The 56,333-nt window shown below is 53.4% G+C and overlaps 2 protein-coding genes across 3 annotated transcripts; both read left to right on the top strand.

Moving 5' to 3' along the window:
* The first annotated feature begins 867 nt into the window (after positions 1-867).
* Positions 868-40,888, top strand: CFAP65 (cilia and flagella associated protein 65). The gene is made up of 34 exons (XM_073020081.1): positions 868-1,875; positions 2,903-3,586; positions 3,902-4,105; positions 6,907-7,091; positions 10,285-10,387; positions 11,225-11,391; positions 11,576-11,775; positions 12,051-12,196; positions 12,660-12,882; positions 13,202-13,467; positions 14,462-14,662; positions 14,851-15,210; positions 16,701-16,838; positions 18,573-18,818; positions 19,398-19,622; positions 20,497-20,655; positions 20,882-21,032; positions 21,532-21,660; positions 23,104-23,317; positions 23,644-23,772; positions 28,981-29,157; positions 29,434-29,500; positions 29,645-29,755; positions 32,330-32,521; positions 32,622-32,780; positions 33,242-33,385; positions 34,323-34,436; positions 34,629-34,736; positions 37,261-37,305; positions 37,532-37,734; positions 38,193-38,321; positions 39,266-39,772; positions 40,457-40,594; positions 40,708-40,888. The coding sequence occupies exons 2-34, from the start codon at positions 3,434-3,436 to the stop codon at positions 40,790-40,792; spliced, it is 5,778 nt and encodes a 1,925-aa protein (XP_072876182.1). The 5' UTR covers positions 868-1,875; positions 2,903-3,433; the 3' UTR covers positions 40,793-40,888.
* An 8,157-nt stretch (positions 40,889-49,045) lies between these two features.
* Positions 49,046-53,554, top strand: CRYBA2 (crystallin beta A2). Of its 2 annotated transcripts, none has more exons than XM_007966321.3 (5): positions 49,046-50,028; positions 50,597-50,761; positions 51,503-51,644; positions 52,762-52,904; positions 53,347-53,554. In XM_007966321.3, the coding sequence occupies exons 2-5, from the start codon at positions 50,601-50,603 to the stop codon at positions 53,492-53,494; spliced, it is 594 nt and encodes a 197-aa protein (XP_007964512.1). In that variant the 5' UTR covers positions 49,046-50,028; positions 50,597-50,600; the 3' UTR covers positions 53,495-53,554. The 2 variants fall into 2 exon arrangements, with proteins under 2 accessions (XP_007964512.1, XP_007964510.1); XM_007966319.3 differs by having other exon boundaries at positions 49,046-50,404.
* The last annotated feature ends 2,779 nt before the right edge of the window (positions 53,555-56,333 follow it).

Genomic DNA, 56,333 nt, shown 5'->3' with positions numbered 1-56,333 from the left:
TTGCCTGCCTCTTCCCTCCAGCCCTGCCAGTCTCTGGCCATGTGATCTCCCAGGCCAGCTCAGGTCACTTTGTCATCTCAGTCCATCTTTCACCTTTCACAAGTCAACTCCAGCTCTCCCAAAATGATAGCTTATCTTCTGTGTTTACCCCTCCACTCACTAAGCTCTCGCCGTCTAGTCACCTTCCCCCTTCCATCTGAAAGGAAACCGGTTCGCTGTCTTGGGGAGCAAAATATCCTTAGTTACCCAAGAGTAACTTTGAGATTTTCAGCTTCACATACTAAGGAGTCTTCACAAAATGGGACCCTTCCTCCAACACACATACCAGCAAATGAACCAACGGGCTTCCAAAAGTCTACATTATGTATAATAATTCCTTTATACGTTAACCTTCCGATCCCTTCAAAAGAGTTGTTTTTCTTGTTGCTGAGCAAGAAGAAATGCCGGGAGAAAACGCAGAGGACACCTTCCCTGTCATCAGCAAAAGGGATCTATTTGCAAAGCAATATTCAAATAAGAAATAACTGCGGGCTGCTTTTAAGTTAACAATTGCAATCACAGAGAATGAGGTTCTGTCTCTATGCGTGTCAGAGTGCCAAGCCCACCGAGGAGCTTCCTGCGAATTTGGTCGTCAATTAAAGTCATGATTGCTGGAACGTCACGACAACTAGGGGGCTCTACATTACCATGTCGCGACAGGTAGAAGCCCACAGTTACTGCCAGCAGGAAAAATCAGGGAATCAAAACTGAATACAGAAAATAAATTTGGGCGGCGCATTCGCCTTCTACGAATCTTGCCTCATTCGGGCTGCCGTCGTTGCCCTGGGATATCTGAAGACGCCGTTTCCTGCGCGTCCTGTGTCTATGGAGACGGCAATATGGCGGCGATGTAAGTTCTGAGCGTTAGTCCCAGGGTCCCAGGGTCCCAGGGTCCCAGGGTCCTAGGGAGCGGCGCGAGTGGCCAGGGAAGTTGTCTGTCCCGGGAGACCCTATCCTTCGGGAAATCGTGGCCAGAGGTCCCCTCCATGCTCTTCAGAGAGCCCCATGGGACTGAGTCTTGGGCGAGATCAATCAGACTAAAGATCCCGAAGAGAAAGGAGAGACAGCTCTAAGTGTATTTTGTCCCCCTTTGTTTCATCTATTTCTTTCTCCCTCGACTCTATACGACGACCTGCCACTTTTTCTAGTGGTCATCTTGGAGATTTTTAGATCAACAATTAGGCAAATAAAGGAAGCTCATGATACATATTTTCAAAGTTCTTGAAATTGGAAACTTCAATTTAAAACAAAACAAATTCAAAACAAAACAAAAAAACCTCTCTTGCCCAGTCTCTTCACAACGACTGCAGATGTGTGAGTCTTTTGGAAGAATAGTGCAGGCTAGTGAGGAAGTTATGGTTGTTAATTACTATAACATAGATTTGTTTAGTGCTTTTTCAAATCCTGTTTCATTCGAGCTGCACATCAACTATGTGAAATCGTCAGGATAACCCACATTTTACAGGCGAGGAGACTGAGGCTCCAGGAGATGGAGAAATTTGCCTATCTCCGTAGAGTCTGAGAAGATGCTGGCATCCAGCTTCCCTTGCCCTGGGACCACTTCCCTAGCCCTATGACATGGGTTGGACCAGCTTTCTACCCCATCATCTCTCATCTCTTCTATGCACTCTCTGGAATAGTTTCATGTGTTGAGTGGAGACTTTTTCAGAGCTCTGAGGCAGGAGCTGTCTGTACAATCCCCTGAGGTCAGAGGCATTAATGAGTCAGGGCAGGGCTGCAAGACCATCCCGTGGCAGAGAAGTAATGGACTCTCTCCGTGTCTCCTCAGCTCACATTTTCTTTGATTTCATCTGAACATCCAGTTCACTGTTGGAGGTAGGAGCCTTGCCGGCCTTGTCTGATGCCTAGCACAGTACCTGGTACATAATAGGCACTCAGCAAGTGCTTTGTGAATGAACGAATGACTGAATCTAGATAGTCCCCTCCAGAGGGTTTAGACATGTTGCCAATTAGGAAAACCAGGGTCAACAGAACCTTCCACTTTGGAAGGGTGGTGTTGGGTGGTGGGGGAGGGATAAGAGAGTGTCTGATGGAACTGTATAAATTCCTAAAGGGTGATCTTAAAATTGCTAAATCTGAATACATTAAAATAAGGAACTGAATGACAAACTTGAAAAAGGATCATTTTAGGTCAAATAAATGGGTAAGTCACACATAATCATAAACTGTTGTAAGAATTAAAATACCTGTAAGGGAGAATTGCTTGAACCCGGGAGGTGGAGGTTGCAGTGAGCTGAGATCTTGCCAGTCTGGGCAGGAGAGTAAGACTCTGTCTCAAATAAATAAATAAACAAACAAATAAATAAGGGCAACAGAGTGAGACTCTGTCTCAAATAAATAAATAAATAAATAAATTAAATTAAATCCCTGTAAGGACCTTACAACACTGCCTGCCATGTAGGTTCTCAGTACATGTTAATAGACATTATTATTTTTGAGATGGTTATTTGAAGAAGAGGGGGAGGATACTGAGTAATCTGAAAAATATACAAATGTTCAAAAAAGGTATTAAAGTGATGCTGTCCAATGTGGTAGCCAATAGCCATTTGTAGTTATTCAGCACTTAAAATATGGGTAGTCCAAATTGAGATGTGCTATAAGTGTAAAATGCACACCAGATTTCAAAGACTTAATACAAAATACGAAAGTAAAGTATCTAAATAATGTATTGATTATTTACATATCGATTTATATATCGATTTACATATCGATTATTTAAATATTGATATTATTTACGTATCGATTACATATTCAATGTAGTATTTTTGATATAGGTTAAATAAAATATATCATTATAATTAATTTTACCTGTGTCTTTTCACTTTTTTAATGTGGCTACTAGAATGTTTTAAAGTACACATGTGGATTGCATTATATTTTGGGGAGCAGTGCCATGTTCTGTGATTTCATGGATGATGGCTTCGTATCAAGTGTAAAGGGAAATCAGAGATGAACCATTTGTGGTAAGTCATTATAGGGATCTGCAAACCACTTCCACATGTGCTTGAGTGGGGCTGGCTTAGTCTTGGTGTGTGAGTGTGAAAATGGCTGTCCTCTTAGGGAGGTAACAAAGTCACACTTGAGTGTGTGTGCTAAGGGAAGCCAGCTAAAGGAAGAGGGGATTCAAGGTGATGGAGCCAGAGCTAGTCTGAGATACTTTGTGTCCCTTAGATCGAGGTCAAGCATCCTCTTGAGCATTTGGTGAAAACTGTGGCCATTCCCCCTGGAAAACAGACATGTATGCATACATAGCATCTGGCATATCCTTTACATATGTGTCACATATATTTGCATATGATTTCAGCTACAGTCATCAGGGATCCTGCTGCTCTAGAGATGGATTGACTTATGCTTTCATTGATCTATTTCAGTGATGTTTACCTTAACAGGTTGTAGACTGGTGGAGGAAATCCAGAAGGTAGAGAATCCGTCAGTCTCATTTGCCTCTTCTTTCCCCCTTATTCCTCTTCTCACAAGAGGCAAGAGCGTTCAGAGGAAACAAGCAGAGAGTAAAAGCCAGATAAAGGTAATGCACACACTTCAGTAACACCCACTGGAGCTTGCTGAGCAGTGCCAAGAGTGGCCATGGAGGGGCATAGTGGGGTGGGCCTTGTTCCCAAGTCTCTCTTTGGAGTGCCTTTCCTGATGGTGAGTCCCTAGGCTCCCAGGCAAAGCCCTGGATCTCGTGTACAGCCTCATTCCTCATGGTGCCACCTAGCACCTGTTGCCAGAGCTGGAAAGCAGACCCTTTCCTCCATGACAAGGATGGCCATGAGAGTCTCCTCCCTCAGCCTCTTTCTCATGTCACTCCTGTCTCCCCCACCCTCTGCTCTCTTCCCAGCTCCATACTCAGAGTGCTCCCTTTGGACTGTGTCCCAAGGGCCTGATGCTTACACAGGCTCCAAGCTCCATCATGAGGTCCAGGAACAGCAGGGACCACACCGTGAACTCTGGCGGATCCTGCCTGAGTACCAGCACGGTGGCCATCCCCGCCATCAATGACAGCAGTGCAGCCATGAGTGCCTGCAGCACCATCAGTGCCCGGGTAAGGATACAGCCAGGGCAGGCAGAGCAGGGTGTAGCAGGGCCAGGGCAGGGCATGGGAGGCAGGGCACTGGGGTGGGAATCTGAGAGGCCCTGACTCTTCCCTATGCATCTTAGCACTAGACCCTGTCTAGACTTTCCTTGTCACCTTTTTTCCACTCAGGAAAGAAAATATTACATTGGCCATCGAATACACTCAGTAAATATTGAAACTGAGAATGTAAGCTCCAAGAGAAAAGGGATTTGTCAGTCCTGTTCACCATTGTAGCACCAAGCACACTGGAGTGCTGGGAGCAGTGAGTGCCCGAGAGGCCATGGGATAGGAGAGTGCCAGAGAGGAATGAATCAGAGGCTGGTTGGATAGCCAGGATTTCTCTTTCCTCAGAAAGTTCTTCTGGCCTTGACCCCTAGGACTTTGTGTTTGACCAATAATGTATGGATGCTGTTTACTTTTTGCAACTCTTTGTAGTTCTCTCTATGTGATGATGCAGCTGTCCAGGGGTGTGACTATGGGTATGGCTTTGTGTATGATACAGTGTGTGTCCGTGTGGTGTGGTATACAGTGCCTAGCTCCTTAGATGTGCTGCCCTTGCCTCCCTGTGAATGGAGGGTCATGTTTTAGAAGACATCTCTCTCCTCTGTGCCATTCCGGGCCTGTTTGCCCTTGGATTCACTCACTGCCCTTCCCTGCTCTGCTTTGAGCTAGTAGGAGATTGGAAAGTGGGAGGAAGGGAGAAGCCGGGGCATTTCTCTTCCTCTCTCTGCTGTTCACGGTGTCTCTGTCAGCAGCTGCATTTCCCCTGTGGCTCCAGTTCCCACCAGACAGGCCTCAAGGCTGTATTGACCCCACCACTTCTCACCTAGGTGTGGTGGCAGCTTCTTGATGTTGCCAACTCCCAGGTTCCTTCACTACCCATGGTTATGCAGTAAATTCCCTGGTTTTTGTTGTTGTTGTTGTTTGTTTGTTTTTTCTTTTTTCTAGACAGAGTCTTGCCCTGTCACCTGGGCTGGAGTGCGATGGCACAATCTCGGCTCACTGCAACTTCTTCTTCCTAGGTTTAAGCGGTTCTGCTGCCTCAGCCTCCCGGGTAGCTGGGATTACAGGTTCCTGCCACCATACCCGTCTAATTTTTTGTATTTTTAGTAGAGACAGGGGTTTCACTATGTTGGCCAGGCTGGTGTTGAACTCCTGACCTTGTGATCTACCCACCTCGACCTCCCAAAGTGCTGGGATTATAGGCGTGAGCCATTGCGCCTGGCCACAGTAAATTCCCTGTTTTAAACATTCAGAGTGGCTTTTGTTTTCTTACCTGGACATTGGCTGATGCACCAACTGATATTTATGGTAAATTACCTCCCATAATCCATGTCACCTTTCTTCCATAGGTGACTCAGGAAAGAAAATAGTATGTTGGCCATCAGACACACTCAGTAAATATTGAAACTGAGAATGTAAGCTCCAAGAGAAAAGGGATTTGTTGGTCCTGTTCATCATTGTAGTCCCATAGCTAGCACAGTGTCCGGTGCATTATAGGTACTCAAAAAATATCTGTTGAATGGATGACTATATCCTTATATTATGCAACAATATAAAAGCAATACTTGGTCAAAGATTTTAAAAATGGTGGCCAGGCATGGTGGCTCATGCCTGTAATCCCAGCACTTTGGGAAGCCAAGGTGGGTAGATTACCTGAGGTCAGGAGTTCAAGACCAGCCTGACCAACATGGTGAAACCCTGTCTCTACAAAAATAGAAAAATCAGCCGGGCATGATGGTGAGTGCCTGTAATCCCAGCTACTTAGGAAGCTAAGGTGAGAAAATTGCTTGAACCTAGGAGGCAGAGGTTGCAGTGAGCTGAGATTGTGCCATTATACTCCAGCCTGGGCGACAGAGCGAGACTTTACAAAAAAAAAAAAAAAAAAATACATATATATATATACACATACACACACACACACACACATAGTATAAAATATATATATACACATATATAGTATAAAATACACACACACACACACATATATATAATGCCAATGAGTTGAGTGCTCATGGCAATGACCGTGGTAGGAAAAGGCAACCAGTTCATCCTCCCTCCACCTTACCACCCCAGGGAGGGTTTCCATGCCCCCTCCTTCTTCATCTAGAAAGGGGTGATGGATAAGCCTATGGAAAGATTTTCCATTACAGATGGAAATGCTGCACATGGCAGTGCTAGCGTCAATCACCAGGAGCAGCCCTTAGAGTGGCCTCAGAAGTCAGGAATGGGTGAGGTGAACAGCAGACAAATTGACTCCTCCTCTGCCCCACCAGCCAATTGAGGAATGGGAGAGGGAATGGTGCAGAGGGAACTGTGGTCTGGAAAAGGGCCTGGGATAGACTGCTCTAGCTAGGAGAGGCGTCTGTAGCAAGGGGCAGGGCTGGGAGAAAGAAGAGGGGAGGAGGTACCTAATGGGGTGGTATCTGAGGGCGCACTGAAGAACAGAACAGAAGCCTGCATTTGTGTGCTTGCACAGAGTGGCTGATGGGGCTGCCCAGGGAAGGCTTCAGGGGCAGGGGCTCTAGTTGCAAAACAGTTCCGGTCTTGGAAGAGGTGATATCTGACTTCAGGGCCTACCTGCCTCTCACTATCTGTCTCCAGACCATCCCCCAGGGGTGAGGGGTGGTGTCAATCATTGTTTTTCTGTCTTGTCCTTTATTTTCTTGGTGGTGGAGGAGGAAGACCTTCACCTGTTCTCTGGATCTTGGCATCCTACCTTGCTGATACATCCTTTCTGCTCCCCCTTCTCCCTGCCACCCGAACAGCCTGCAAGCTCCGTGGACACTCAGATGCACTCCCCAAAGAAGCAGGAGAGAGTGAAGAAGAGGGTCATCTGGGGCATTGAGGTGGCCGAGGAGCTGCACTGGAAAGGCTGGGAGCTAGGAAAGGAGACCACAAGGAGTCTGGTTCTGAAAAATCGATCCTTGAAACTCCAGAAGATGAAGTACAGGTACCAGTATAAGGGATCAAGGACCCAGTGCCAGAGCATTGAGCCCTGAAAGCAGGCTCTCTTCAAAACAAAACAAAACAAACAAAAAACCTTCAACATCCCATATAAAAGCCAGTGAGTGTTTAACACATGTGCAGTATGAATAATTGTGCAGCTATAGTCTATTCTTTTTCATTGTGGTATAGTGTCCCAATGTGTGCCTGTACCATAATGCATTCATCCAGAATGAAGCGAGTTTGGACTGTTTCTAGTTTGGGACTGTTACCAACATTCGTGTATATGTGTCCAGTTACATAAGTACAAGAGTTTTTCTGGGGAATACCGGGTACTATGAAGGCTCACATGATTTTGGGGTCTTATGAAAGTGGTTTTTTGTTTGCTTGTTTGTTTTTCTGTGTAGTTGTTAAATTAGTGTCCTTGCGGGATGGAGCCATCTATTCTGCCACCTTGCTCCACCTTCTGTCTTTTCTGGGGAATAGACGCAGGAGTAGAATTGCTAAGGCTTAGGCCATGTACCTGTTCACTTTCTGTAGATAAACCAAATTGTTTCCCAAAGTGCACAGATTTCTTTAGACGCCCACCAGCAGCGTTAGAGAGTTCCCATTCCTCCACATCCTTACCAATAACTGCTATTGTCAGAATTTAAAATTTTTGCCAGTAATGGTAACTTGTGGTTTTAATGTGCATTTCCCTGATTACTGATGAATGAGGATGAGTGTCTTTTTGTAGGTTATTGACCCTTTGCATTTCTTCATGTGTGAAATTTATGATCAAGTCTGTGGCCATTTTTCTATTACATTATCTTTTCTTTCTTCTTTTTGGTATAAGTTCTTATCCCAATTAAAAACCCTTTGCCAGTTATGCGTTGTGGATATCTTCTCTCATTTTATGATTTGTCTTTACTCTCTTTATTGTGTCTTTTGAAGAATAAAAGTTCTGAATTTTAAAGGTATCAACTTTATCAGTCTTTTTCTTTTATGATTGGTGCTTTTTTATGCTTTTCCTAAGAAGTCCTTTTCTACCCCGAGGTCATTAAGATATTTTCCTCTAGTATCTTCTAAAGACTTTGTATTTTTGCCTTTTAATATTTGTCTTTTATCTATATGGAATTGATTTTTATGAATAGTAAATTTTGATATCTGGTTGTATAAGTCCTCCTACTTAATTCTTCTTCCTTTTTTTTTTTTTTTTTTTGAGACAGAGTCATGCTCTGTCACCCAGGCTGGAGTGCAGTGGCGCTATCTCAGCTCACTGCAAGCTCCGTCTCCAGGGTTCACGCCATTCTCCTGCCTCAGCCTCCCAAGTAGCTGGGACTACAGGCGCCCACCACCACGCCCAGCTAATTTTTTGCATTTTTAGTAGAGACGGGGTTTCACCGTGTTAGCCAGGATGATCTCGATCTCCTGACCTCGTGATCCACCCTCCTCGGCCTCCCAAAGTGCTGGGATTAGAGGTGTGAGCCACCGCGCCTGGCCTTAATTCTTCTTCAAGATTGTCTTAGCTATTCTTGGCCCTTCTTTTGATCTTTTATATAAATATTCAAATCAGCTTATCATACATGCACATAAAACTCTTCTGGAGATTTTGATTGGGATTTAATTGGACCTATAGATGAATATGGGGAGAAATGATATCATTACAATATTGAGTCTTTTAATCCATGAACACGGGCTATCTCTATATTCATTAGGTTATTTTTCATGTCTCTCAATAAAGTGTAAAGTTTTCTCCATAGACATTTAGCACATCTTTAGTTAGATTTATTCATAAGTATTTTATATTTTTGCTGTTGTTATATATGACATATTTTTTAGTTGTTTCATTTCTGTCGCTAGTTTTAAAAATGTCATTTTTATATAGGTATTGTGTTCAGTGTCTTGGCAAATCCTCTTATTAATTCTAATAATTTATTTGTTAGTATTCTTGTTTTTTCATGCACACATTTGTATTTTAAATGGAAAATGACGTTATTTTTTTCTTTCTAGTCCTTATACTTTTTGTCTTTCCTTACTGTGTGTTGAACAGAAGTGGTTATAGAGCCATCTTTGTTTTGTTTATCATCTCAGAGTAAAGGACTGCAATGTTTCACCATTAAGCTGTCTGGTAGGATTGATTTCCTGTAGGATTTCTGTAAAAGTGTATACATTGTCAGATTATGGGACTATTCTTCTATTCCTGCTTTGCTGAGAGGTTTTCTCATAAACACACATTAAAGTTTATCTAATTTCTTCTTTCTTTTTTTCTTTTCTTTCTTTTCTTCCTCTCTCTCTTTCTTTCTTGTTTTTTTGAGACAGGGTCTCGCTCTATTGCCCAGGCTGGAGTATAGTGCATTAACATGGCTCACTGTAGCCATGACCTCCTGGGCTCAAGCAATCCTCCTACCTCAGCCTCTCAGGTAGCTCGGACTGTAGGCATGCACCACTATGCCTGGCTAATTAAAAGAAACTTTTTTTTTATATAAACAGTATCTTGCCATGTTGCCCAGGGTGGTCTCGAACACCTGGGCTCAAATGATACTCACGCCTTAGCCTCTCAAAGTGCTGGGATTCCAGATGTGAGGCACTGTGCCTGGCCTGTGGAAAGGTTTTTGACCACCCATTCCATGTTTTGGTGTTTTTAGGCAGAGCAGCCATAATATTTATTATACAATTATTGGGTCAGTTTTGATAAATTATATTTTTATAGCAATTTTTTTCATCTAAATTTAAACATTTGTTGATGTAAAGTTGCTGACAATGTCATCGTCTTATTAATGTTTTGAAAGTCTGCAGCAGCTGTGGTTCTGACCCACTGTGGGATGCTACAGCTCTGCTGAGGTCTCTGGAAAGGCATCCCCGGTCCCACCCTCCTCAGCTTTGGTTCCCCTGCCTCAGTGCTTGGGGACTCTTTAAAATCTGGGCAACCCTTCCCTGTCCCTGTCCCTTTCAGGCCTCCCTACTCATCAGAGGTACAAACACTACTCCCTTTTTTGTTCAGAGTGAAGATCTCTGAGAATAGGAGCGGGAGGAGGAGAACGGGTCCTCTCGTAACCAAACCCCTGAGTTTCCACCTCCATGTGCTCATCTCTTGATCTCTTTCTCTGTGGACCCAAGGACTCAAGCTCCCTTGGCTGCAGGGCTTCCCTCATTTCCTGCCTCTTCCAGTTGTTCTGAGCCCTGATCTGAGGTGCTCACCTCCTGGCTCTCTCCTACAGGCCCCCCAAGACCAAGTTCTTCTTCACAGTCATCCCTCAGCCCATCTTCCTGAGCCCAGGCATAACCCTCACGCTCCCCATTGTCTTCCGGCCTCTGGAGGCGGTAAGGTCTGCCACAGTGAGTGAGGGCAGGGAGGCACCTGGGAACAGTGACCTCAGAACAGAAAGCAGGACAGAGCAACTAGGAGCACCCCCCCCCCCCCCGCCCCGCCACACACACACACACACACACACACACACACACACACATGCTGCCCACTCCAGCAGCAATCCAGCTTGGGAGGCCCTGTCAAGGGCTTGGCCCCTCATCTCATTAGACAGAGGGTGCTCCCCAGGGGATGCTGGGGGTAGAGGCTGCAATATTATATTGACCATCAGAAAGCCCTACATTCCGTGGCCGGGGATGGTGACTCATTTCTGTAATCCCAGCACTTTGGGAGGCCGAGGCAGGCAGGTCACTTGAGGCCAGGAGTTTGAGACCAGCTTGGCCAACATGGCAAAACCCCATCTCTACTAAAAAATACAAAAGTTAGCCGGGTGTGGTGGCGCATGCCTGTAGTCCCAGCTACTTGGTAGGCTGAGGCAGGAGAATCACCTGAACCAGGAGGCGGCTGTTGCAGTGAGCTGAGATCTCACCATTGCACTCCAGCCTGGGTGACAGAGTGAGACCCCCCCCCAAAAAAGAAACCCCTTCTACATTCCTTGGCCTCTTCCTGCCACCCCCCACACACATTTCCTCAAAATACTTTTTCTACAAAAGAGACTCTAATCTTTGAGACCAAGACAACATAGATGCCCAGCTCCCCTCAGAGTCTGACGTGGGGACCACGGCCCAGCCCTTCCCTCAGTGGTTGTGTTGGGGGTGGCTGAGGGTGGGCTGGATGTGCAGTCCCTGAGTGCCACTGATGGGTGACTGCCTCTGCCCCGCCTCACACTACAGAAGGAGTACGTGGACCAGCTGTGGTTTGAGAAAGCGGAGGGGATGTTCTGTGTGGGCCTGCGGGCCACCCTGCCCTGCCACAGACTGATCTGCCCGCCATCCCTGCAGCTGCCCATGTGTGCTGTGGGGGACACGACCGAGGCCTGGTTCTGCCTGGATAATGTGGGGTGAGGAAGAGGCTGAAGTGCAGGCGGGGAGAGCAAGAGCTGTGAGGAGGGTGTCTGGAAGCAGGAGAGACAGGCATACCCTTGTGGGGGTAGGGTAGTCTGAGGTTCTGCCCAGCATCCCTGACTTGTTACTGCAGGAGCAGTGGCCAGAAGCCCAGTGCCCTGACCTGCCCCCCACCCTCAGGGACCTGCCCACCTTCTTCACCTGGGAGTTCTCCAGCCCATTCCAGATACTGCCAACCATGGGACTCCTGGAGCCAGGCCAGGCCTCTCAGATCAAGGTGACCTTTCAGCCCCTTACAGCCGTCATCCACGAGGTGCAGGCCACATGCTGGTATGGGGCGGGCAGCCGACAGAGGAGCAGCATCCAGTTGCAGGCTGTGGGTGAGGCCCGACCTCCCACCATCCCCAGACTGGCCCCTGCTGCACCTTCTGGGGCCTCCAGGCCTCAGTGTCCCCCACCTCCCATCTGGCCTGCCCTCCACAGGGCCTCCACCGGCCTCCTGCCCTCCCCCCAGCCCCGAAGGCTTTGCCTTTGTCTTCCATGATGCTACAGACTAAATTTTCCCTGGGGCTATCTGCCTTCTTCGAGGGGCTGTTCAGCTGGGGCCACAGAGGCCCTGGCGGTTTCCCCCAAGACTCCCCCATCTCTGACCCAGCGAAGTGTGCCCAGCTGCTGGTGAGCATAAAGCACAAGTGCCTGGAGGACCAGGATGCCGAGGGCTTCCAGAAGCTGTTGTACTTCGGCTCTGTTGCTGTGGGCTGCACCTCGGAGAGGCAGATCAGGCTACACAACCCGTCGGTGGTAGGCACCAGGCGGGAGGGGTGGCAGGACTCATGGCCTCCAGGACTGGAGTCTCCTAAAATCACCACCTTACTGAATGCCCCCCTTTCTTTCTACACCTTTGGCCCCAAGCCTCATATAACCCATGTCAGCTGTCAATAGGTGTGTCCTTCTCCTCAGCTGGGGGCTGAGCTGGGGTATACCCCAGCCAGAGCCACGAGCAGCCCTAAGACTGTCCTGACCCCGGGACCACAGTTAGCTGTGATAGTACCTTGGGGAGAATTAAAAGGCAGGTCCAGCGCAGGGCACATGACTCGGCTCCTTCTCTCCAGAATGTGGAGGCAGTCTGGCTAGTGAGGCACAGGGTGGATGCCAGCTGCTCCTACCCCTTTGGCTGGGCACGCCAGTACAATGCATAGACTGTCGCATTGTACAGTGCTCCACTCCGCGACCTGACCCCTTGTCCTTCTACCTGGCCCTACAGGTAAATGCCCCCTTCAGGATTGAAATTTCCCCAGAAGAACTGGCTGAAGACCAGGCCTTCTCATGCCCCATGGCCCGTGGCGTCGTGCTCCCGGGAGAAAAGAAATGCGTGTCAGTGTTCTTCCACCCCAAGACTCTGGACACCAAGACTGTGGACTACTTCTCCATCATGCCTTCTGGCTGTGCCTCCAAGACCCTGCTCAAAGTCGTTGGTTTCTGTAGAGGTACTGGTGACCCCAGCGGTCTCCCCTGGGGACAGGAGCAGCCCATGCTGAGGATTCTGAAGAGCTCCTTCCCTGCTCCTAAGAACCAGGGCCACCTTGCCTCAGCCTGGGTGTCTGCTGCCCTCTGGTGGCCCCGTGGGGAATCATTTGTGACTACCTGGAGATTCCAGTCCCACGGGCACCCAGTGATGCTGGAGTTCTGCTCGGGCTGCCAGGGCTCTGGGCCTCTGTAGCCTGGCCCTGAGAGTACCACCTCCTTTCAGTGGGACCTTGTCTAAGATATTCTTGGGGAAGCTGATACCTCATCTCCTGTGTCCAGGCCCTGCTGTGTCCCTGCAGCACTACTCTGTCAACTTCAGCTGCGTCAACCTTGGGGAGCGCTCTGAGCAGCCTCTGTGGATTGAGAACCAGTCGGACTGCACGGCCTACTTCCAGTTTGCCATCGACTGCCTGGAGAGTGTCTTTAGCATCAGGCCTGCCTTCGGGACCCTGGTGGGCAAGGCCCGCATGACCCTGCGCTGTGCCTTCCAGCCCACTCACCCCATCATCTGCTTTCGGCGTGTGGCCTGTCTCATCCACCACCAGGTGAGTCGTGGGGAGGGCATGAGGCTGAGGGAGGAGGGGCTCCCCTGGGGCCCAGTGATGGTGACAAGGCTTGGTGGGCACTCCCCTGTATTCTGGAACTTCTAGAGCTGTCTGCCTGGTCGTCTCCCACTCCTGGGTCCCAGCCCTAGCTTTTGGAGCCAGTGTGCGGCCTGGGCACAGGGGAGATCACTCTGTGCTAGTCTTGCCCTGCTACCAGGCCAGGTGCTTTGCCGCTGCAGTGCTCATGGGCTGGGAGAGGGCGGTTTGGACCTGCGGCCCCCCACTCTCCCGCCGAGCCCTGCAGGCTTTGCCTTTTCTTGGCCTTCCATGACTTCATAGACTAATTCTTCCCTGGAGCCACCCCACATAGCATGCATAGGGCAGAGAGCTTTCAAGTTAGACCCCAACCCTAGGCCCCTGGGCATGATCAGACACACTGTGCCCTGACCAGCAGGGCCTGGCCAAGATGGCAAACAAGGCTGAAATGTAACCCATAATCCCCCCCTGAGCTAGTGCCCAGGCTCAGGCTGTGTCTGTGTATCTGGAGGAATGGGTGCCTTTCTCTAATTCTCGTGACAGTTTAGTATGGGCTAGGGGAGGCCTTGGGAATGGAGGAAAGAACAGAAGCCCAGAGGGAGGCCTGACGAGGCCGCATTTTCTCCTCCCTTGGGAGGGCCGGAATTCTAGTTTGGCAGGCCTCTGGGCTGGCAGTAGGGTGGGTGGGAGAATGCCCAGGGGCCATGGCAGAGGGGGAGGGTGGGCAATGGCTGAGTGTCATAAGGACAGGGGTGCTCTCTCCTGACCTTCCCTGGACTCCTGCTGTGTCCTGGCTGAGCCAGACCACTGCTAAGTGCTCGCTCACTGGCCACCTGGAGCTTCTGCCCCACTGCCTGTTACCCTGTCTGCCCAGCTTCTGTCCTCAGTTCAACCCCCCAGCAACCCCCTTGCCCCACCACCCCTCCCATGCCCCATCACGCACAGACAAATGTCACAGGACCCACTGTTCCTGGACCTGATGGGGACCTGCCACTCGGACAGCACCAAGCCAGCCATCCTGAAGCCTCAGCACCTCACCTGGTACCGTATACACCTGGCCCGGGGCCTGACGCTCTACCCCCCTGACATCCTGGATGCCATGTTGAAGGAGAAGAAGCTGGTGCAGGACCAGAACGGGGCCCTCATGATTCCCATCCAGGTACATGCCCTCCCCAGCTGCATATCCCTTCCCTAGTGATTCTTGGGCAATCCGTGCCCCCAGGGTCCCACGGGCACCATTAGTAGTCGGGGTGACTGGTGCAGCCTTTCCTAGACAGAAGTGTGTCCAGGAGGGGCCACAGCAAGAGGAATGGCAGTTGGGCCCTGTCCACCTCTTTCCCCATGCAGGATCTGGAGGACATGCCGGCCCCGCAGTACCCTTATATCCCCCCCATGACCGAGTTCTTCTTCGACGGCACCAGCGACATGACCATCTTCCCCCCACCCGTCAGTATAGAGCCTGTCGAGGTAGACTTTGGTGCCTGCCCAGGGCCTGAGGCCCCCAACCCTATACCCCTGTGCCTGATGAACCACACCAAGGGCAAGATCATGGTGGTCTGGACACGGAGGTCTGACTGCCCCTTCTGGGTGACCCCAGAGACCTGTGACGTGCCCCCTCTCAAGTCCATGGCCATGCGCCTGCACTTCCAGCCGCCTCACCCCAACTGCCTTTACGCGGTGGAGCTCGAAGCCTTTGCCATCTATAAGGTGTGTGCACACAATGAGAGGGAGGAATGCGGGGTCTCTGCTGGGAGCCTGAACGGCTGGGTGGGGTGGCAGGGGGTGACCGAGGGCAGCTTCGGGCTCCATCCTCTGCGTGCTAGGCTTTCTGTTGGCTGGACAGCAGCCCCTATGAGTTTGTCTCCTCCAAAGCTCCTGGCCCAGCTAGGTCCATCTGATTTTCTCATTCTTATGTAAGTCTCCCCTCCCCTCCAAGGGAGGATTCAGCTGAGATCGAGCTGTTTGGGAAAACTGGGTGCACAGGGGGACACTCCCTGGGGTTCCTGGCTAGGAGGCCTCCTGGCTTCTCTACTAGTACTTGAATTAAGAAGTGGTCCCTCTAAAGGAGCTTTGAGTGGGCAGAAACCTGGCCCTGGAGACAAAGTCAGCAGCACCAGATGATTGTGATGGGAGGGGCTTCTAGCTCAGCTTCCCTGGGTCAGGGAACTCTGAGTGCTGGCTGTCCCCAGCCCTGCTGTTCTGGCCCCAGATGCATGGTGCTCTCTCCTCATCCGTTAGTCCTGCCTGTCCCTTTCTTATTGGCTCTGCTCACCCCACTGCCCTTGCCCAGTGGCCAAGGTGTTGGGGCCCAGAGAAGAGTGGGGCTGTGAGGCAAGATCAGGGTCACTTACCAGCTGTGTGACCTTGGGCAAGTTCCTTAATGTCTCTGAGTCCTGATCTTGTCATCTCTAAACTTAAGACCACATCCGATCTTTTGAGGAGGCTTTCCAAAGTGGAGGCTTTAGTTGCCCCCATCCTAATGCCTTGGCAGTGGGGTGACGTGGAGGTTTGTAGGAACAAGGTTGTAGACGCCTGGCTCTGCTGAGGCTGAGCCTATCAGATATTTAGGTTACAGGCTGTAGACCTGCACAGTCCAGTACAGCCACTGTCAGCCACACGTAGCTACTGAGCTCTTAATATGTGGCTGGTCCCAATTGAGAAGTGCTGTGAGTGTAAAATGCACACTGGATTTCAAAGACAGGATCAAAAGAATGTAAAATATCTCATTACTAATTTTATATTGGTTATATGTTAAAGCGATAAGATTTTAGATCTATTGGGTTAAATAAAATATACTATTAACATTAACTTCATGTGTTTTACTTTTTTAATGTGGCTACTGGAACATTTAAAATGACATTTGCGGCTGGCATTTGTGGCTCACATGATATTTCTATTGGCCAGCGCTTCTCTAGGCTCATTCCTACAGAATGAATGGTGCTTTCACATCCCAGCCCCACCCTCCTCCTGGGTTGTGAGGACTAAAGAGAGCGTTGCTGTACGGACGCAGGGCCTAGCTCCCTGCGGGAGGGGCTTGGTTGGGATGCTTGTTCTCTGCACTGTCTTCCCAGGGAGGCCCTCCTGTCTGTGTCCAGTGTAGGACTCCAGCAGCACAAGGGTAGGGAGGGGCAAGGTGGGGCACCCCACAGGGCAGACACAGGACTCTGAGCTTTTCCGTGGGTCTGGCCCCCCTGCAGGTCCTGCAGAACTACAGTAATATTGAGGAGGACTGTACCATGTGCCCATCCTGGTGCCTGACGGTGCGGGCGCAAGGCCACAGCTATTTCTCTGGCTTTGAGCACCACATCCCCCAGTATTCCCTAGATGTCCCCAAGGTGAGTGTGGCCCCAACAACAGTGGGAGGGAGACAGAAAAGCCCTAGATTCTACCTTGGCCTGCAGATCCCTCTCCCCTTCTCTGATGGCCTCAGAAACACATCTTTGCACCCTCCCTGGCTGTTCCCACCTCCGCTGTGCCAATTCTGGGGATCTGGGCCAGTTGAGGACTTGCTCCTGGGCCCTGACACTGGGACTGGGGAGAGTCTGGGGCCTGGACAGCTGGCCCCTTGCTGCTCCATTGGAAATACTCACTGGCTCCTGTGACTCTCAGGTTCAAAACCCTCCAGCTCCTGCATTTGTTTGTGTCCTGTTTACTGAATGCCTGGGTGCCCCAAGTCCTGGGTTCGGGCCCAGGGATGAGACAGCCACACCAGCAGCCCCTGCCTTTGGGAAGCACCCTTCCCTATGAGAGTGACAGCCAGCCCCATCCTCAGGAGATCATAATTCCCAGGCCACCCCAAGGCCCTTAGAAGCCCTGACCTGACAAGCAAGAGGACATAGGGCTGAAAAGCACAGAGCCTGGGGCCAGACCTTGGGCTTCCAATCCAGTTTCGCCTTCGATGTCTCCTCCAGTCTCCATCGCCTGGAGGTTTTGCATTAGACATCTGGTTGCTGGAAAAGTACCACTTTGGGACAATGTGCTTTGGGTTGATTCTGCTCCCCTCACCACCTACACTTCTGCCCTCCTATCCCGAACCTATGCCACCCCAGGATTCAGCTTGGAGGCCGCTGCTTCCCAAAGGCCTTCCTGCCTCACAGAGTCCCCCTCAATACCTCCCTCAGCCCCCTTCCCTTGGCAGTTCCTCCTGGTGGGTTGTGGACTTTATGCAGCCCAGCAGATCTGGTGTCACTCCCTCACTGGCTCACACACAGGCACTGTCACCCCAGCTGGATGGGGACCTCTGGTCAGGAATTGCAGGTTTTGTGTTTTGCAGCCTGCTCAGCTCTCAGCTGGTGCTGGCCACACCCTGGATGCCTGAAGAGTGTTGGGAGCTGAGATTGTCCGGGCTGGTTTCCATCAGTTACCTGCGTGAGAATCATCTAGAAGGGGTTACTTGCTTTTTTATTTTGTATTTGCTGATATAGAATTTTGCTCTGTCACCCAGGCTGGAGTGCAGTGGTTCGATCTTGGCTCACTGCAACCTCTGCCTCCTGGGTTTGAGCGATTCTGTGGCCTCAGCTTCCCATGTAGCTGAGATTATAGATGCATGCTACTACAACTGGCTAACTTTTGTAATTTTAGTAGAGATGGGGCTCACCATGTTGACCTGGCTGGTCTTGAACTCCTGCTTCAAGTGATCCACCCGCCTCAGCCTCCTAAAGTGCAGGGATTACAGGCATGAGCCACCGCACCCGGCCCGAAGGGGTTAGTTACTGCAGTCCAAGAGCTTCTGGACCAGGCTCCCTGAAAATGAGTTATCCAAAGGGTGACGCAAAGACACCCTAAAATGAAACAATTTCTACTTTATCCTTGAGGAGTGGCCTTGGAGGCCTGAGTTTCCCAGGGGCCTGTGGCCCCCTGTCTCCTTGTCTGGAGGTCTCTGGAGAACAAAAGCATTCTTTGGTGTCAGCTCATGGCCTCCTTCAATTCCCTGTTCCCAGGGCGTTGACTGGGCTGCAGGGCAGCACCTCGGATTTCCTTGGAGACAACTCCTCCCAAGCCCCCATTCGGCCCTGTGTCACAGGGTGGGACTCTGAGCAGGGGCCGCTTTCCTCCTCTCCCACCCTCAGCTGTTTCCAGCAGTGTCCTCCGGTGAGCCCACCTACCGCAGCCTGCTCCTGGTCAACAAAGACTGCATGCTGCTGACCTTTAGCCTGGCCCCCCAGAGAGGCTCAGATGTCATCCTTCGGCCCACCTCGGGCCTTGTGGCACCCGGGGCCCACCAGATCTTCCTCATCTGCACCTACCCCAAGGGCATCTCCTGGAAGCAGCACACTTTCTACCTGCAGTGCAATGCTTCCCCCCAGTATCTCAAGGTAGGAGGCAGAGGTAGGGGACCTGGGTCCTTGGGAATGGGCCATAATCTTGAACCACCCTTTTCAAGGCCACATTCTGGGGTTGGCCCCTAAGATTTCCAGGGAGCCACTTCCCCTCCAGGAAGTAGCATAGTAGGGAAGGAACCCCCTTGACCACACTGTGAACAACTTTCTCACCCCTCAGGACCTTGCCTGTCCACCCCATGGGGTCTGAGGCCAAGAAAGAGAGTGCAGAGAACCCAGAGGAAGGATCTGGGGGAGGCAAGACACCTGCAGGTGGTAGAGGGATATTTGGGGCCAGGCCAGCAATAGGTTCTGGGGTGGTGGGTCCATGTCTGGCCCCATGAAATGGTCTATAGATCCTCTCTCAGTCCCTGAGTTCTTTTCAAGAATTATCTCCTGGGCCAGTCACCACTGACTCTGCTTTTGACAGAAACTGCCATTCTACAGGCTGGCAGAGGGCCTTTCACTGCCTGCTTCAAGGGGGGAAAGTTGCCTAGCCATGGCTTCCTGGACATGTGGGTGGAGCTGGGACTGCAGAGTGAGGTCAGGGCACTGCCCTCCTTCCTCTGGCTCTAGGAGGTGAGCATGTACAGCCGGGAGGAGCCGCTGCAGCTGAAGCTGGACACCCACAAAAGCCTCTACTTCAAGCCCACCTGGGTGGGCTGCTCCTCCACCAGCCCCTTCACCTTCCGCAACCCCTCGCGTCTGCCCCTGCAGTTCGAGTGGAAGGTCTCTGAGCAGCACCGAAAGCTGCTGGCTGTCCAGCCCTCTAGGGGGCTAATCCAGCCCAACGAGAGACTTGTGAGTGACTCCCCTCCTGCCAAGTGATGGCAGCCTTCACCTCTGTCATCTCTTACTTGTGCCTATCATAGCCCAGACTTGCCAACTGCACCCCCTATTCCATCCACAGTAACCTCCCCCACCTGGTGATGAGGTGTTAATATTCCTCTCACCATCCCCCTACCATTTTACAGATAATTGAGGCTTGGTGGGGCAGCCATTTACTAAGAGCATAAGTTAGGCCATGCAGGGCTGGGTCTAGACCCAGTGTTTCTGATGCCAGGGCTGAGGGGCATGTCACCTCCCCATCCATGGTCCCCAAAGCTGGGAGGTCACTGGGAGGGTGGGTTGCAGCAGCTGGATTTGGGTCCAAATGGCCAGCCACCAGTGAGGGTGAGGAAGGGGACTGTAGTCATAGCAGGGGTGCTGGCTGGGATTCAAAATAGCAGATTCCTGTCCTTAGTCTAGAGCCTTACAGATGGGCTGGGGAGGCCAAACTTGGGACAAGAAGCACCAGCACAGGCATCTGTAAGAGCCTGGGGGACAGTCCCTTGCGGGGACAAGAGGCCTCATAGCCTGTGGAGTTGGCCTGGAGTGTTGACACCCTGCTCCCACCTTCACTACTGTCTGACCCTGGGCAAGGGACCCCACTTCGCTGAACCTCCAGTTTCTCATCAGAAAATGAGGCATGGAAATAATGCTACTGACCCCGTGGGGATATAGGATCGAGGGCTTGGGGAGACTCCATGCATGTGCTGTGTACAATGCCTGGCACAGGGTAGATTCTGAGAAAGGGCTGTCAATAGCATGATGCCCTGCAGTGGGGCCTTGGATGGCTGGGTACCCGTGGAGGGGCTTCCGCAGGCCACTGCAGGGATCCTTTCTGTGACCCCAGACGCTGACGTGGACCTTCAGCCCTTTGGAGGAGACCAAGTACCTATTCCAAGTAGGGATGTGGGTCTGGGAAGCTGGCCTGTCGCCAAACACCAACCCCGCTGCCACCACCCACTACATGCTCCGGCTGGTGGGCGTGGGGCTCACCAGCAGCCTCTCAGTGAGTGGGAGGGCTCTGGCAGGAGGGGGCTGGGGGAGGGGCCCGGACATGTGGGAGGGAAGGCCCCAGGGAACCTCACCTCAAGAGGGCAGGGCATAGGAGCCCTCTGCCCTGGACACCCCAAACTTGCTCTTCCTTGGGGGGATGCTCTGAAAATGGGGCTGGGAGAGTGGGGCTGTGGGCCTAGAGGAGCCCCCACTTGCGGCTGGCTGACTGTGGCCTCCAGGCAAAGGAAAAGCAGCTGGCCTTCGGGAATGTGCTGGTGAACAGCAAGCAGTCCAGGTTCCTTGTCCTCCTGAATGACGGCAACTGCACCCTCTATTACCGCCTCTACCTGGAGCAGGGCAGCCCTGAGGCCGTTGACAACCACCCACTCGGTACTTGGGCTTGAGCTGGGACTGGGGCCAGGGGAGGTGAGAGGAGGTACTGGTTAAGATCAGTTAACCTGCTGGGCACATTGGCATGTGACTGTAGTCCCAGCTGTTCAAGAAGCTGAGGTGGGAGTATTGCTTGAGCCCAGGAGTTCCATGCTACAGTGCACTATGATCACAACTGTGAAGAGCCACTGCCCTCTAGCCTGGGCAACATAGCGAGACCCCACCTCTGAGCCTCAGCTTCCTCATCGGTTAAAAGGGGCCACAGGAGGCACCTACCTCACAGGGCTGCTAGGTGGGGAAAAGTGCTTAGCAGGTGCCAGTGACACAAAGTTGGCTGTGGTCCCTCTGACCCAGGCTGGGAGGAGGGGCTCCAGTCCCTGTTTCCAGCCTCAGGGCCTGCTGTCCTCCCCTGGTGCCCAGGGGAGGGTATCTACAAAGGAGCAAGAGGAGAGGCTGGGCCTCCTCTACCCACTGACCCACTGGCATCATCCCTGAGCAGCTCTGCAGCTGGACCGAACAGAGGGGAGCATGCCGCCCCGGTCCCAGGACACCATCTGCCTGACTGCCTGTCCCAAGCACCAGTCCCAGTACTCCTGGACCATCAGCTACTCTCTCCTTTCCCACAGAGGTACCTAGACCGCCTAGCATAGAGAGTCAGGGCCAGGGAAGTGCAGGATGAAGGGGGAGGGCTGTATGAGGCAGTGGATGCCAAGCGTCAGGCAGAGCTGGCAGGGTGAGTGGGGTGTGCTGGAGTGTGCCTCTGGTGTCTGGCATAAATGCCACACACCAGATGTGTCTGTCCAGATGAGTGTCCATATATGCGTATGCCCAATGCAGTTAGGAGCTGTGCTGACTTACTGTGGAATCTTAGCTCCCAAGCCTCCCTGGATGTCATCTTCCTTCTCCGTAAAATGGAGTTCTTACTAGCCTGCCCTAGGCAGGTTGGAAGGAGTCTAGGGCAGCATAGAAAGGAAATTAAGAGTGTGGACTGGGGCCAGAGGCTCTGGACCTGGATCCTGGCTCCAGCACTTGTAACCTTAACAAGTTGCTTCACCTCCCTGTGCACAGTTTCCACATGTCTCAAATGGGGATAATAAGCTGGGCATGGTGGCTCACACCTGTAATCCCAGCACTTTGGGAAGCCCAGGTGGGAGGATTGGTTGAGGCCAGGAGTTCGAGACCAGCCTGGGCAACATAGCAAGACCCCATCTCTACAAAAATAAAAGTATTAGCTGGGTGTGGTAGCATGCACCTGTAGTCCTAGCTACTTGGGAGGCTGAGGCAGGAGGATTGCTTGAGCCCAGGAGGTAAAGGTTGCAGTGAGTAAGCTGTGATTGTGCCACTGCTCTCCAGCCTGGCAACACAGTGAGACCCTATCTCAAAAATGAAATGAAATGAAATAAATAAATAAAAATGGGGATAATAATGTCACACAGGCCAGAAAAGGGAAGCGAAGTCACAATACCTGCCACCACTTGCATGAACTTTGAAAACATTAAGCTAAGTGAAAGAAGCCAGTCACAAAAAGCCACATATTGAATAATTTCATTTATATGAAATGTCCAGAATAGACAGAGGGAGACAGAAAGTAGATTAGCAGTTGCCTGGGGAGGGTGAATGGGGAGGGATAGCTAATTGGTACTAGGCTTCTTTTTGGGATGACGAAAATTTTCTAAAATTAGATAGTGGTGATGTTTGCACAACTCTGTGAATATACAAAACAAACAAACAAACAAAAACACTGAATCATATGTGTTAAAAGGGTAAGTTACCCAGTATATAATGGTGTCTCAATAAAGCTGTTATTAAACAAAATAGTTTGAAAACAAATCACGGCACACATTAAGTGCAGGCATGTGTATAAGGCACCGAGGACAATGCCCAGTACACAGAAAGTGTCAGACAAGGGCTGGCTGTTGTTGGAAATGCCCTAGAGCCCAAGAGGGGTCCACTGCTCCTGATGAGGGTCCTGGGGCCAACTGCCCAGGACTCCTGCCCCTTTGGCCTGCATGCCCCCTCCAGGGAGGGTGGGAGGCAAGCCCACTTCTCTCTTCCTCACCCCTCTCCCCAGATAACAAGGCTGGGGAGAAGCAGGAGCTGTGTTGTGTCTCCCTGGTGGCTGTGTACCCCTTGCTTTCCATCCTGGATGTCAGCTCCATGGGCAGTGCCGAGGGTATCACCCGGAAGCACCTGTGGCGCCTCTTCTCTCTGGACCTACTTAACAGTTACTTGGAGCGTGACCCCACCCCCTGTGAGCTCACCTACAAGGTGCCCACCCGGCACAGGTGAGCTGAGCCTGGGGTGCGGGTGGGGGCTGGGGGCAGGGCCTATCTAGGGATGTTCATGGAACTTTCTGCCCAGACCCCCAGAACAAGGAAGCTGTTTCCCATCTCTTTGAGGGAAGAGCTCTCCAGTTCTTGCCCATCCCTGGAGGGGCCCAGGGAAGGGAGGAATTGGCTTGAGGTCTGAAGAGCCAGCCCATCCTTGTCCCTGAGTCCCAGATTCTCCAGTTCCCACCTGGAGGGAGGGGAGTGCCCAAGCCAGCCATCCCTGGGAGGGCCCTGCCCTAGCCCCATCCCCATCTCTGAGCTCCTTTCTCTGTTCCACACAGCATGAGCCAGATCCCCCGCATCCTCACCCCTTTAAGGCTTGACTTCAATTTCGGGGCCGCACCATTCAAGGCCCCACCTTCCGTGGTATTCCTGGCCCTGAAGAACAACGGAGTGGTGCCCCTGGACTGGTATGGTTTGAAGGGGGCCACTGGGGGGCCTGGGAGACAAGTGCCTAGAGGCTGAAGGAGAACAAGAGCTGCACTCTCTTGCCAGTGGTGGCCTGGCTGCTTGCTGTCAGTGAAGAGTGGGTCCCTCACTGACGGCTGTGGAGGCCAGGGTGTGACTGGGGTTGCCAGCAGGACCTGGGACCTGTCACTGGCTGAGACGTGGTGATAGGCTCAGAAGTGGTGGGACTGCCCTGATGGAGCCTGGGCATAGTGGCCTTAATAGCGTAACAAATGAGACACATTCGCTGGGTATCTGCTGCACACCAGGACCTGCGCTTTACAAGCCTTTTCTCCTCCAGTCCTGTGGGAAACTCCTCTTCTCTAGACTCTTTCATAGACAGGGAGGCTGAGGGTCAGCAAGGTTAAGGACTCAGTAAAGACCATTCAGCCGTGAATGGACACAGCCAGGTTCAAAGCTGGATTTGTCCGGTCCAGAGCCCTTGCCTACCCCAGTTAGTCAGCAAGAAGGCTGAGTTGCTTCTACATAGTATGCACTGGCTCGGTGCTGGGGCCCACCTGACACAGCCCCAGCTTAGTGGAGGCTGGGCCTGAATGGGAGCAAGTTGAGGGTCTCTGGTGGGGAAGGACAGAGACCTGCTGCCGGGGACAGAGCTGCCCCCGAGGGTCCTGTCTGAGGGGCTTTTCTCCCCCAGGGGCTCAGAACTTGTGCCCAGCAAACATCCTGCTTCCGTGCCTAGACTTTTCCTCCCTCCACCATGTGCCTTGGTTTCCTAGTAAACTCCCTTTTGATGACTTCCAACTTTGCTTGGCTAAAGAGAGGTGAAAAAAAAAGTGTCTCCATCTGGGTCAGATTTGGGAGACAGATCCAGGGGTCTGGCCAGGGTGTGGCAGTGAGTGGGGGAGAATGAAAATATGCAGGTGGGGCTTCTGTGATCAGGAACTCGCTGGCCTGAGCAGAGAGAGCCTTGGGGAATGTGGGGTGAAAGGGGTGGGGTCTGCATCATCGGGGGGGCACTAGCGGCCCCTCACTCTCTGACTGTCCCCTTTCTCCTCCATGGTGGAGGAAGATGGAGAGACTGGCTCTTTAGGGGGCTCCTGTCTGAGAAGGGCCAGAACTGTGAGTAACTGAGGGCTCCCAGCCCTGAATGACTGGGAAGCTTGGCACAGCTGCCAGTCTGGTGGGGAAGGCCAGGGACTGCCTTGAGCTCCAGACCTGCCATTCACTAGGCTCTTTGAATGGGCCCGGAGCCAGGCCCTACAGGGCTCCAGGGAGAGGGGTGGGGGCAGAAAAAGCAGTGTTGGCCTGTGTCCTGGAGGGGACCGCGCGCCGGTGTTTGTGTAGGAGCAACCAACTCACACTCTCTGTGGAGAGGGTCCAGGCTGCTGGAAACAGAGGCGGGGGAAACCCAGGCAGCATGCCCAGCCAGCCGGACCCATCCATCAGGAGATCATCTGAGGTGCAGGAAGGCAGTCCGTGCCTCTTCCAGGATTCTAAGTAGATTGACTCTCCTATGTTTTGTGTTGTTGTATTTCCTTTCAATTTCTTAGAAGGCTATTTTTGAAAATTCTAGTCCGTCTCTTCTGAGCTCATAAAGAACAGATGGAGAGTTTTATTCCTGCCAAGGCCTGTCAGAGAGGGCCAGGAGGCAGCAGCAGGCAGGAACCCCACGTGGGAGGGGGAGCTCCAGGGGAAGCAGGGAACCATGCAGCCGCCCCACTCCCTCCACACCTTCTCCCCTTTGCGCCTCTGCCTTATCTGGCCCTGGCCTTTGTAGGGTCTTGCATTTAAGGGGAGATTCTTTTCAGATGTCAAATATGCTGGTTAACGGCATTTGTTCACTCATGCAGTCTTTAATTCATTGGCCACACCTTTACTGCGAGCTTCCTAGATGCAGGCTCTGGGCTGGTCTTCAGGATAGAAATGGGAATGGGCCTAGTGCCTTCCTTCCAGGTGCGGCAGACTAGCCTCGTGTTGCGGGGTCATATGCGCTGTGAAGGAGGTGTGTGCAGCATTTCAGAAGGGCTTCCTAGGGAAAGCTACAACTAAGCTAGACCTACAGCCTGGTGGGAAAAGGCAGAAAGGCCGTGAAGCGCCTTCCAGACAGAGGGCCTGGTATGTACAACGCGTGGCTGGAGCAGCGAGTGGGAAAGAGTGGAGAGTCTCAAATGAGACTGGGGAGGCAGGCAGGGGCCAGGACGTGCAGGGCCTTGGAATCCTCCTTCAGAGAGTTTGGACTTCTTCCTGAGGACATCGTGGGATGGGCATCGGGAAGTTAGGAGCAAAGACAGGATCAGCTTTCAAGACCTGTCACACTGGAGGAGAATGGGTTAGCAGCTTGAGGCAAGGGGACAGGTTGGGAGGCTGTTGTGGTCCTCCAGATAGAGGGGTGCAAGATGGCGTAGAAGCCCACACTAGAGGGCTGGAAGGGAAAGGGGTTGGAATTATTTAGAAGGGAGGCTGGGCCAGGCACGGTGGCTCATGCCTGTAATCCCAGCACTTTGGGTGGCCAAGGTGGGAAGATCACTTGAGGTCGGGAGTTTGAGACCAGCCTGGCCAACATGGTGAAACTCTGTTTCTACTAAAAATACAAAAATTAGCCAGATGTGCTGGTGCACACCTGTAATCCCAGCTACTCAGGAGGCTGAGGCAGGAGAACTGCTGAAACCTGAGAGGTGGAGGTTGCAGTGAGCCGAGATCACACCACTGCACTCTAGCCTGGGTGACAGAGTGAGACTGTCTCAAAAAAAAAAAAAAAAAAAAAAAAAGACTGGACCAGGGCAGAAGGCAGTGAGGACAAAGGAGAGGCTGAAATATTAAAGGACCCCAAACTAGCAAGGTTTCCAATTTTACCACTGCTCAATATCCCCAATAAAATGACAACAGTGGTTTACTCACTTGTAACAAGTCAGACAACATAGGAGCTATGGGGAAAAAGTAAGAAGCTCCGCAGTCCCCTCTCCAAGACCAGCTGCTAGGGTGATGCGGATTCGGAATATGCCTTTCACACTCAGCATTTGCACAACACACAGACACGCACATTTACAGAGTGGTTCTCTTTCTTATTTTTACAGTCACAGCCCAATACTACACCTGTTACTTTCAGGAATAGTGATGCTTCCATTCAGCATTATATCAGTAACATCTCCTTTAGATCAATACATATATCTAACGCATTCTTTTAAATAGCTGTATAATATGCCATAATATGGGTGGACTTTAAATCGTTAAATCACTCCTTTATTGGAAACTCTAATTGTTCCCAGCTACTTTTTTTTCACAACCACTACAAAGAAAGTGGTGATAGACATCCGTGTATATATGTGCATGCACACATATGTGCTTTTGTTCCTACGAATTGGTTTCCCAAACAGAGACTTCTGGGTCAAAGGGCATATGCTGCCAAAATTCCATCCAAGAGGCTGAGCAGTTCCCTCTCCATCCACCTGTGTTTGAGTCTGTTCTTTCTAAACTTACCAGTGTTGAATGTTACTATTCTTCATGCTTCAGATGTGAAAAAATTTAAGACTGGTTCCTTCTGAGGGTTTGGACTTAGGCCTCCCTGACTCTTACTGAGGCTTCCAGGTGCATGTTGCACGCTTTCTCTCAGGTGTGCATTACATGCTTTGTTTCAAGTGCGTGTTGTGTGTTTTCTCTCAGGTGTATGTTGTGAGCTTTTTCTCTCAGGTGTGCGTTGTGTGCTTTCTCTCAGGTGTGTGTTGCATGCCTTCTTTCAGGTGTGTGTTGCGCACTTCCTCTCAGGTGTGTGTTGCGCGCATTCTCCTCAGGTGTGTGTTGTGCGCATTCTCCTCAAGTGTGTGTTGTGCGCTTTCTCTCAGGTGTGTTGTGCGCATTCTCCTCAGGTGTGTGTTGTGCGCTTTCTCTCAGGTGTGCGTTGCACGCATTCTCCTCAGGTGTGTGTTGTGCACATTCTCCTCAGGTGTGTGTTGCGCACGTCCTCTCAGGTGTGTGGTGTGCGCTTCTGCTCAGATGTGTGTTGCGTACTTTCAGGTGTGCGTTGAGTGCTTTCTCTCAGGTGTGCATTGCACGCTTCCTCTCAGGTGTGTGTTGTGCGCATTCTTGTCACTTGCGTGCTGTGCACTTTCTCTCAGGTGTGTGTTGCGCGCTTTCTCTCAGATATGTGCTGTGTGCTCCCAGGTGTGTGTTGCGCGCATTCTCCTCAGGTGTGTGTTGCACACTTCCTCTCTCAGGTGTGTGTTGCGTGCTTTCTCTCAGGTGTATATTGCGCGCATTCTCCTCGGGCGTGTGTTGCGCGCATTCTCTTCGGGTGTGTGTTGCGCGCATTCTCTTCGGGTGTGTGTTGCGCGCATTCTCTTCGGGTGTGTGTTGCGCGCTTCCTCTCAGGTGTGTGTTGTGCACATTCTCCTCAGGGGTGCGTTGCGCACTTCCTCTCAGGTGTGCGTTGCGCGCTTCTGCTCAGGTGTGCGTTGCGCTTCCTCTCAGGTGTGCATTGTGTGCTTTCTCTCAGGTGTGCATTGCACACTTTCTCTCAGGTGTGTGTTGTGCACTTTCTTTTCGTTTTCTGGATGCTCCCTGTCGTATCCTCCACCCGGTTTGTAGCTGGAACCAGTTCTGTGCCATCTCCGAGAGGGAAATGGGTTCTCCTTTCAGATTGTGACCTCAGGACCCCTTTGTCACTAGTTTTGTCAGCTACTTAAGGTGCATTATCTACTTTACTACAGTCCTAGGCATGTCAGGGACATTAACTCTGTGCACAGACTTGCTTCTGTTTCAAGAGTGCCAGCCCTGCTGGGGCATCTGTTCTCCACCCTGTGCCCAAGTTGACCTGGACACCCCACTCCCTGGGCCTGCTGGTTGGTGGTGCCAGCCTTCCTAGGTGTCCCAAATGGCCCTTTCCCAAGAGCTTTGTCACAGAAGGGTTCATGGCCAGCTCAAAGTGGCCCCCATATTCAAGCAACACCTTGACTCCTGGCACCCACAGTGGGAGCCCCACTCTTCACTTCTTGAGTTGCCATGGCCCTGTGTCTGTTCCTGGGTTTTGGGGCCATTATTAAATGAGAATCCACAACAGCCACATTTGCTCAGACACACATGGGACAGTTTGCCAAATGGAGCATGAAGTGTGGGAGTCATGGAAGAAGCCTCCACCTGCCCGTCAGGGTCTCAGAGCCCCTGCCTCTCTGTTCTGCCTGACCAGTTCTTTGTATGGCTTTGCATCCGTCTCCCAGGGCCTTCCTCTTTCCAAGTGACCAGCGGATTGACGTGGAGCTCTGGGCAGAGCAAGCAGAGTTGAATTCCACTGAGCTCCACCAGATGCGCGTGCAGGACAATTGCATCTTCTCCATCAGCCCCAAGGCTGGGAGCCTGAGTCCCGGGCAGGAGCAGATGGTGGAGTTAAAATACAGGTGTTCCCCACCTCCCAAGTCCCCTGCACTTCCAGTCATAGAGACCCCTATCCCTGGCCTTTCATTGTGTGACTCCAGGGCACCCCAAATGGCCATTCCCTGGGAGGACCACCTTCTCGCCTGCAGGGGAGGTCTAGTTTCCTTCTTGCCCCATCCCAACTCAAGGGCGAGTTGCTCCCAGGGGCTGGCCAGCTCAAAGCCACAGAAATGTCATGTCCATTTGCTCTCTTTCTTGTACCAGGGCTCCAGAACTCACTCCCAGACTTTTCTTTCTAGCCACCTGTTCATCGGTACTGATCACCTCCCAGTGCTCTTCAAGGTGTCCCATGGCCGGGAGATCCTGGTGAGGCCCCAGAACCCTGGCCCTGCCCTGGTTTCAGGCTGGAGGACGGGGCTGGCTGGACAGGAGCAGGGAGCTGTGTTCTCCTGGGGAGTCCAAATCTCCGCTGGCTGTGTCAGTTTCTCCTGGGGGAACTTTTATTTCCAGCTAAATTTCATAGGTGTGACAGTGAAGCCGGAGCAGAAGTATGTGCACTTCACCTCTACTACCCACCAGTTCATTCCTGTTCCCATTGGTGACACACTACCCCCACGGCAGGTCAGTGGTCCACGTTGTCCTGTTGACCAAGAAGGCCTAGGTGTTGGTCTTTAGGTATGAATGTCAGCCCTTGAGAGAGTGACAAAGACATGGCTGTCTGGAAGCACTTGAGGGGCTGGGCCAGCAGGTTGAACCCCCAGACTGGGCAACTGGGAGAGACTTGAGGGGAGAGGCTGCAGTGTCCTGGTACCTGGTGCTAAGCCCTTTGCCAGGTCCAGTTCCAATTAAAAAATGAGGATTTTTTTTTTTCCTTTAGCAAAATGTTCTTCAAACTTCTTTGACCATGAACCATACTAATATATTTGATGTTATATATGCTTATACCCCAGTATATATGTAAACATACAACCAAAGTGGAAGTATCACAAATTGATAATTATACTACTACATGCAAAGTTTACTGATATTTTCTTTTTTATTCTATTCTGTCCAGTTTTTAAAATGCTGGACATGACCCACAACATTGATTTAGATGTGATAACCAGTAGGTCTTAGCCATAGTGTGAAAATCACTGCTCCAAAAAGGATGTCCTTCTGGAATGTGAAGATCTTGGGAACCTTTAGACCTTTCTTTCTTTACTGATTGACGGCAATACAGTTTCCTTGCTCTGGAAATGTACATTGGTCATCTCCAAGAGGGGGACATAATATTTTCCCAAACATTTCACAGCTGTGCAATTTCTAATCATTTAGAAGCCCATGTGTTTCTGAGCAGGGGCCTCCAGCCATTCAGCCTAGAGGCCAAGGAATGGGCTTCCTGGATCTAGAGGGGAGTTTCCTATCCCCAACTCTGTTCACTTCTGTAGACACCCACTACCCCTCTGGCTTCCCAGCAGGAGCTGTGACAGTGAAGCTGGTTTGAGCTACTGGGAATATGTAGTGCCATTTGCTAAAAGGAGATAAACTGGGAGCAGGAATAGGCTTTAGAATGAAGAGTTTGGTTCTGGCCAAGTTTGAGATGCTAATGAGACAGCCAAGAGGGCTTGTCAGGTAGAAGGTGGACACCAAGTATCTTAGTCCATTCTGGCTGCTAAAACAAGTTACCATAGATTGGGTGGCTTATAAAGACCAGAAAATTTATTATAATTTATTGTAATTTAATTTATAATAATTTATCATAATTAAAAAGGCTGGGAAGCCCAAGATCAAGGCATGGGCAGATCTAGTGTCTGGTGGGGGCCCACTTCCTGGTTCGGTGGCTTCTTGCTGTGTCCTCACATGGTGGAGGGGGCAAACGAGCTTCCACAGGCCTCTTTTATTTTTTTGTTTTGTTTTTTTTTTTTGAGACGGAGTCTCGCTCTGTCGCCCAGGCTGGAGTGCAGTGGCCGGATCTCAGCTCACTGCAAGCTCCGCCTCCCGGGTTTACACCATTCTCCTGCCTCAGCCTCCCGAGTAGCTGGGACTACAGGCGCCCGCCACCTCGCCCTGCTAGTTTTTTTGTATTTTTTAGTAGAGACGGGGTTTCACCATATTAGCCAGGATGGTCTCGATCTCCTGACCTCGTGATCCGCCCGTCTCGGCCTCCCAAAGTGCTGGGATTACAGGCTTGAGCCACCGCGCCCGGCCACAGGCCTCTTTTATAAGGGCACTAATCCCACTCATGAGGGCTCTGCCCTTGTGGCCGAATCATCTCCTGATCATCTCTTAATACTACTCTATGGAGGGTTAGGTTTCAACATATGGATTTTGTGGGGACACAAGCGTTCAACCCATAGTACCAGGCCTGGAGCTCAAAGGGTGGTCCAGGCTAGAGAAATAGAGTCAGCACGTTCAGGAGTGAGTGCTCAGAAAGGGGAAAAGGGGCCAGGACTGAATCCAGATGGACTCTATTCTCTCTAGCTTCAATTTTCTCATCTCTAAAAGGAAGGATTGGACCAGAAGATATCTGGTTTCTTCTAGGACATTCTATGATTCTCAACCTTTGGAGTTGGTCTTTGGTCCCTCAGACCTTTCCGCCCCCTTACTTGCCTTTAAGCAGAACTCCCTCGGTCAGGCATGGTGGCTCATCCTGTAATCCCAGCAGTGTGGGAGGCAGAGGTGGGAGGATTGCTTGAGGCCAGGAGTTCAAGACCAGCCTGACCAACATAGTGAGACCCCATCTCTAAAAAAATATATATTTTTGAAGCAGCTGTGTGTGGTGGTGCACGCCTGTGGTCCTCACTACTTGGCAGGCTGAGGTAGAAAGATTGCTTGAGCCCAGGAGGTCGAGGCGGCAGTGAGCCATGATTATGCCACTGCATTCCAGCCTGGGTGACAAAGTGAGACCTTGTCTCAAAAAAAACAAAAACAAAAACAAACAAAAAAAAACTTGATGAAGTTAAATTGAAGACAAATAAAATAAGCTGCTCCTTTACAAATAAGATTACAGATTATCCTAAAATGTCACCAGCTGAACATACAGTTAAATACTTCTTGGGTAATCAAGCCACATGAGAAATCAGAGATCTTTAGAGGAGCTCACAGACTCAAAGGGTGACATCATGGAGATCAGCCTGTGCTCCCACAGTGGGCACAGGCTCTCTGGTTTGCAGTCCTGAACTGATGTGGCAATTTTCCTATTCCTGCCCCCTGCAGATTTATGAGTTGTATAATGGTGGCTCAGTGCCTGTGACATATGAGGTCCAGACCGATGTCCTGTCACAGGTTCAGGAAAAAAATTTCGATCACCCCATCTTCTGCTGCCTCAACCCCAAAGGGGAGATCCAGCCAGGTACCACTGCACGGGTCTTGTGGATCTTCTCACCTATCGAGGCCAAGACCTACATGGTGAGCAGCAGCCTGGATGATGTGGGAGGTGGGGTGGTGCTGGCTTCCTCAGCAGGCCTCCCTCTGACCAGTCCCTACCCCAACCCTCCTAACTCCCCAGGTGGACGTGCCCATACACATTCTGGGATGGAACTCAGCCCTCATCCACTTCCAGGGAGTGGGCTACGACCCCCATATGATGGGGGACACAGCCCCATTCCACAACATCTCCTCGTGGGACAACAGTTCCATACACTCTAGGCTGGTGGTGCCTGGACAGGTGGGGAAAGGGGAACTGGGAAGGCCTGAGGCCTTGGGGAAGAGCCTCAGAGCCCAGGATGGCCAGGACAGAACAATGGGGAGGCTGGGAGGGACATGAGATGTAGTTGAGGAGGGACAGAGTCTGAGATGAGGCCTTGGAACTCACCCTCCTCCAGATTCAGGAGGTGGCACCGGCTCCATGAGAGGCCTACCCTGCCACCTAGTGCCCACAGGTGTTTCTGCTCAAGCCGCTCCACCTGCCACAGGGCCCTGCATCCCACCCTCTTATCTGGGATGAGGATGTTAAAAGATGGCACAGGAGTGGGGGTGTTGAACAGTGTCAAGAGGGCCAGGCCCAGTGGTCTTGATTTTCTGACCTCGTGGTCTGCCCGCCTTGGCCTCCTAAAGTGCTGGGCTTACAGGCATGAGCCACCGCACCTGGCCAGTTCTTATTTCTTTACCTCTACTCTCCACCCACAGAATGTCTTCCTGTCCCAGTCTCATATTTCCCTGGGAAACATCCCTGTGCAGAGCAAGTGCAGCCGCCTGCTCTTCCTCAACAACATCTCCAACAACGAGGAAATTGCCTTCTCCTGGCAGCCAAGTCCTCTAGATTTTGGGGAGGTGAGAGCCCCCTGAGCCCTTGAACCTCCATCAGAACTCTGGACACATGCAACCCCACCTGACCCCATCCCATCCCACCCCACTCCATCCCATCCCATCCCATCCCACCCTATCGCACCCCACTCCATCCCATCCCATCCCATCCCATCCCACCCCACTCCATCCCACCTCATCCCACCCCACTCCATCCCACCTCATCCCACCCCACTCCATCCCATCCCATCCTATCCCACTCCACTCCATCCCACCTCATCCCACCCCACTCCATCCCATCCCATCCCACTCCACTCCATCCCACTCCATCCCACCCCACCCCACTCCACTCCATCCCACCTCATCCCACCCCACTCCATCCCACCTCATCCCACCCCACTCCATCCCATCCCATCCCATCCCACTCCACTCCATCCCACTCCATCCCACCCCACCCCACTCCACTCCATCCCACCTCATCCCACCCCAATCCATCCCACCTCATCCCACCCCACACCATCCCATCCCATCCTATCCCACCCCACTCCATCCTATCCCACCCCACTCCATCCCACCTCATCCCACACCACACCATCCCATCCCATCCCACTCCACTCCATCCCACTCCATCCCACCCCACCCCACTCCACTCCATCCCACCTCATCCCACTCCACTCCATCCCACCTCATCCCACACCACACCATCCCATCCCATCCCAACCCATCCCACCCCACTCCATCCTACTACATCCCACCTCATTCCATCCCATCCCATCCCACCCCATCCCATCCCACTCCATCCCACCCAATTCCATCTCATCCCATCCCTTTCCATCTTGTCCCATCCCATCCCATCTTGTCCCATCTCATCTTACCCTGTCCCATCTCATCCCATCCTATTCCATGCCATCCTATCCAATTGCAACCCTGTGAATCTCCAGAGACTCCTTCCCCAAATCAACAGGTGTCCGTGAGTCCCATGATAGGGGTGGTGGCTCCTGAAGAGACAGTCCCATTTGTGGTGACCTTGAGGGCCTCTGTACATGCCAGCTTCTACAGTGTAGACCTGATTTGCAAGGTAGGAATCAGCCCCAGGGGTAAGGTGGGATGGAGGCATGGCTCCCAATGCTGGGGTGGGGTGAGATGGGCTGTGAGATCCCCAGACCCCAGCAAAAGGCGGAAGTCAGCCCTTGGAAGGGAGAGGGCCTACAGCAAAGGCCCAGGGCAAGCTCCAGACCTTGGCCTTCTCTCTCTCTGTCCTGGGCCATAGCTGTACCCACAGCAGCTCATGAGGCAGTATCACGAGGAGCTGCAGGAGTGGAAGGATGAGAAGGTGCGGCAGGAAGTGGAGTTTACCATCACCGACAGGAAAGTGAAGGTGAGAAGGGCTGAGTAGATCTCAAACACCCAGATCTTTCTGACTGGCCTTACCAGAGGGGACAGAGGTAGTGGGCCAAGGTGGCCTTCTAGGCCAAACCAGCCAGCCTTCCCTAAGAGATTAGATTCCATTCACTAGACTCAGCTTAGCATCTCCACAGCCATCCGGAGAGGCTCTCTGGATAGAGAAGGCTGGCTGTCCATTCCCTGCCTCATGTAGCCAGCATTTAATGAGTGGCTACTGTGTGCTGCACACTGGGGATTTAGGGGAGACAAGCAGAGCTCACCTTCTTTTTTTCTTTTGAGACAGAGTCTCACTCTGTCACCCAGGCTAGAGTGCAGTGGCTCACTGCAACCTCCACCTCCCAGGTTCAAGCAATTTTCCTGCCTCAGCCTCCCGAGTAGCTGGGACTACAGGCGCCCACCACTAGACCCGACTAATTTTTGTATTTTTAATAGAGATGGGGTTTCACCATGTTGGCCAGGCTGGTCTAGAACTCCTGACCTTAGGTGATCTGACCACCTCGGCCTCCCAAAGTGCTGAGATTACAGGCATGAGCCACTGTGTCCAGCCTAGAGTTCACCTTCTGATGGAAGACACTGTGGCTTCAAGGGCAGGCTCTGGAAACAGATTGCCCAGGTTTCATTCCTGGAGTTAATGATTTCTAGCTTTGTGATCTCAGCCAACCTATGTAATGTCTCAGTACCTTCAGCTGTAAGAAGTAGGGGTGGGTACTATTACATCTGGGATTTGCTTCAGTATAATCCAGAGGTGGGGCACAGCTCGGACCAGACTGGCTATGAGGTGCTAGTTGTTGAAGCTGGGCAATGGGCAACGGAGAGTTCTTTGTAGCATCCCCTCCACTTTTGTATACATTTGAAATTTTCCATACTAAAAAGGTTAAAGATAAAAGCCTAGGCTGGACGTGGTGGCTCACACCTGTAATCCCAGCACTTTGGGAGGCCAAAGCAAGTAGATCACTTGAGGTCAGGAGTTCGAGACTAGCCTGACCAACATGGTGAAACCCTGTCTCTACTAAAGATACAAAAATTAGCTGGCAGTGGTGGCAGTTTCCTGTAATCCCAGCTGTTTGGGAGGCTGAGGCACAAGAATCGCTTGAATCCGGGAGGCAGAGGTTGCAGTGAGCAGAGATCATACCACTGCACTCCAGCCTGGGAGACAGAGTGAGACTCTGTCTCAAAAAAAAAGATAAAAGTCTAAAAATATTTTTTAATGTGAGTGAGATATCTGGTTTGTAACATTGTTGTGAGGATTAAATAATTTAATACCAGTAAAGTGCCTAGAACAGTGCCTGGCACCCAGGAAGTGCTTACTGAATGGGAGCTATTAGTATGTGTTTTGGGAGGGGGAGGGTCCGACAATAAACACAAGACAGCACTTCATCTTGGTTCCTCCCCTAATTTCACAACCTTTCTTGAATGACCTCTTTCAAGAATGACCTCTGGTATTCTTGCTCCTCGGTCACCTTGGTGTCTGCCACACAGAACCCACAGGGAGTCACTGCTCCCCTCTGAAGCTGTGGCCCCACTGTGGATACGAATTACTTCCTAAGGCCAGGCGCCGTGGCTCACACCTGTAATCCTAGTGCCTTGGGTGGCCAAGGCATGAGGATTGCTTGAGCCTAGGAGATCAAGACCAGCCTTGGACAACATAGTGAGACCCTGCATCTACAGAAATACATTTTTAAAAATTAGCTGGTGTGGTGGCTCACACCTGTAGTCCCAGCTACCTGGGAGGCTGAGTTGGGAGAATCTCTTGAGTGCAGGAGTTCGAGGCTGCAGTGAGCTATGATGGGGCCACTGAGCTCCAACCTGGGTGACAGAGTGAGACCCTGTCTTTAAAAAAAAAACAAAAAAAACCAAAAACTCTCCTTGGGGGCATGAGAGAAGGAATTTCTGAATTAAATCTTAATGAAGGAGACTGATTTCTCATCTCAGCGAACCACAGAGCTCCAGGGCACCAGGGCAAGCACCCTTGGAGCTGCCCACCTACATTTGATGGCATTTACTTCACTCAGGAAACCGGAATTTCCTGGTCTGCAGGCAGCACTTCTCTAGGGAAGGTTCTAGAGGAAAATGTGACAGGCAATTGGGCAGGACCAAGAGGGCAGCGAGAGGATCAAAGTGGGGGAGTCTCTTTAGGCCTCTCACATCTTCTTCTTTTTTTTTTTTTTTTTCCTGAGACAGAGTCTCGTTGTGTCGCCCAGGCTGGAGTGCAGTGGCGCCATCTTGTCTCACTGCAGCCTCCGCCTCCCAGGTTCAAGCGATTCTCCAGCCTCAGCCTCCTGAGTAGCTGAGACTACGGGCACGTGCCACTGCATCTGGCTAATTTTTGTATTTTTAGTAGAGACGGTCTTTCGCCATGTTGGCCAGGCGGGTCTGGAACTTCTGACCTCAGGTGATCTGACCGCCTTGGCCTCCCAAAGTGCTGGAATTACAGGCATGAGGCACTGCCTCCGGCTAGGCCTCTCGCATCTTAAGCAAGGATCTCTCTTCTTCCACAGAAGAGAACATGCTGCACAGCCTGTGAACCTGTGAGGAAGTACAAGGTGAGGCAGCGAGCCCCAGGCCCATCTTCTTGGAACAACTTGGGAGGGTCCTTGCTTTCTCCCAGAGAGACCTCCAACCCCTGGACCAGCCTCCCAGAAAGGAGGGATGAAAGTGCCAATGAGTGGGGCCACACGCTTATGTGATGGGGAACTAGGTCAAGGACCCCATTGGTGATGTGAGTACAGTGCCCAAACCCTTGTCATCCATGTCCCTCCCTTCCCAAAGACGCTGCCTCCCATCAAGAACCAGCAGTCTGTCAGCCGGCCTGCCAGCTGGAAACTGCAGACCCCAAAGGAGGAGATGTCCTGGCCCTGCCCCCAGCCACCCTCTCCAGGCATGCTCTGCCTGGGCCTTACCGCCCGAGCTCATTCCACCGACTACTTTCTGGCTAACTTCTTCTCAGAGTTTCCCTGCCACTTTTTGCACCGGTAAGCTCATGGAAAGGCAGCAGTCACCTTCCTCTTCTCTCTGTCTCCTCTTCCACTCCAGAGCAGGGGCTGCCCAGACCCAACCCATGGTGAGGGGTGGAGCATGGGCAGTGGCAGTGGGACTCATTGAGTGCCTCTGGGCCCAGGATGCCCCATTACCACTTAGGCCCTTTTGAAAGGGGGATGAAACAGCCAGAGCACCCTGGAGAACACACCTAGGCACCCCCCTGCCCCTCTTTGTTCCTTCTTTTTCCAACTGGGAGTCTCTCTACTTCCTGTGCTACTCTGAGGGTTTGAGCTTGGTTCTCTGAGCCCAGTAGCACTACATTTGGATTAAGGCTGGGAGTGCCTCAAACTCATCTGTGTCCTCATCACTGGGCAACTACCACCACAGCTTGTGCCCCCAACCCCAACATGGTGGCTTGCCCAGGCCACTCAGAATGTCATGGCTGCCACAGGGAGCTGCCAAAGAGGAAGGCCCCCAGGGAAGAGTCAGAGACTTCCGAGGGGAAATCCCCTAACAAGTGGGGCCCTGTCTCCAAGCAGAAGAAGCAGCTCCTGGTTGACATTCTCACCACCATCATCAGGTACCAGCTTACACTCTGGGCCCTCACTGCCACTTTCTCATCCCTTCAGCTCATTCAGCCAGAGCCCCTTACATTCCAGCACTCTTCCTTTCTTGAGAAATAGAACTTGGTGGGGCACGGAGGTTCTTGCCTGTAATTCCAACACTTTGGGAGGCAGAAGTGGGAGGATGGCTTGAGCCCAGGAGTTTGAGACCAGCCTGGGCAACATAGCAAGACCCCATCTCTACAAAAAATACAAAAATTAGCTGGACATGGTGGTGCATGCCTGTAGTTCCAGCTACTTGGGAGGCTGAAGTGCGAGGATAGCTTGAGACCATTAATTAGCTTAATTAACTGGGATGTTGAGGCTGCAGTGAGCCATGATCACACCACTCTACTCCAGCCTGGGAGACAGCAAGACCTTGTGTCAAAAAAAGAAAAGAAAAGAAAAACAAAGAAAGACAGAGAGAAAGAAAAGAGAGAGAGAAAGAGAGAAAGAGAGAAGGAGAGAAAGAGAAAGAGAGAAAAAAAGAGAGAGAGAAGAAAAAAAGAAACAGAACTTCTTTGCAAGATCCTGCCACTGTCCCCCCGACCCACCCACCTCAGGACAGTGGGGCTCTGATGGAGCTGGCTGGAGGGATTCTCAGATCTGGGTTCTGAGTTCTGCCCCTTTCCAGGGTTGGCAGATGAGTCTGGAGCCAGTTCACTGTCTCCCCAGGGTTCCTGCCCAGTATGTGTATGAATCTGACCTGCCCTGCCTCCACCATACTATGCTTGCTTCTAAAAGTTCATGAGGCTCAAAGATGTCTTCCTTGAAAGAAGGGACAGGAGGAACAACTGACCAAGGGTTCCCCTCTCCCCACCTAGCAGCCCCTTTCCCACCTAGCACTTAGCTCTTAAGCCAGGCCTCCCCAGGGGCTTCAGGGCCCCTCAGCAAGGGCCTTCTCCTTCTCCTTGCCACCTAGGGGCCTGCTGGAAGACAAGAACTTCCATGAGGCTGTGGACCAAAGCCTGGTGGAGCAGGTGCCGTACTTCTGCCAGTTCTGGAATGAGCCATCAGCTAAGTTCAGGGACCAGAAAAACAGCCTGTACTTAATGCCAATCCTGCCTCTACCCTCCAGCAGCTGGGAGGATGGGAAGGGCAAGCAGCCGAAGGAAGACAGACCAGAGCACGATCCAGGGTTGGGGAAGAAAGAAGAAGGGGAGGAGGAGGAGAAGGGTGAAGAGGAAGAAGAGGAGTTGGAGGAGGAAGAGGAGGAAGAAGAGGAGACAGAAGAGGAGGAGGAGTTGGGCAAGGAAGAGATAGAGAAGGAGGAGGAGAGGGATGAGAAGGAAGAGAAAGTGAGCTGGGCAGAGATTAGGCCCACACCACAGCCTGAGTCCCAGGAGTCCATTCGATGGCAGTGGCAACAGCAGCTGAAAGTCATGGTGAAGGAGGAGCAAGAACAGGACGAGAAGGAGGCCATCAGAAGGTGAGCAGCCAGGCCCCAGTGAGGATGGGAGGAGGCGAAGTGCAGAAGGCTCCTAGAAGGCAATGGGATGCCAAGGACAGCCGCTGCCTGTATGCACATTTCATCCTCACTCAGTGCTTAGTGAGGTTATGTTGGTAGCTTAAGGCCTCTGCGGGAGTATCAGCTGAGCACCAACACTGAACTTCATTCTTTTTTCTCTGAGAACTGGTTGTTGACATTTACCAAGGCATGACTACCAGGAGAATTGTTATAGTCTGCAAAGTCTTGTAAATGGGCTTCTAGAGCCAGAAAAGGACCACCTGTCTTGCAGGTGGGACTTCCCACTGGGGCTGCCCTACAGATGATTTATGTCCTTGTAGGGATTCCCTAGGCCCCACCCAGTCCCTTCTGTGCCCTCTCATCACTTCCCTACCTTTCTCCAAACTTGACCCTGAGATGCCTACTACATTGCCTGGGTTTGAATCCCACCCCTTAAACTAGCAGCATATTTGGCAACTTGGAATCTTTTAGCCACACTTGGAACGTCTGTAACATTGAAACAAGGATGGCCCATACTGTAGTGGATGAAGGGAGTCTAATGGGAATCTCCGTAGAGCTCGCAGCGCACTGTACCGCACGGACAGGCGAGCGAGGAGGCGCGCGGTCACTGCGGCCACGCTCATGCCAGCCCCCGCCCCGTCGCAGGCTCCCGGCCTTCACCAACCTGCAGGAGGCGCTGCTGGAGAACATGATCCAGAACATCCTGGTGGAAGCGAGCCGCGGGGAGGTGGTGCTCACCTCGCGGCCACGCGTCATCGCCCTGCCACCGCTCTGTGTGCCCAGGTAGGGGCGCCGGGGCCAGCGGCCGTGCAGACCGCGCCGGAGGGGCGAGGGGGGCAGGCAGGCTCTGCCCTAAGCCTTGTCCCCACCCCTACTTGGGACTTTTTGTCTTCCAGGATTCTGACCCCGGACACGCTGCTGCCGACGCAGCAAGCAGAGGTACTCCACCCGGTGATGCCACTTCCTACCGACCTTCTGTAGATGCCCGCGCCCAGCCTCTCCGACATGCCGCCCTAGGTCATGCCTGGCCCCCTCTCCGCCACCCCGCCAGTAAAAGCATCTAGTCTTTTTTCTATATCTACCTTGACTTTATTTCCCCGACGAGGGGGAAACGTGCGCGCACGCTCTGAGAGGGAAGGATGGCAGGGAGCAGCCTGGGCTGACTGCAGAGGTGCGGCGGGAACTTAGGGCCCGGGAGGTTGCACTCGCTGCCCGCACTGCAGCTGGACTGAGACCTTGCCGCTAGCTGCCGGCCGCTGGACCGGGTCTGGCCAGTGGAGGGCGCTCCGGGCGGGGCCTGGCTGACCTTTGCCCCAGCGTAGCTTGGTGCACAGTAACTGAGTGCCAGGCCTGGCCAGCGAAGCAGGTGTCCACGGGGCAGGGCCACCCCTCACGGTTCCGCGCCGCGCCTGCTCTGAGGCTCGGCACCCCCAGGGCCAACCCCTTAGCATTTGGCGAGCTCCAAGAGCCCAAGAGGCTGGGGAGGAAGGAGAACTGAGGCACGCCGCGGAGGGCCAGGAATTAGGCTGGGGCGGGTCGAGGTCACCACTGGATTTCGGGCCACAGACCCTGCTAAGCGACTCCCACTGTGAATCAGTCCTCAGACGAGGATGGATACCCACCTCTCGGTTCCTCCTAACCCCCGCCTGGGAGCTTCTGTCCTCTGCTTCTCGGCTCCTCCCTCCCAGAGGCAGGTGGGTGGAAAAGTGACATCTGGTGTTGTTCCAGAGGCGCCCAGGTCCCCAGCACCCTCCCCTCCGCCCCCGCCACCAAGGCCTCGGAGAAGCTCCGGTCTCAGAGCCGGAGCGGGGGAGGGACGGGGGGGCTCCGCCTCCATGAGTCAATATTTGCCCCGAGCAAACGGGCGCCTGGACAGGTGTGAGTGTGTGTGTCTGGGGGCGGGGACTGAACAGGCAGTATAAGAGCACACTGAGCCCGGGCTCCGGGACAAGCTCCAAGGCGTGGGCTGGGGACGAAGCCAAGCTAGGCTGGGCCGGGCAGAGGGGCCAGGAAAGCCAGGCGGAGGATGGCTGGGAAGGGAGGGGCGGGCCAGGTGCGCACCTGCGGTGGCCTCCGCGGCCGCCGACGTGTCAGCCGCAGATGCGCTCAGGTGAGGGCGGAGGCTAGCGGGGCGCTGTGCAGCACTGCGCTCGCGGAAGACCAGGACCAGGAGATCACCGAGGGCGACCGCCAGGCCCCGGGCCCTCCGCTCCCGCCCCGCGACGAGCCCCTCGCACAAACCGGACCTGAGCGTTTTGTTCGTTCGGCTCGCGTGAGGCAGGGGCGGCCTCTCAGCACCAGCCCGGGGGCCCGGCCTGATCGCCACGCAGGCACCTGCCGCCGCCACCGCCACCGCCATCGCCACCATACGGGTGGGAGAGGCTGTGCGCCGCTCAAGTGGAGATCCGGCTCCCATCCGGCCCCACCCGCCCTGCCTTGCCCTGCCCGCAGCTTCTGGGCTGCCAGGCTCCATTCTGCGTCGTAATACGGGCTGAGCCGGCTCCAGCGGTTGGCGAAGGGGGCCGTGGCCCAGAACAGAAACCCTTCTGGAGGTGGAAACCCGGATTCTAGTCCGCCTCTGTCCCCGCGACTTCTGTGGCCTTGGGCAAGTCATTTCCCGGCCTCTTGGTTTTCCCATTTGCTCAGTGAACGGTTGGTCTGGCCTCCCGCAAGGGCTAGGGCTTCCCCAGCCTCCTGTCCAGGTTCTTGGGCTCCTGGCCATGCTGGGGAAGATGGAGGCCCTCACGGAGTTGGAGCCAAGGCTGATGTGTGGAAAATCTGGGCGGGGGAAGCTGAGGGCCTCCATGGAACCTCAAATCCACTCCTAGGATCTCTTTGGCGCTGCTGACATCCTGAGATGTCACTCCCTGACACCTCCTTGGTCCCTCTTTCAGTCTAACCACGTCTGTGACAGTCAGACTGACTGAAAAGGACAAGCCCCCAGGCACAGCCGTTCACCACCTTCCTCAAACCTCAGAATCCCACGTCCTTGCTTCCATCAGCTGGGGTGGGGTAGGTAGGCAGCCCTCAGCTCAGGCAGAGGCAGCCCCGGGAGATGGGTCAGAAGTCCCTCCAAATTGCATGTTCGTAGAGGTGCTGGCTTGTCCCCTCCACCACCACCGGCTCTAGTGCCCCTATGTCACCCAACTACCCAGAGGCCCCAAAGGATCTGCTGAGCCCGAGACCGTGGCACAGAGAGAGGAGGGGGAGGGGGCGAGATGGTGTTGGACAGATCCCAGGCAGGTCTGAGGAGAGGGTGGACTACAGGAGGGCTCTTCATGGAGCAGCCCCAGGGGCGGGGGAAGGTCCTTGGGTCCTGGGCTAGGGTGTGTGCAGCCCTCTCCTGGCCCCCCTGACCTGGCTCTGTCCTGGGCCAGCCCTTTGCTCTTTGCCTGGCATTGGAAGATTTGCCTCTCAGGGGCCTGGCATGGTCCCAGCGCACCTTCCCTGTGTCTTCCAGGGCTTCCTCTTCCCTCCCCAACCATGGCAGGGGCCAGGATTCCACATCCTGGGTCTGCACAACAAAGAGGTCTCCTCCTGGAACGACCCCCTCCCAAACACACACACGCACACACACACACGCACACACACACACGCACACACACGCGCGCACACACACACACACACACACACACGGCCTTGAGGGGAAGGTGGTGAGAAGGAGGCTGCCACCCATTGGGCTGGGATCTTTCCTGGCGACTGAGAATTACTACCCCTTCACCCCGGGGCCTAATTTCCCCAGCCCCCCGCCCCGCATCCATCCCTAAGACTGCGTTTGCTGGCCATTACCAGGGATCTGGCCTCTCATCCAGGTCCCTCCTCAGCTGCCAGGCTGGGGGCGGAGTCTCCCAGTGCTGGGCAGGCCTGCAGGTGCGGGGCTGCATGGGGAGGGGGGCACTCAGCAGCTGGTGTGCGAGGCAGGCCCCCTCCCCCTCCTGCTCAAAGCTAGGGCCTGCTTCCTGTCGTCCCTGTCAGCACCCTGGGTGGGGGAGGGACCAGGTAGTGGGGGAAGTGGAAAAGGAACTGAGCAGTTGGAGTGCAGCAGCTGAGAAACAGCAGAAGAGAAATGGAGAAGGATGAGAAAGAGACCAAGAGCATAGACAGAAGGACAGAGGGGTGTGAGAACACAGGGGAGATCACAGGGGCCGTAGAGGCTGCAGATCCCAGACTGTGAGAGCAAGACCAGAGACAGAGATGACCAGAGAGAAACCAGGGAAGAGGAACAGAGAGAGACACATGGAGACAATTCAAGATAACAAGAGATATACACTGAGAGGGATGGGGGATGTGGAGACATGGGGTTAGGGCTCAGGGGACCAGAGGCAGGAGGCACTGTGTGTATGGAGAAAGGGGGAAGCTGCGAAACAGCCCCATCCCACCCCAAACTGGGGTGGGAATTAGCCCCAGCAGAGGATAAACGGGTGATTTCTAGGTGGGAGCCAGGTTTGGAAGTTGGGGGGAGGGTGATACCCTTATCTTGGAAGCCCATCTCCTCCCAATAAAGGACAGAACGTGAGGGAGGGGCAAGGCCCAGGCTGTGGCTGGACACCGGGGGCCAGTGAGGGGCACAGATCTGACTCCATCTCTCTCAGTTTCCCTCTTGGCCACAGATGGACAAGCCAACAGCTATAGCAGCTGCTCTGCCCCCACCCGCCCCAATGATTCTGGCCTAGCCTTGGAATTTCTGGGCTTAGAGGCTGCCTAGGGTCTGTGTGAGAGTGGGGGGACCCGGGAGTGGAGGCACTGGGTGGCAGGGGGGAGACTCATACCCAGGTGCTAATCCCCATCCGGCCAAGGCAGTACCAGAGCCTCACTGACCTTCTTGGAGATTAGTCCCCATGGAGACCATGGCAACTCGCCCCCTCATTCTGGCTAGGCCAGGCGGGTAGGTGGGTGGGGCAGGCAGAGGCTGGATAGGGAGGGGAAGGAAACTTCCAGAGGCATCACAGGAGTCAAGGCTGGGAGGCCCCTCCAGGACCCACAGCCAGATTCGTTTACAGGTAAAAAACAGAGGCCTCAAGAGAGGAGTGACTGACCAAACGCCCCAAATGGCGCCAGGACAAGCACTGACACCAGAAGACAGGTCCTCGGCTTGGTTCCCAAGCATTTTTTCCTAGACAGCAGAGGCCTGAGCAAGAACAAAGGAAATTGGCACCCTGCCCTCTGACCCTCCCAATCTTCCCAAACTGAGGTCATGAACTAAGGAGTGGTTCAAATACGGTGAGGCAGGAAGGTGCTCCATCCTGAGCACTAGGCTGGCTTCTGCCAGGGACCAGGGTGAGAAGGAGAGTACGGCTCTCAGAGCCATACTTGCAGCCTGACCACTCCCCCAGCTTGGCCAGCCCCAGGGGTGATGGGAAGCACATGCATCAGAGCCAGTTATAACCACAACCACAGCAGCAGCAGTGGCGGACATTCATTGAGTGGACATTGCAGGCCAGTTCTGTTTTACATGCATTTAAATCATCACAACAGCCTCTTAACCCACTCTCTTCACCCTTCAGTGTCTGTATGACCCTGGGTGGGTGGCTGAGCTGATGCCTCCCTGGGTGACCGTGGAGTGGGTATGTGCACGTGTGAAAGTGATGGGGCATATTCGTGTGTGAGTCCAGTACCCAGCACAGCCCATGGCACATAGTACATCGTATTAAATCTTTGAGGAATAAGTCTGCCCATGCATGAATATGACATTGAGGTTTCTATTGAATCCTAGAACGAGACTATTTGCATGCGAAGCTTGTGGCATCACATCTATGTGCCTGGAACTGTGGATGACTCTGTCTCCATCTGACTGAACATGTGTCTGTGTGTGCCCTCTCCCTGTCACCCTGTGCCAGCCCTGTGGCTTTGTGTCCAGGTGTGTGAGCGACGGTGAAAGCTGCCTGCTAGCTCCCTGGATGGTGGCCAGTTCTCTAACCCCACTGAGAGGCAGAGGAGAGGGGCTCTGTTTCTAGTGGGACAGAACAATGACTCTGTGGGGGTGGGGCTCCTAAATGGCCTAAACTAGACTGGTCTCTGTACCCGTTATCTCTGTCTCCCAGGAGACCAGTCCTGCACAGCCTCAGGGAAGGTGCTCATCTGCTGGTTCTGGGCTCCAGACTGGGGGTGGGGGCGGGGGCCAGAGAAGCAGGGGTGGAAAGGAGGAGCTGGTGATGGTAGCAGGGTGGGGGAAGGCACCCTTCCCTGAATTTGCATCTTCAGTACCCAAACCCTGGATGATTTCCCAGTAAAATGAAGGGGGAGGGCTGGGAGGCGACCGGCTGGAGGAGAGGACATGAGCCACCAGCCCCTCTCCGCTGCCCAGCAGTACTGAGCAGTCAGGCTGTTCCTGGGTTGGGGCTCTAGATGAGAGAGGTGCCACTTCTTAGGGATTCTCAGGGCCTTTGTTGAGGATGGAGATCTGGGCAGGAGCTTAGGAGTGGGTTTGAGGCTTCCTTGCAGGATCTATGTGTCCCCACATGGGATGTGGGTCTGGGTGGGATCTGAGGGCCTCATGGAGGGGACTCAGGCTCAAAGGATTATCTGTGGGATCTTATGGGTCTGTATGGGATGTGGGTTTCGGTGAAATCAGAGGGCAGGAGATGGTGGCTAGGGGTGGGGTGAGGGCCTGAGGATTTCCCTGTGGGGCCCAGAAGTCCCAGTGTGAGATGGAGAACTGAATGAGGCCAGGGAGGGGGTGTCTGAGGGTGATAAGATCTCTGCGAGATTTTGAGGGCTCTGTGACGTGTCGACTGGGGTTGCTGTTTTTTTGTCTATGTAACTCCTGTTCCATGCCCCAAGGCCAGCCTGTGGATGTGGAGGGGGTAGGGGTGACTGTACTGAGCTGGCAAACAAAGCCACCTGGGCACCCATCCTTCAGGAAGCTCTGGGCGCAACTGATCTGGGAAAACAAACAGGAACAGCTGTTAGGGGTGGGGGGGCACGGCAGCTGGGGAGAGGGGCAGAGCTGGACCAGCCTGGTGGGGAAAGGAGGAGACGGGGAGGGGGTCCGTGGTACCCAAGGGGTATCGATCCCAGAGTCCTCCGCTGGCACAGTAGGCAGGGCTGCCTGGAAGCCCCTTCCCCTCAGTGGTTGTTCTCTTTGGCAATGACTGTGAGGCCCAAAGTCAGGAGGGGCCTGAGGATGTTGGGGAACCCTGAGATGTTTAGAGGTCTTCTGGGCCAGTGACTATGGGTGGTGTTGGTAGGCATACCCGTTTCTGAGAGAGCTGGTCGCAGTTACTAGAACTAAAAGCCATGGGTGAAGGGGTGAGAAGGTGGGGGTACCTCCATACCATTTCCGAGAGGAGGGAAGAGGTAGAGAAGGGAAAAGGCTGGCTGCCGCCAAGACCAGAGCTTCACACTGGAGGAGGAGGAGGAGGGGCCCTTCTCACACATGGGGTCCCCTCCCCAACTCCAAGCGGGACTCTTAATTCTAACCTGGATCTCGGCTGGACGACCTCCCCACTTTTCCTCCTCCCCTAACCCTGGAAAAGGCGCGACGCACCCCTCCCGCAGAATGCCGCCGTCGGACCCACATGTGGAACCCGGCCCTCGGGAGTACGCCCAGCCCCTAGCCCCGGTCGGTGCACAGTGTCCAGTCTCCGACAGACACCCCCACACCCTCTGACCAATACTTGACGCCCGCGTCGGGGACAGCGCAGACGCACAGCCTGACGCACTAGCCACCCGCGCCCGCGGTCCTGGCCGACCTGGACCTTCCCTTCCACCCCGCCCTCCGCGCCAGCTTTCGGGCCAGCGCGGCCTGCTCGCGCCCTCTGGTGGCCGAATCCAGAATTGTCGGATAGAGGTGGGGGAAGGAGGGAAGGAGAGATCTGATTCTTCACCCCTCACCGCTGCCCCGGCTGGTGACACTGAAGGCAAAGACTGGGACACCAAGGGTCCAGAACTGGCTCGTGCGCACTCTGTAGTTTGTATTCCCTCCTTGCGATTTGTATTTGTTCAAACCCCAGCTAGGGTAGGGAATCAGGACGCGGTTCTGACCTCACCCCCAATCAAACCTGCTTGAGATTGTCCCATCTCTGACCCATATCCTCCTCACTCGGACTCTACCTCCATGCCCAGTTCTAGGGCCCTGTACTCTTGGCACCCATCTTCACACACACTGCGAGCTCCAACAGTAACTCCTCCAGGGAAAAGAGAGGCCCAAGGGAGCCTTTGGCCCCAGGGCCCACTCTCAGCAACCCAGAACTTCAAGGGTGGGAGAGCAAGCCACCACCCCCCCACTTCCACTGGAGAATTTTCTCTACACCCATTTTCCGTGGACATTTTGCCCACGCCTGACCACCTTGTTCACTCACTTGTTCAAGAAGTTTTATTGAGTGCCTACTATGCATCCAGCACTGTGCTAAGTTTGAGGATAACAACTGAGAACAAGACACAGTCCCTGCTCCTTTAAATGGAGCTTACACTCTGGTAAGGCAGATGCTGGTACACCCATAAACATAAGATGAAAAAGATTACTTTACAGCACGATAAATGCTACAAAGAAAAAAGGCTGATGTGATGGACGGAAGGGTGCCTGGAACAGCATCACCAAGGAGGTGACACAGGAGCCAGCTATGCCACCATCTTGTGACCAAGACACTTCAGGTAGCAAACAGCAAATACAAAGGCTCTGAGATGGGCTGAGCATGGAACACTGGGAAGAAGGCTTAGAAGGCAGGCTGGTATGGCAAGGCTTCTGGGAGCTGGGGCGGCTACAGCTGGCCTGTGAGCACTTTTTGGCACAGGAGCTCCGATGGACAGTGGTGGAGCACAGGTTTTGGCTTCCAAAGGTCTGAGCTCGATTCTTGCTCTGAAACTGGCTAGCCATATGAGTTTGGACAAGGTTCTGCACCTCTTTGACCCTCCGTTTTCATATCGGTGCAGGCAAACCTAACTCACTGGACTGTCCTGAGGACCCATAAGGGAAGCATGTGACTCGTGGGAGCAACAAAATATTAGCTCCCTTCTCACTAGCCCCTCTTACCTCTGCTGGAATATGCCCACCCACACCCACCACCATTAAGGAAAACTTACAATTTTGCAAGCCTTTGTGTCTCATTAACAGCTGCTGTGGTTAGAAAATTCCACTGCAAGTGGTGAGAAAATTTCCTACCTGGAGCTACCCCTTGGGGCTCCTAACCTTTTTGGGGCTCCCAACCTTTTCCTCTTCCTCCTCTCCCTCCCCCTTTCTCTACACCCACGCCCCCCCCCCCCCCCCCCACCGCTGCCTTTCCCCAGCTTACTCTGTCGCCCAGGCTGGAGTGCAATGGCTTGATTTCGCCTCACTCACTGCAACCTCCACCTCCGGGGCTCAAGCAATTCTCCCATCCCAATTCTCCGGGGCTCAAGCAAAGGCTCCCAAGTAGCTGGGACTACAAGGCGCATGCCAACACGACCGGCTAATTTTTGTTTGTTTTTGTAGAGACGGGGTTTCACTGTGTGGCCCAGGCTGGTCTCAAATTCCTAGGTTCAAGAGATCCTCCCACCTGGGTCTTCCAAAGTGCTGGGATCACAGGCGTGAGCCACTGCGCCGGCCCTGCAAGATTTCTTAGCTGTGACCGCTCCACCACATTCCAAAGCCCTCTGGGTCTCCACTTCTACATCTGGGAAATGCAGGACAACAACAGCATCTTCCTCACAGGTCAGTTTTAGAATTGATGGAGGTCACGCACCCCAAAGCCTGAACAGAGAGCTCCGCCTGAACTAAGCGCTTCATCCCCAGCTGCTAACTCTCAGGCAGACGTTGGGGGCCGGAATCCTTAGAGCCTGGAACTTTGTGGGAGACCCCAAGCGGCACGGGTTGGGCCGAGCTGAGGCCCAGCATTCTTCCTGCCTCCCGCGGCAAGCCACTCCCTGGGTGGCTATTATGCCTAAACTCTGAGTAAACCATGCGGCCCTCGGGCGGTCGTTTCCAGCGCCCGGCGCCGCCGCGTGGCGGGTCCTGATCACCTCCTCCTCTCCTTCCCGGACCCGAGGACACCCCGAGGACGCGTCGCAGGATCTGGGAACGCACACTTGGGAGGAAAGGGGCCGCGGTGGACCGATCCTCCAGGAAAAAGAGGACTGAGCACGTGAAGCGAATCCTTTGGGCAGAGCCTTCTCTACCTCCGCCCTAGCATCGCCCAAAAGAGAGGCCTGGACTAGGGCCGAGGAAGGCTGGCGATTAGACTCTGGGAAGAACTTCCGCTCCGCGAGTCAGCAGCGCGGTCTTAGCCCGAAGCCCCGGGGAGGTCAGGTCCCTTCGTCCCGAGGGCCGGGCCAGGGAGGGCGAGTTCTGCCCCGAGGCCTGGCACGCCCTGCCTGGCTCAGGCTGGAAAGAAAGAAAGCGCCGAGTCAGCCTGGGCTGCGGCGGGCGCGGGGTGCGCGCCTCAGCACTTTCTGTTGTCTTCCCCGGTGGCTGGGGCCACAGCGGCGGCTGCGGGAGAGGCCTCGGCTCCCCAGTGGAGACCAGAGCCGACCGCAGCCTGCCTGCTGACTCAGCTCCCCCACCCCCGAAGGAAAGGGTACGGGCACGGGGACAAGGCCGGGGTATAAAGCCCGGCCCGCCTGGCCGCGCGCAGCCTCGCAGCCCGTCTATTTCTCTCGCGTGCGGCGCTCACCCACCCGGTGAATGCCCGCTGCTGGGGTGGGAAAGGGCGGGGAGAGCGGGAAGAGGGCGAGCCCCTGGCAGCTGGGTCCAGAAGCTAAGGCCTGGTCCAGCCCCCGGGTTCTTCACCTCCTAACCAGACTGGGCAGGCTGTGGCTCGAAACGGGGCTCTTGAGACGCTGAGCGCGTGGTTCCACCCTTCCTATCCGCAGCGGCATGAGCAGCGCCCCCGCACCGGGCCCAGCGCCCGCCAGCCTCACGCTCTGGGATGAGGAGGACTTCCAGGGCCGTCGCTGTCGGCTGCTGAGCGACTGTGCGAACGTCTGCGAGCGCGGAGGCCTGCGCAGGGTGCGCTCGGTCAAGGTGGAAAACGGCGTGTGAGTGATTGCCTGGCTGCGGCTGGGCTAGGTTGAGGGGCACTGGGCTCCACTGGCGCAGGCTCAGAGCCTCAGCACCCTGTCCCGCGAACCCTGGAGAGACCTGCCAACTTGGGAAACCCCATAGCCTCCCCAAAATTCCCCACCCATCCCAAGATAAATCATGGGAAAGTGTGTATTTTTGTGCTAAAGAGACACAGGCGAGAAGTACCCCACCGTGAAGGAGTTTCTAATGTACTTACATCCTTCCCAGAGTTTTTCTCTGTGCAAAAGTAGAAGGCTCTGCGCTTGGCTTAACAAAAGAAACCCAGTCCTTTTCCCTGGCCCCACCCTGGTCTTAGAGTCCAGCTTTTCCCACCCTCCCGCCCCCTACCCCTGCCCCAACTGAGGTCCCAGTTCCTGCTATGATACTCAGGAGGGGTCCTCCAATGTGTCCCTGTGCAAAGGCTAAACCTTTGGGGCAGGAGCACTTGGTCGGGAGATCTTCATAACCAGGAAAACTCCTTCCCAAGCTGGGGTCCTTGAGCGGGAAGCCTGGGCTCCTCAAACCCCAGAGAGCAGCAGGTTTGGGACCTTTAGTCCGGAGAGGGGCTGGATTGCCATACAATGGGTGTGTCAGGGGAAGGGTTTGGGGTTGGAGAAAAATACTGTGCTTCTCAGTCTTTTCAGTCATGGCAAGCAAGGGGGAGGCAGTGGGGGTGTGGCTCAGGCAGATACCTCCCAGCTCTTCTCCTTTAACAGTTGGGTGGCCTTTGAGTACCCCGACTTCCAGGGACAGCAGTTCATTCTGGAGAAGGGAGACTATCCTCGCTGGAGCGCCTGGAGTGGCAGCAGCAGCCACAACAGCAACCAGCTGCTGTCCTTCAGGCCAGTGCTCTGCGCGGTGAGCACAGCCCACTTCTCCTCCTCTGCCTCCTAACTCCAGGCCCTGGCCTCACCATGGCGCCTGGAAAGGCTGTTCAAGCCCTGCAGGGGGGATATGTAAACAAACTCCGAGATGGGTGGTAGTAGCATTATTTCTCAGAATCAGAAGGGTGTCTCCAAGAAAGTTGGGATTGTGGGCGTAGGCCTGGAATCCAGAAATCATCGCCATGGACAGCACTGAGGCCATCCCATTCCTGAGCGCCTAGCGTTCCCTCACATCCAATAGTCCACACGTGTGAGTGAGTGCCTCTGGCGACACACAGCCCTGTGAGGTCAGGGTGGCCGCTGTTAGCCCCATACACAGGTGTGGAAATGGGGCTCAAAGGGACAAAGTGGCTTGCCCAGGGTCACTGAAAAGAGTCAGTCTCAGTGTGTGTTTGTATATGTGTTATTGTATGTGTGAGGGTGTTGGTAATGAATCAAATACACCGGAAGAGAGGATCTCATTTTCCATTTGTGCTGACCTGGTTACTAGTAGGGCTGGGGAGTGGAGAGCAGAGGACCCAGCCCAGGCCAGCCCACTTCCTCTGTTCCAAGAGGCTGAAGAACCCTGCAGTGGGAAGGCCAGAGCCAAGATGCAATCAGTATTGATGCCCTGACATGTCTGTTCTGATTCTGCCATCCAGTACCCCTTAGCTGGGCACTAAACTGTGAGAGGCTGGCTGTGCTGAGGGGCTGGGCAGAGGATTGCACAGTTAGTCAATGAAGCCCTCAGGGAACTGTCTTGGTGAACGGGACAGATTTCTTTAAGGACCTCTGGCTTTGCTCCTGCAAAACAGGCCCATGTCCCAAGGTGCCCTCTAGTCCTGACCTGAAAGGGTCTCTGGAAACCCTATCTCCCCAGTCACCTCCTTAGCCCAAAGCCATGGGAGAGGCCAGGTTTGGGGGAGCCTCTGAGCGATCCATTTCCCAGCCTGCCAGGGAGCTGATGGGTTGAGCTCTGGGAGTGCCTGTGGGTCCTAGACAGCTGCACAGCTTGTGTGGGGCAATGGGTGGGGGAAGTGAGGCTGATGGAGTATCTGTTAACAACCCTTTGGAAGCCCTGACCTTTCTGTCCCAACCTTCCTGTGCCTCAGAACCACAGTGACAGCCGTGTGACACTGTTTGAGGGGGACAATTTCCAAGGTTGCAAGTTTGACCTCATTGATGACTACCCATCCCTGCCCTCCATGGGCTGGGCCAGCAAGGATGTGGGTTCCCTCAAAGTCAGCTCCGGAGCGTGAGTCCTGGAACCAGAACTGGGCAGAGAGAAGACCAGGAAAGCAATCGGGACCAAGGGATAGGGTGGAGAAAAGCGATGTGGGGAGGGTGCTAAGAGAGATATTGGGGACTTGGAGGCAAGGATGGAGACAGACTGGGAGGGAGGAAATGAGGAGGTCCTAGGAGAATGGGGGGCAGAGGAAAATATAGGCACAGAAGAAGGGCTGGAGAACATGAGGGGATGGAGGCAATGGAGGGTCAGTACAGGAGACAGGATGAGAACTGTGATAGGAAGACTGGGAGCAGTAGCCAGGGGAGGGAGAGAGCCACATAGGGAAAGTTGAAGCAATGATTTTGGAGCTGGGGGTTGGGAGCTACAAAAAGGGGGGCTGCTAGTGGAGAACATAGAGCAGGGGTAGGGGCAGAGCTTACTCCCTGCCCCTGTGCCCTCACTGGCCTAGGTGGGTGGCCTACCAGTACCCAGGCTACCGAGGCTACCAGTATGTGTTGGAGCGAGACCGGCACAGCGGAGAGTTCCGTACCTACAGTGAGTTTGGCACACAGGCCCACAGTGGGCAGCTTCAGTCCATCCGGAGAGTACAGCACTAGGATCCATGGCCCCAGACACCTTCCCTGAAGACCCTCAATAAAGGTTCCTGAATCTTCCTGCCCCTCTTGCCTCCTTGGTGTCTTGCTTTGTGATGTCCATCCTCATCTTTGCGAGAGTCCCTCCCTGCCAAGCTGATCCTCCCCACAGGCTCCAGAATCCTTGGCTACCAAGTGTAAGATGGCTGAGGTTGTGTGTGGATAGGCTGTGGTGGGGCTGACAGCAAAGTGCTGGTAAAAATCTTAGACATTCTGGCTGGGTGCAGTGGCTCATTCCTGTAGTCCCAGCACTTTGGGAGGCCAAGGCAGGTGGATCACAAAGTCAAGAGATTGAGACCATCCTGGTCAACATGGTGAAACCCCATCTCTACTAAAAATACAAAAATTAGCTGGGTGTGGTTGTTCATGCCTGTAATCCCAGTTACTCGGGAGGCTGAGGCAGGAGAATTGCTTGAACCTGGGAGGCGGAGGCTGGAGACGGTGCCACTGCACTCCAGCCTGGCGACAGAGCAAGACTCCGTCAAAAAAAAAAAAAAAAAAAAAAACACCTTAGCAATTCTGTTAAATGGCACCCGTCACAAACCTCTGCTTGGTAAGGTTCACCACTACAGGCCGGGGTACTGCTAGCTCAGATGGCACCTTTGCCATCCTGTGGGTGGGGTGGACACACCCCCACAGCAGGGCTCATAGCTGGATTGCAGCTTCCACACATCCCCTGGCCCAGGTACCATCATGCAGGGCAGAACTTCCTTACTGTACACTGAAGGTCTGAGCTTCCTCTGTAATCCCAGAGCATTTTCAACCTTTATCTTCACCCAGTTCCCTGCCCAGTCAGGGAAGCCTGAGCCTCCTGCAGTTGTCCCCTTTGCTCCATTCGCAGGAGGGAAATTAGTGGGAAATCCCACTGCTTCCCAAGGCCTTCGAAGGGGAGACTTTCACCCTGTGAGCCCAGCCCCCAGACCCTTTGAGCAATGACAATCCCTTGCAGTAGTGTTGAACTCCAGCATTTAGAAAGCATCTTCATACCTCCCCTCCTCAGCTGCTCCATACCACCCGCTCTTCACTCTTCCTTTCCCTCCCTACCCATCAGAAGACTGGTGAGCTGTAGCAGCCACCCCTCAGTTGCTCAGAGGAGGCTTGTGTTCTGGGCAAGTGGCAGGTGCCCACAGGCATGGCAGGGCTGAGTATGGCTGCAGCCATTAGAGCCCCTGGCACTAGTATGGGTTTTTCCCAGTTCCCTCTTCAATCCAGTTGGTGATGCCCCCCCGACCCCTACACAGACAGAGCCTCTCAAGAGTCTTGGGACTCCCCTCATCCTGTCCTTCAGGGATTCTTGTGTTTTCAAGTCCCCAGTGGACCTATCAGTGGCGACAGGTGGCTCTGATTATTGCCCCAGGTCAGGCAGGGCAGGGCAATGCCAAGGAGCAGTCAGACTTGGACCTGAAGTCCCCAGAGGTTCAGCTGTGCAAAGTCAGGCAGCTGCTCCTTTGAGAAGCGCTCTGGACCATAAGTCAGAACACCTGGGACCCAATTCCCTCACCTTGTAATCTGGGGCTATTGACTGCTGTCCTGCCTGTCTCACAGGGCCTGTTAGGAGGATTCCATGAGAAACCCCTTTTCCGTAACACCACAAGCAAATGCTTGTGGTGTTATAGAAAAGCACTGGGGTAGTCAATGTAGGGACATCCTTCCCCTACCTCCCCCACATGGATCCTAGGGTTGGGTCAGGGGACCAAGGGAACGAGCTCTGGGTGGGGTATAAATTTTGCTTTACACTCGAATGGGCTCTAGAGTCCATGGCCCTTGTTGCATTCAGTCCTCCTAATACTCTCCAATTTCATCTACTTTACCAAACTGAGAGTCCAAGGAGAAGCTTTGATGACATCACCCACTTAATTGGTGACAAAATCAGGATTTGAACACAGAGTTCCTGGCCCTAAATCCAGGCTGTTAGGTGGAGGCTGAACTGAGCTGTGGCTAAAAGCCTCAGGCCTCCGCAGAGCCCCAAACTTCTATGGGCCCCAGAGGAACCTGTGGTTCCTGGCTGGTCACGGGCTCCTCCCCATCCCCTTGTGGAATGGCAATATTTACAATAGCTACATGTATAGAATCTGTTTGAAACCCTTCACATGTGTTATCTCATATAAACCTCATCATTCTGTATGGCAGGTACTATCATACCCATTTTATTTTTATTTACTTTTATTTTTATTTTGAGACAGGGTTTTGCTCTGTTGCCCAAGCTGGAGTGCAGTAGCTTGATCTCAGCTCATTGCAACCTCTGCCTCCTAGGTTCAAGCAATTCTTCACCCTCAGCCTCTGAGTAGCTGGGATTACAGCCACCTGCCATCATGCCAGGCTAATTTTGGTATTTTGGTAGATACAGGGTTTCACTATGTTGGCCAGGCTGGTCTTGAACTCCTGACCTCAGGTGATCTGCCCGCCTTGGCCTCCCAAAGTGCTGGGATTACAGGCATGAGCCACTGCGCTGGCCCATACCTATTTTATGAGGAAATGCAAGTACAGTACAGAGGTTATGTTACTTCCCCCAAAGTCACATAACCAAAAAATGGGAGAGTCAGGAGTTGAAACTAGAACCCAGACAAACTGGCTTCAGAGCCCAGCAGGCCACTTCCCCACTGCTTGCTTTGGGGAGCAGGCAATGAGCAAAGGGAGATATGGCATCCGCCCTTGACTGAGCTGCCCTCCCTGCAGGAGGATCTGTGGTTGCTCGGAAGAATCAGCAAGACGGCTTCAGGAACTAGAAGTGTGACTCTGAACTGGGTCTCGTTTCCCCATCTGTGCAACGCAGAAGTCAGGGGAGTTAATATTTGCTGCAGCC

Source organism: Chlorocebus sabaeus, chromosome 10 (assembly GCF_047675955.1).
Source record: "Chlorocebus sabaeus isolate Y175 chromosome 10, mChlSab1.0.hap1, whole genome shotgun sequence".
Taxonomy (NCBI): Eukaryota; Metazoa; Chordata; class Mammalia; order Primates; family Cercopithecidae; genus Chlorocebus; species Chlorocebus sabaeus.
Note: the sequence above shows the minus strand (reverse complement) of the source record. Positions and strands in the feature narration are given on the sequence as shown.

Bases quoted from the DNA above. Each gene is read 5' to 3' on its own strand.
- CFAP65 (XM_073020081.1), top strand. From the start codon at position 3,434: ATGTTTACCTTAACAGGTTGTAGACTGGTGGAGGAAATCCAGAAGGTA. The intron at 3,587-3,901 runs GTAATGCACACA...CTCTCTTCCCAG, and splicing joins AGAGTAAAAGCCAGATAAAG to CTCCATACTCAGAGTGCTCC. The intron at 32,522-32,621 runs GTGAGCAGCAGC...CTAACTCCCCAG, and splicing joins TCGAGGCCAAGACCTACATG to GTGGACGTGCCCATACACAT.
- CRYBA2 (XM_007966321.3), top strand. From the start codon at position 50,601: ATGAGCAGCGCCCCCGCACCGGGCCCAGCGCCCGCCAGCCTCACGCTC. The intron at 50,762-51,502 runs GTGAGTGATTGC...CTCCTTTAACAG, and splicing joins GTCAAGGTGGAAAACGGCGT to TTGGGTGGCCTTTGAGTACC. The intron at 51,645-52,761 runs GTGAGCACAGCC...CCTGTGCCTCAG, and splicing joins TCAGGCCAGTGCTCTGCGCG to AACCACAGTGACAGCCGTGT.